The 72,089-nt window shown below is 37.8% G+C and overlaps 1 protein-coding gene and 1 long non-coding RNA gene across 2 annotated transcripts in view; one reads left to right on the forward strand and one right to left on the reverse strand.

Annotated features, from left to right (window-relative positions):
- Nucleotides 1-1,933, forward strand: part of LOC100894024 — a 4,940-nt gene extending 3,007 nt beyond the window's left edge. The window contains exons 5-6 of the long non-coding RNA XR_004064571.1: nucleotides 367-484; nucleotides 1,104-1,933. This is a non-coding gene — a long non-coding RNA (tRNA methyltransferase 10 homolog B). The remainder of the gene's footprint in view (nucleotides 1-366; nucleotides 485-1,103) is intronic.
- A 4,361-nt stretch (nucleotides 1,934-6,294) lies between these two features.
- On the reverse strand, nucleotides 6,295-40,516 carry LOC115925156. The gene is made up of 4 exons (XM_030988479.1): nucleotides 40,328-40,516; nucleotides 8,963-10,996; nucleotides 8,300-8,391; nucleotides 6,295-6,408 (listed from the first exon to the last, which is right to left on the reverse strand). The coding sequence occupies exons 2-4, from the start codon at nucleotides 10,445-10,447 to the stop codon at nucleotides 6,372-6,374; spliced, it is 1,614 nt and encodes a 537-aa protein (XP_030844339.1). The 5' UTR covers nucleotides 10,448-10,996; nucleotides 40,328-40,516; the 3' UTR covers nucleotides 6,295-6,371.
- Nucleotides 40,517-72,089: the final 31,573 nt, after the last annotated feature.

Genomic DNA, 72,089 nt, shown 5'->3' on the forward strand with positions numbered 1-72,089 from the left:
TGATGGTTTCATGAAACGAGGCCCAGGTGCATTCAATTGTGACGCCTTTTTCCACTTGTCCTACGGTTTTAAGTTATTTTCTTTATATTTTGAATGTTATTATGTCAATTTATATGTAATTTTGATATTGTTATCTGTTATGATAGTCCATCTTTTATCTTTTTATATATTGTGATGATGACGGCAATAAATGTCAATTCAACTTTCATTTCATTTCATTAAAAGGTGCATTAAATAACCTATGCTTATAAATGTGAAGCCCATATTTCATGTCTCCCTCGAGTGGTCTTTATATGTTTCATTGTATCAGAATTTAGGGAGTGCAAACGGTGGAATAAACTGTTGTCTTTTTTCTCTTTAATGCAGAATATGACCTTTGACCTTGCCAAAAAAAGAAGTTTCCATACTGCCAAACTACCTATATTAAGATGCATGAAGCATGCAGAGAGAGGAACATTCAGCCAAGTCCTTGCCATAAACCAAGGTAAGGAGAAGTTTGTATATATGGAAAGAGACAGGGAGGGATAAAGGGAGAAGGGGGTGGGAGAGTGAAAGCAAGAGAGAGAGAGAGAATGAGAAAAAAAAACTAAAAGAGAGAGAGAGAGACAGAGAGAGAGAATATGAGAGAGAAGTAAAGAGAGAGAGAGAGAAAGAAAGGAATGAGAAAGAAAGAGAGAGAGAGAGAGAGAGAGAGTGGGGGGGGGGGGTGGGAAAGGAGAGAGTGTGTTTGTGTATGAGAGACAGGGGAAGAGGAACAGAATAGGGAGAGAGAGAGAGATAGTTAGAAAAAAAATAGAAGGGTTAGAGAGGAAAAAGGAGATAGGAGGGATCAAGATAGAGAAATGTTTAGCCTCTATTTCTCAAAATTGTCCATGATTACAAGCAGTTGTATGTCAGCTTTAGTTCAATGCGTTTTTTTTCTTCAAGAACCTAACTCCACGTTGGTTTTTTTAATATTCGCTCGTATGGTAAAGACAGTTCTGTGAAACACTACAAGTAGAGCGACAGCATCGAGATGTCATTGATCTTGTACTAATGATGGTATCGTAAAACAATGCCCTGTATATTGACTTGTACATGTATTGTTTCTTTCTAAATTGCAGTGTTTGATATCCTGCTGAAGTATTACAATACAGGGAACTGGGAGTCGTCTGTCGTAGCCGTCATGCCAAAGAGAAAAGGCTTCATTCCTAAATGATAGGTCAGGGATACTTCAGGAGCAGTCCCAAGTGCATCCACCAAGGAAACATAAAAACCTGATGGCTCCCTTGAAGTAACATGAAGTGTTTTGTTGCTATTTATGATAGAAGTCTATTGGATACATCACCAATCTGTTGATGACATAGTTTGTCCCAGCCTTGTATGTGTTTCCTTTGCCAAGACCTTGGTGTACATTTGCCACATTTCTTCTTATTCTTTTAATTTGAAAAGTGCAGTGTAGGTTCTCTTCCTCCACATTAATATTCTTATAATTATAACTTCCAATGTTTATCATTATACATATACTTCCCTGTAATCATGCATTTTCACTGTTTCTAAACATTTAAGTTTCTATGACAGTCATCACAGTGTTGTTTAGGTCATTTTTGTGGATGAATTATGTACAATACTATTGTTGGTAAACAAACAAGTTCTAATGTTTAAGACAATTTTAGAAGGTAAGGTTTAACTTTAACCAACCTTGCTTCTGAGAAAGTAACTATTTAGTCTGGATGTAAGTATTGTCTGGTACAATTCTACTTTAATAGTACACTTTCCTTAATCTCAGATTTTCAAACTTTTCTCATCTTGTAGTCCCCAAAACAACAACATCATGGGGGAATGGTCTTTTGCACAAGCTAGATCAGGGCCCTGTTTCACAAAAATCGTTATCAATAACAAGATTCAATAACTGTTATAAGCTACTGAAATCGTGGCATCTGATTGGCTGAGAGCTAAATTGTCATAGGGTTTTTGTATTTTTTATTGATCATGATGTTGATGAAAAAGGGCCCTGTTCTATGTAACCAGTTACCACAGGCTCTTAAAGTAATAGCAAGTGTGAACTCATTTGAATTTCTCTCAAACCTCGCTTGTACAAAACTGCTTTTGATTAATTCAATATTTCAACATTGCATCTATAACACTCACAAGTGTATTTTTATGTCAACTTCTTTTTTCGATGTACTTTCTTTTACACTTATTTCTATTGTTTATGTACTATTTATTGTAATTTACATTTAAGTATAGTTTATATTTTACACTCTCAACGCCTTGAGCATGTTTTGCAAAATGGATATGGCGCTTTACAAATAATCATCATTATTATTATTTTACTCTTGCCAAGATGAAATATTTTTTTCAATGTTTTTATGTCACCTTGTTATTATTTCAATGCAATTAAAGAGTTTTAATGAAGCTACTTATAATGTTGAGAACTGTTATCAACAACTGGTTTTGTTGTATTGGATAGGTAGTTTTGTTATAGAACTTTGGTAAATGTTTTTCAAAGACATGTTTTATTAATCAGTGGCATAGTTGTGCAAAGTAGTGGACAGCCTCGTTCAAAGGTTGAAATTATGCCTTTATCTTGTTAATGTTCATATTTGCATGTTTATAGTGTACCTGATTTTGTATATTGAGTTGTACTTGTTAGTATTGAATTCCCCTCGATCCTTCAAGGAAGCTACCCGAATACGTAACACATGGCGTAAATACTCATAACTGAATGATACACGCCTACAAAACTAAAACAACAACAACAGAATAAAGATACAAGAAGAAACAGAGCGTGTTCTTATTTAATATTTATTGAGAACCTAAATAGTACATATGTGTAGAAAATATAAAACATATATTGGAACTAATTGATCTCCATAGACATTAAGTACCTCAATATGCCAATTTTCTAGCCTTATCGTTCTAAATGTCCATGAATAATATAAAGTGCAATAATACAAAAATACTTTGTGCATTTGGTCAACATTAAACAGATTTTGTACTTTTTTTTCTGCGGCAAAGATTAGCGGTCGGCATTCGAATGAAAAGAGAAAGAGAAAGGTGTACGAAAGTAAAAAAGAAGGAGAGAGAAAGAGAGAAGAGAAAGAATAAAAGAGAAATAAAGATAAGAGAAAAAGAAAGAAAGAGAAAGGGAAAAGATCAACTGAAGAGAAAGCATAAGGGAAAGATAGAGAGAGAGAGAGAGAGAGAGAGAAATTAAGACAGAAACAAAAGGGCAATGAAATAAAAGAGAAATAAAGAGAGGAGAAAGAAATAAATAGATAAAGAGAAAGAAAGGGAAAGAAAGAGAAGGAGAAGGGAAAAAGAGAAGAAATATGGAGTTAGAGAGAGAGAATCAAGGGAAAAAAAAGGGAAATTACAAAAGGACAATGATTTGAAGTCAATACGCCTTCCTCTCACAGCCTCCAACCACTCGATCACAATTTGTCCACCTCGGGATATTTCAATATTAATGCACATATTTTCTGTTAACAAGCAGAAAATGTAATATGATATTGATACGAGCTTGAATTCATGAAATGAAATGTATCTCTAATCTATTGCATTAAGTTATGGTTAAATAGAATTTTCTTTGGTTATCTACTTATTGCAGCGATCTTAGCTTTATCAATCACTTAATAAACTGCTTTAAGATGCGTGACGAAAAACCGGTTCCTATTGGGGTAGTATCGACTAAGGGGGAGAAGGGAGGGTCTCACCTTGGAGTTGAATACCATACAGTAAAGTCACAGGGTAGATAAGGGTCGTGGTGGTGGTAGGGGAGCTCTTATCATCTTCTTTCCACGTTCCAATACATATTGTTCATGTCTCCCTCCTTTACTTCACAGTTTATTGATTTATCTACTGAAAAAAAATTCACTCCGTCTTATTCAGCCGAATTGAATTCTTTAGTTGTTCTTCTTCTTATCGAGTCACTACACAAGTCCCGTCCAGTGGTCCACACAGGCTTTAGCACGGCAATTAACGGCTTCCAGGTCATCTTGGGTGCATGCCTCTGGCAGGAGTGGGCAGACTAGCAGGTGTTCCATTGTCTGTTCCTGGCCGCATTCACATGCCGTTTGTTCGTCTCCTAGACCCCACCTCTGCATTAGGACTCTGCATCGACCGTAGCCAGTTCTTAGGCGGTTGAGGCTAAGCCAGGTAGGCCAAGTCTCACTGGAGCCGGTTGCGAGGGATTCCTTCGGGCTGAGGGAGAGTTTATGTGGAGTGGTCTGAAGGTGGTTAGACCACAAAGTCATCCTTTGGTTGTGAGGGCTAGTATTAAGAGGCTCTGCCGAGTGCAGAAAGCTGTGTCTGGATTTGAGCCGCTTGCCCACTGGCTGTTGTTCGAAGAGTGGGTGGAGTGGATTGTTTTCTTTAGTTGTTAAAACAATGTTAAAATTCAATATTTTCGCAATGCGAAGAGGAAAGGGGGAGAGGGGTGGGGATTCCCCTTTGACCTCGTTGCGAATCCATTTAATATTCAATTACAAAGCCAAGAGGGAGACATCAAACATCAAAGAGTAGATTGGTCTTACTGCGTCGCTTTTGGCAGGAAGGAAGTCCGAAATTTAATTCAGCAGCTTGAGACAAAAATGTAATGTTTGACACTTTTTGGAGTGAACATTCCCCCAAAATAGCACATAATCATACTTCCGCCCAACTGTGAGATAATTTGGGCTTCTCCAATATGATGATATTCGGGCACCTCGTTGCCGGTATTGGAGGTGTTAGTTTCTCGAATATCGGAACTTTAGAAAACCCCGGGCTACTGTCCCTTCATCCGTCGCGCAGGGGCGGATCTAGCTTTTTGCTAAGGGGGGGGGGTTGACCAAAATAATGACGATGCGGAGCATCGTCCACGAGCCGCGAAGCGGCGAACCGATTTTTTGGGGGGTGTTTATTTGAACCCCGTAAGTGATGTTTTCCTGGCATCTATTAACACAATGGAGACCATAAAAAGCAGTGCATGATAACGTCTTTTTAAATCAAGTAACAGTTAAATGCACAGTTATATCCAGAGTTATCATGTGTTTGGTTAAGTTACCAGATGAGTTGAAAATCTTCTCACAATATTTGCACTTGAAAGGGTTTTCTCTCCAGCGTGCGTTCTTTTTTCTTTCTTTTTTTTTTCACTTCGGCGGTGGCCCGTGTCCTCAAAAAAGCTGATGGGGGGGGGGGGGGGGGGGGGGGGGGGGGGGGGGGGGGGGGCAAGGGACTCTGTGACATTTGTTCACCCAACCCCCCCCCCCCCTCCCCCCAAAAAAAAAATAATAATAATAATAATAATAATAATAATAATAATAATAATAATAAATGAAATAAATACATAGAAATAGAATAAAATAAAATTACAAGTTTTAAAAAAAAGATAAGATTTAAAAAATGGTCCCCGGATTTTTTTTTTGGGGGGGTTGCAACCCCCCCCCCCCCCAACCCCCCTCTAGATCCGCTTCTGGTCGCGTCATACGTCTAGAAGATTTAATGCACTCCCTCGTCCCGAAAATCATGTACTGTTAAATTAATACTTTTTAAGAAACTTTAAATGCCAAACATGTTATTTAATAATACTATTAATACTTTAAAACATTACTACTAGGGGAAACTTAATCATCTCATATTTTCTCTTAAGATGGGGAATGCAGAGCTTTTACACAATTTGGGTTTAAATCAATGTAAGCTGAATTTAATCTGAACCTGCCTTAACGAAATTTTCATATTAATTTAACAAATCCATGTATTATTTATACACTTCTGATACCCAAAATAAACAGGCAAGAAAATCTATCAAAGCATGTCTTGCAAAAATATTATTCAGAAAACTCTTTTCGTATGATTACGCAAAAGAGGTCAATGTCATGAGTCACGCGTCTTCTCCTTAAGATGACCTCCACATTTTGGTCACATGATCCGTGTTATTCATACGTCAGCAGGAACGCTAAGACGTCGCTCAACGCAAGGCGAAAAGTCTAATGTCTGCGGGGAATCGGTGACATTGACGGCCACCGACGTGATCACTGTCATGCCATGACTCTCTCGTCGAGAAGTATTCGGTGGTCGTTGATCACCGGTAACGGGGGATTGCTCTCCGTTCTTAACCTCCTCAACGGAGATCACCGACGCTGGTACGTCCTCGCTGACCACGTGAATGGTGACGCCGTCCTGTCGTCCTGATAGGTTCTCGCCATCTCCCGCTGCGTGGTGCGTCTTTATGAAAAGCTGATCACGACGGCCGCCAACGCCACCGTCGACGATCTCGGGTGAAGACGGCTCGTCGAGTTGGATGATCTCGAGGGATTGTTCTTGACCGGAGTGGGGTTGGTCGTTCTCGTCTTGGGTGATGTCGGAGCCTCGCTGGGACCAGCAGGGTCGGCAGATCTCATCGTCGAATGTCACATCCTGGTCGTTCTCCTGATCGAGGTAGTCATCCTAGTAGTGAAACAAAAAGAAATGTAAATGTAAAAGCGACCGCATATCAGGGACGTTAAAGGCAAGCTTTTGTCAAGCTTTTCCCCCAAAATTTGAAATGTTATTTCTCTACCTCTTTGGATAAAATGATTGTGACAATAACATGTATACAAACCCCTATAACTAGTTAGGACTTTATTGATAAATCTGAAGAGTCATACAGATTGATCAAACAAGTTCTGAGCAAATATAAGCTTTATCTATTAAGGATAATTCACCTTACCACAATCATTTCATTAAATAAAAATAATAATATTCGGTCCTTGTATAGCGCATATCACATTATGTAACGTCTCTATGCGCTTTCAAAGAGCTTTGGAAATTATTACCCTAGCTTTAGCTCCGGTAGCCGTAATCGACGCACAGTGCATTTTAAGGAGGTAAGGAAACAACTTTTCATAATTTATAGGCAACAGTGTATTTGACTCACTAAAAGCTAGATAACTGTACCATTTCTTCAAACAGTACACGTTCACGATAATAAACATGAATTTGATTCGAAGGAAACCTTTTCACATTATCGTACAAGCGATTTAAAAGTCAGAGTAGCCGATCCAGGGGTGAGAGACGAGCATTACCCCAGGGAAACCTAAATAAATCTGGCGTTCCTATAGGGTAGCCCTAAACCTGAAGTGGAATGCAAACACACAAATAAAAGAATATACCCTATTGTTGTGCTTGCACTTTCGTGAAGTCAAAACGTTTAGATTCATATCTTTTTTCAATCCGCTTTTAATTGGCTTACTTCGAAGCATCGGGTGATCGCGTCCTGTCGGGGTAGTGACCACTACATTTTGTTTGTTTTTGTGCTCAACGAGGAGGGAGGAGGGAAAGTGCCCACTATTTTGTTTTGATTCAAACCCCACTCACCCCTCCTTGAACAGGGGAGGGGGCCCGTCTCCTTTTTTTTTAGAAGAAGTAAAATTAACGTGTCTTTGCCAGTTTTTTGCCAGGGGAGGGGGCCGGGCCACCAAGCCCCCCCCCCCCCCCCCCCCCACGGATCCGCCACTGGGAAAAGGACAGGTAATGGTTATTGCTATTTAATGCATACTTTTTGTTAAATTCAAAGGCAAAAGGGATTTTATTTTTTTGTTAAGCATCCGAACACCCCCCTCCCCCCCCCCCCGTCATAATCCAAGAAATCTAATTAAATGCAGTGTTTTGCAGAACACACCTAAGGGAAATTATAAAGTGCTGTTCCGATCCATTATATACAATCAAAATAATGAGGCCCAAGCAAAATGCGTTTAATTGAAAAGTACGTGTTATCAAATCAGAATAAGAAGTGGTAGCAGGTGCATAATTATGTTTCGTTTCGTTTTGAAGGCTAGAAAGCAATTTAACCATAGTAACCTAGATATTGCGGGGCACTTTCACAATGGGAGGGGGCACGGATTTTAGTCCCTTAATCTAATTAGTGTGATGAGATGTCTGCGCCTTGGAACGTCCTGCGCCTTTAGATATTCTAAAGATGAAGCAAACTATCTGTATTCTCTTTTTTTAACGATCTCTTTACAAAATATATTCATGTGTATGCAATATGTTTTTTGATGTGGAGTATAAAACCCACACAAACCAAACGAAATCTGGCGCCATGTAAATGCTTCAAATAATCATCATTATGGTATTTATATCTGCTGTGAATTTGTATCATCACCATGATCAAATGAAAAGCGATTCAACAAGGTCTTCGATTGGGAACTGACATTAGAGATTTAATGTTTCATCATTTTCCTTCCATTCCTCCCCCCCCCCCCCCCCCCAACTCATCCCTTTGTACCATCCCTACACTTTCCGCCCCCATCGCTACGCCGCTGATGGTACCCATGCTACGGTCTTTAAGAATACTTACAAATTCATCGATGTCTTCAAACTCTTCCCTCTTTTTGTGTCGATGTTTCCGAAGGACCCGGCGGTGCGCCAAAAGGTGATGAGTGTGTCGATCTAAAACAAAACAAAATTGAAATAAAATATTGTCACGAATGTGTGGTTTGTAAGAGAGTATGACAAGTCCAAAAATATTAACATCTAATATTATGTGAGTGTGATTCAGGAAGAAAACATCGGGTGTATGCAGAGTGATTATCAAGAAATGCCTTCGATGTTTTTGACAAAGTTAGAAGTAGATTGTTTATTACAAATATAAATAGAAAAATAAATATGTTGATTAAAAAAAAAGAGAATAGTGGGCTATTTCGCCCGCCTTGAAGATTCTACCATGCATGCAGACTCAACCAGTAGAGAGGAGACATAGTGCTGCTTTCAGATATTATACATCTCCAAGTTTCTTCTTGCCCCTGTCAGACCAATGGCGTGTCCAGGAATGAATAATATTAAGTGGAGGGGAGTGGGGCGGAACGAAACATACGTCAGTTACGTACTCTATGAAAAGTGGGATGGGGGATCCGTCAGCACTTAAGGAAACGGTAAAAACCCTGTTAAATGAAGTTTTATTGGTCAACTCACATCCGTATGCAATTGAAATTTCAGGTAAATTTGTCGCGAAAGGACCTACCTCAGTTGCAAATTGTTCGGCCATGGTATTGGCCTTCGCATACAAGCATGTGTCGACAACTACACCGACGCGAAGTTCATTGTTATAGATCTGCACCGAAAAACTCATGAAAGAATTTCTCCCTGGTGGAAACCACTGGACAATGCTTAACACTGTGGCTCCGGCCAAGGACATGGTCGTCTGTGATGATTGGAAATGACTGACCAGGCACTGACCACTAGCGAGTGTCTTTGAGAGCCAGAGAGCTGAGAACCTGGATGGAATGAGAAGTGTCAGGATCTGGAGGACGCCGCAGGAGATGGACTGAGCGCAGTATTGCTGTAGAGTTCTGGTGGTGCGTAGGGTGTCCCACAGTCTTGGGATGATTCCTTCTGTGCGCAACGGCAACTGCACAGGGATTGTGGCGAATTGCGCATCCAAAGGCACTTCCGGTGTACAACTGATGACACAAGCGTCACTGCATCTTTGGAAGCTATACAGAAGATTGGTCATGAAGGTCTCTGAGCCTTGCTGCAGGGTAGCATGTGGCAAGATGGAACGTACGGTACCCGCAGCGGCACATAACGCGAAGTCCGATATGTGGCAGTTCGCTACAACTCTACTTTCGAGGACCTGCTGAAAGTTGACGGGACGAGACCAAGCGATTGCATGTTTACCGCTAGGACTCATTCCGGGAAAGACATTGGGTGAGTTGCTTCTGGAGGATAATTTGAAATATGCTATGAGTAAAGGTCCAAAGAGCACAGCACTGATGATGCTCAATAAAGGATGCGACGAGTTCTGTTCTTCTGGCGGTTTGCGCGAATGGACACTCTCTGTTACAGGCTGACACAGAAGATCAAGAAAGGCATTTCCATTGGCGAAACACGGATGCACACGCACAAGAAGATAGGTCCTGTTCTCCCAACCACACTGAAGCAATTGGATATTCCAGAGTGGCCTTTCGGATTCAAATTCCTTATCAGCCATGAGGGCGATATGCGTTTCGACGTCTACCTCAGACTTAAACTTCCCAGCCAATTCAGTCACATGATTCTCCAAGGAGAAATCGTTGTCCCGGTACCAAGCACAAGACACCCACGTCCTCACTAACCGTTTCTGAAGCCGCAGAAAGGAATCCGAACCTGCGGTGTTTGGATTCGAAATTCTGTTGGATATGACGTCGCGCACTGAGTTTACCGTGACATAACTATCAAGTTTGATAAGGCACTGTAGAATCGATGGTGAGTCTTTGCTTGTGAGGAGCCAGAAGAGTTCTGTCGTAGTAAGAAACTCTGGACAGCTTCCGAAGATGTGAGAACAACATGAATTGAGACGGTATACCATCCAGGCGATCACCACTATCACCAAGACGACGACAAGTATGGGTATACTTACGAAGATCCATACTACTGATAAGGCTAGGACAGTACAGCGTGTGAGGAATGAAACGGTGTGCTTTTCGATTGTACTTTGTGAGATTCTGGAGCTCTTGGACGGCTCCATGTGTCCTTCCTCTTTTAGGTCTCGCAGTAAGAAAAATATTTATGTAAGACCTAATGCTAGTCCTCGTGCTAGCGACCATGAGAGCTCTCTAAAACAGAATCTTGTTAAGGTGCTCTCTAGTGGAGTCGCTCTTGGCTCATTCTTTCCACTCATCTTAAGGTTGACAGACAATCCTCCATCGATGTCAAACTAGTATGAAATTTCTCCTCTTTGATCAATCGGTTATGCGCGTACGTGATTGTATGCACATTTAAAAAGTGCATGTAATGAAATCCTTTGAAACCTGACAAGAGTGTTCCATTTTTGTTAAACCTTATTGCGGTTGCAGTTAGTCGGCTTCAAATGAAACCGCAATCCTAGAGATTCATATTGACATCATAGGATGAAACAAATCCATGCAATCACGTGACAGTCACTTTAAATGGCAATCTGGGAAGCACGTCTACGTCGAATACGTCTTCAAGTGTCCAATCTGTTCATAAGGGCTTCTTAATTGTACACGTGGCGGAGACAATGGTACAGGATCCGGTGACGAAGAACTTGTGCAATCTGCGATGAAAAGAAAAGAGAGAAAGACAGAATATGTATTAAAGAAAACATAAAGTAAACTCAGTTTTATAAATTACAATTATGCCTGGCTTCCGATTGTATAATGACTACAAACTAGGACGCTATTGTATGTTTTTTGTTTCTAGTTCTTGAGAATAATTATGATTTGGCGATCTCCGGTGTGAAATTATGGAAATCATAATGACATTTTTTAAATTGCAAATTGTAATTACACAATTAATATAATTGATGTTTCTCATTCAAATTGAATGCAGAAAATGATTGCGGTTTCTGTTTCTAGTACCAGTACTGCTTAAAAAAGTCTGATGAACAAAATCAAGAAGAAATTGAGAAGTTGCAATGTTAGGCAATAGGAATCATAATCATATCTTACTAAAAAGATATGTACATGTAAGTATATTCTTTACTTACAATAAGGATAATTACAATGCACAATTTCGTGTTCATTCCTCCTCCTTTATCTCACACACATACACACACACACACTCTCTCTCTCTCTCTCTCTATCTCTCTCTCTCTCTCTCTCTCTTCCCATTCTCTCTCTATCTCTCCCCTCTCTCTCTCTCTCCCACTTCCAAACCCCTCTCTATCTCTTTCTCTCTCTCCCCCCCCCCTCTCTCTTCACTTTCTCTCTCTCTCTCTCTCTCTCTCTCTCTCTCTATCTCCATCTCTCTCTTCTCATTCCCTATCTCTCTCTCTCCCCTCTTTACCTCCCTCTCCCACCCTCTCTCTCTCTCTCTCTCTCTCTCTCTCTCTTTCCACTCTGTCTACATGACTCCTTCTAACCTTCATATTAATCTTCATTTCTTTCTCTACCCTCTTTCCCTATTTTTCTTCTCTCATATTCCCCATTTCTCTTTTCGCTCACCCATCTTATTTGTTATGAATTAATGATGACCCAGGTGCCAGACGACCTCTAAACAGTGAACTACTTCATTACTAACATTTTCATACCACTTAGCTATAAAAAAAAAAATGATATAAAAAGCCGCAAGTGGCGTATGGGTGTCTGGCCATTGAGGAGCACTGGGAAGGCTTATTAGCTGGATTGAATAGTGAAGAAGATTCGCAAAGACAATTTCCGCACATAACTTGAAGAGGTCATCAATTCCACTACTGTAACAGTATTACAAACATCAATCAATATTTTACAATATTGAAAAGTTCGGCCGTCTTGGAATTTTCCTCAAAACATAGAAACCAATAAACCTCAAGAAACCAAGTAACCGACAACAAAACGGGAAATAAAATTAAGTAACAATAATTCGAGCACATGCGTTTCATTCCCACTATAGCCCAAAGTATCGCCTTTTGAAGGTTTGCGTAATCGAACCATTCGTTCAATCGGGGCCCCGGGTACCCGGAACATTTTGACGACTCGATCCCTCGTGATCTCGACTTAATAGCACTACACTGTACTAACTCGGCCCATGCCTCTTCACTTCAAAAATATCTCTCCATCAGGAGAAACGATTCTGAAGGGCCAATTTTACAGAAATATATTTCTCTCTACAAAGGCTTCGAAGGCATTACGATACACGTCAGTCAATTCATCAATCTCCAATCTTCCCATCCGAGATATTTCCACTTTATAAAACAATCTCGAGTGTTTCTCAATCAGCTTAAAATGACATTGCTTGGGCACCACTCAATTTCACCGCCCCTAGGGAAAGGAGATCGAATGAAAAGCAAAACAAATAGGGCTAACCTTTCTTCAGATTGGCAGATAGATAGTATTATGTGTCATTCTCTTTCGCGTGATCTTTATCGGTTATTGTGGATGGATGGATACTCGTATATCGCCGTGTGATGAGATGTTTAGACGATTATCCGCCTTATTCCGCACGCACACACACAAAGATATTAAAGATGTATACTGTTGCTTTGTCTTGTCTGTTCCTATTATGCAAGCTTTCACTACAATCCACATTGTTACGTCACGTACGTGTAAACTCTCATAACGATACAGGGCGCTATTTCATTTCGTTTTTGGAATTCTGAACCTTCGGAATTATGAACGCTTTTTCATTTTCGGCATTTTGAACCTTTTTTTTAAGTGAAAAAGGGTTCAAAATGCCGAAAATGAAAAAGCGTTCATAATTCATAATTCCGTAAGTGAAAAAAAGGTTCAAAATGCCGAAAATGAAAAAGCGTTCATAATTCCGAAGGTTCAAAACTTTCTGAATTACGAACCTTCGGGAAAATGATCCTTAAGAAAAGAAAAAAAACGACATGTAACAGAATAGGCTAACCTTTAATACCAAGGTATTCAAGTAATATCTTCGAAATATAAATCTATTTTTATATTATTTACAGTCATACAGCACGTAGTGCGCATGCCAGGAAATACCTTGTAAGTCGATTCGATTAACAGGCATTCAAATGCTGTAAAGGAACGGATGTATCTACGAAAAATTAAATTTAAAGACTCTTCTTCTTATGGATAATCTGCCTCCTTCAATGTTAAAGATTCTTACATATCTACTAGGGTAGGCAGGTGGACCACTACACCAAGGTTTTACCTACTCTTTAATATACGAAAAGTGCAGTGGGTTCTTAACGTACAAAGGCGGTGACTCAATCCTTACACTAGAATCAATCAATCTTAAGTATTTCTTCACACCTCCTCAGATCTGCTAATGTTGTTAAAGCTGTCAGTCAAGAAACGTTTGACGAAGACATTCAAATATGAAACTGGAAAAATAATTAAATTATCACTGTCACTATCGGCGTTTCTTCTCTGCGTGAGAATTGTATATTGTTAACCAGCGGCGTAGCAAGGGCCCATCTATTGAGGGGGCACTGATACGGTATAACATGTCTAGACAGGCTTACGCTAAAAAGAAAATGGAGGGATCTGTAAATAATTACCGTTGCCTACGAGTTGTAATTTCCAACTCCATTTTGAAATCGAGAGTGCACTTTATATGGTACATATAAAAGCGGTTTTACTATGGAAAAGTACGTAAGATGATGTTTAAGATGTAAGGGGGGGGGGGGGGGGTGTATTCTCATGATATTACAAACTAAAATATAATCATAACGCTGAATGATTTCCTTCTATCTTATTAAGCATCAATAATTACATTAAAAAACTTTGATGGAAGTTCTTTTTTTCAGTTCTAAGAAATTAACGACATAAACGAACTATTTTCTTCACTATTTTAAATGTTCTTCTTCTCATTGTTACTAAATTTTAGTTGAGAGCTCGAACGATGTCGAGGGCGCGGACATAAGTTTAAACATTACTCCATAGCGTCAAGAAAAACATACATGATTAATCTTTCAAATATCATGAATATGCTCCAACGAGCCTGCTCTAAAGCATACTGCAATTAAAATTGTACCCTTCAGTTGGCAATAAATCAAGCTCGGGTAAACTGACTCTATAACTCGGTATTTCTTTTTATTTTTTTTTCCATATCATGCTCAGTTGAAGAGATGATGAATCGTTCTAGACAGATTCACTCGTGGAAAATCAACATTCTTTAGACGAAAACACTTCAGTTTCAGCCCCCAGCACTCGCGACTGAAGACGTCCCCTTATGGATTATTGTGTTACTGGGATATGGCGTAATATGCAAAAAGACAGATGCATGATCGCCCTTCTTTGGAAAAGGGGGTGGGTGCAATTTACATTTGAAATGGCGTCATTGGTGACAATTGATAGAGTAAATGAACTCTCAAATGTGCAGTTATTACTACTGGTAAGCCTAGTTATAATAAACAAACTTTACTCAGGCGGGCATTATGATTCTTCGGAATAAATGATCATTCTATATTTTCATTGCAATATTGCAGCATCTACAGACCAATTCCTCCTTCAAAAATATGTAACATTGATGAAAGCAAAAACACTCCCAACCTTTTGTGTAAAAGATTAATTTTCAAAGCAATCCATGAGTATGTATGAGTGAGCTAACTTATTTAGACATACTTCATCCTAAATCAAAAAGCCTCTTTAAACGGCTTATATTGTTGGTGTTTTCAACACAAAATCGACGATGACATCAACAACGACAACAACTACGGCAACAAACCAAAAACGGAACAGGAAAAAAAAGAAGAAAAAAATAGACAAACAATCCAAAAGCGAAAAAAAAAATCAAAGCGACAAACAAACAATAATATCAGCAACAACAAAAAAAAAATTCCAACCCACATCCCACACTCCAAATCACTCATTATGGTTAAAGTGATGATAACCCTCCACGGTACAAAGTCTTTTTCATCTACAATTCCCCATGGTAACAATAAACCATCTTGATTTATGTTAATATTTATTTATTTTGCCCCCAATTAACCTCTAAGAAAATGAGAAACCATATGTGTCTGGCAGTGTCGCAGCTATAGGGGGCACAGGGGCAAGTGCCCTCCCCCATAATCCAGTGGTGACAAACATATTAAAAGAAAGACAATGCGAGAGAAGGGAGAATCGGAAAATGCCATAAAAGAAGCCGCATGGATGGACCATCTCTCGAACTCCACCCCTCATCAGGAGACTTGTTTTCCAATCTCTTCTGAGAGTAGGTTGTACCCCCCCCCCCCCATCCGTCATCGTTCCAGTACACGCTCAATAGGTGAGCCCACGCTATGCCACCGGTGACAGGGCTTACGGATGGAGAGTAACAAAATAATGCAATTTGAACCATTCATTTTCTTTCCTTACGCGTTTACGTGTATTATAGGCAACAACAAATCCACCCTCCTTTTTTTAAAAGGTACTACATGTATGTCCCTTTTGCAGGCCCAAACAATGAAAAGGTTAAACTACTAATTTAGAACTTGCCTCAAAACAAAAGGGTTTGAAAATGAGTTTTTTTGTTGTGGGAAAATAGCGACCGTTAGTTGTCAAATCGAATTCAGTGATCGCGGTCGTTTAATTAAATAGTCATTTAGACCCTTGTACCGAATGGTTGTACATTGTGTGCTGCGCAAAGATTCAATCAGTTTAATTTCGGCCGTTACAAGTAGTGGGTTATTGATGTAGACAAATGCTCATGTACCCTCTACAGCTCATGTTATGTTATAACCAAAGACAAGAAAAAAGTCAGTCACTCAGTAGTGTCTGACAGTGAAGTCGGGTTTCCTTGCATAATTTAAATAACAGGACACTGCTCACGTATATATTCACAGATAGGACGTACTTGATATATTCATAATTTCTGCAAAGTTCAACAGAATTTGAAGTTGGCTACAAAAGGGATACACTACCTTTAATGTATATATGCAAACATTATACATCATGTCTGCATGGGTCTCAGGAGAGTTGACTAGAAGGCTCATTCATGGTTTACAAAACTGCCATAATGGTTGTCTAGTTTCATTTGTGGTAATATTATAATTACAAGGAAGTTCACGGAAAGGCTTAGGAGAAATGTTAGCCCCCCCCCCCCCCCACTCCTAGAGAATCCTAGATCCGCCCTCGAATTTCTTTCTGGTTTATACATTTCGGTTGGTCAGGGAGTGATTATAAATAGAGTGAATATGCATGCTATTCAAACCTCACATATTCTACATAATGCCCTTATCCTTATCATCATCATCATCATGAACATCATCATCATCATAATATTAATGATAATAATAATAAGAAGAATTTTTTTCCATAGCGCTGTATCTAATTCAAAGATGATAATAGCGCTTTACAAAACAGATTAACACATTCATGAAAACTTACAAAATACATTATACGCGTAATACAGTTAGCACAGGTAAATGCAAACAAATACATTCGTTTTAAGGTTCTTGAATGATTTTAAAAATTCATGAAAACTTACAAAATTCATTATAAACGTAATGCAGTGAGCACATGTAACTATCGAACAAATAGATTCGTTTTAAGATTTTTGAATGATTCAACAGACGTACTTGAAGTTGAACACAAAGACACGGTATTTCTAATTGCATTGGTATTGGCTAATTGCACTGTACTTCCACCGTGCGCACGCTTGAAATTGATAATATAAGTTGATACAAAAATGCCTGCGGAGAAGGGAAATTGCTCAATTTAGTTTGCAGGAACATTATTTAATTGGAAACCAACTATAGGTATTAAATGAGTCGTACTTGTAATGACTAGAGACAACGCCCGAAAATACCCAATGCATGTGTGAAACTCTTTAATAGATCAGGAAAGTACAGAGTCATTTTATAATCATGAATTTGTAAATTTGAATAATAAAACTGAAAATTTAGCATTTCAGTCACAAATTATTCAACATTTACATTTATATTACCGTCATCACGTTTTCGTAGCTACACTGCACTTTTCAATTAAAAGAAGAAGACGAAGACGAAGAAAAAGAAGAAGAAGAAGACGAAGAAAAAGAAGAAGAAGAAGAAGAAGAAGAAGAAGAAGAAGAAGAAGAAGAAGAAGAGGAGGAGGAAGAAGAAGAAGCAGAGCAGAGGTACGAGAAGAAGATAACGAAGGAAGACAAAGAGGGAAGAAGAAGAAGGAAGAAGAAGAAGAAGAAGAAGAAGAAGAAGAAAGAAGAAGAAGAAGAAGAAGAAGAAGAAGAAGAAGAAGAGGATGAAGATGGTGAAGAAGAAAAGGCAGAGCAGATGTACGAGAAGAAGAAGAAGTAGAAGAAGAAGAAGAAAGAAGAAGAAGAAGAAGAAGAAGAAGGAGAGAGGAGAAGAAGAAGAAGAAGAAGAAGAGGATGATGAAGAAGAAGAAGAAGAGGATGAAGAAGAAGGAGAAAATGAAGAAGAAGTAGAAGGGAAAAAAGAAGAAGGATAGCAAGAATAACAACAACAAAACCAACAACGACAAGAATGAAAATGAAAATAAAAGACGATAAAGAAGATGGCGAAGATAAGGGTGACAGCCAAAAATAAAATAAAACCGATGGTATTGACAAAATCAGCGAGGTTCGGTCGGAAATGTAGTATAAGAGTAGCGTTCAGGTCAAATCAATTACTTACAGAGGCGGCTCCGGATTTTAAAATGAAGGGAAGGGGATTCTATTGTAAGAACAGTTCCTACGTTATTGCTCTCGAAGCTAATGGTAAATTCACGCAATAAAGGAAAATTCTTCATATGAAACATGAGGTCGTGAGCGTCAGACTTGCCTGACATTGCAACATACCAAGCAACTTCCTTTCGCGAAACCGTCATCAGTACAAATTCGCCGATATCCCATTGGAATGGGTGTAAATTTTTATACGCGCATTCCAATGGGATGTGAGGGAATTATTTTGTACTTACGATGGTTTGTATTATCTGTAATAATAATAATACTAATAGTGGGTTCTTGTATAGCGCTCATGTCAGTCAGATTTGACCCTCCTGGCGCTCCCGATTATTACCCTGGCTTTAGCACGGCTGCCATACGGCGCTCTAGCATTTCAAGGAATAAATTCCTACCAGGTACCTCACCTGGGTGGAGTGTGGCAAATGTAGATCAATGTCTTGCCAAAGGACATTAGTGCGGCGGCGGGACTCGAACCGCGAACCTTGTGATCGACAGTCCGGCGACGTATCCACTCGACCACAACACCTCTACACATTTGTAATACCAACACCGACAAGACCTAAACCAGAGCGACACCAGACCGATGCCAGGCGGACGACGGACCGACAACAAACCGACAACAAACCGACAACAAACATGAAAAACGTTATTTAGTGACTGAGGTATTATAAACAAATGCCAGGAATGAAAGTAATGTAATAACAGGAGCGTAGAGACTTTCAAGAAATCGAGTCAAGTGCTATTGAAATTGCCTTATCGATGGCAAGTTTCCCAGTCTATTGCAAAAACAATTTACAATTGCCTATCTCAAGTGTAATAGAGCAGCGATACAATATCAACTCGAGATGAGCTGAAGTCGATTCGATTCGGATAAGTCACTGGTCATTATACAACGCTTCCCTGTTTTGTAAAGAACAGAACTAAAAAAAAAGGAGAAAGAAAACAGGTATATTATGTGTACTCGCATTCTCTAATACCCCCTCCACCATCCCCTCCCCCTCCCCAGCCCCCCCCCCCCCAACAGAAAAGGAAGGTCAATCCCTTTGATGAAGATGGTGTGCGCTGATCTTGAAATAAAACGATGTGAAGGGGGAGAATGGTAATATGAAAGCAAGATGTGACATCTTCTTAATTGCTCATCCAACAGTTAAATCGAAATGGAATCGTGCCCGGCTATTAATTGGACGTGACTTTCGTAATACAATTTCCAACCAGAGACAGTGTCTGCGAATATATACAGATTCATACACAACTTGGGATGCGATTGTGTCTTAATTAGCTATGTAGCCACGACTCGCCATTATCTGGTCAGCTCGCGAATAAGATCAAGAAGATTTTTTTTTTGCCAAAAAAAAATCAAAATAGATAATTACGAAGACCTTGTATGAATAGAGGCCATAAACCGTACCAAATATTCTCAAAGGGACAAATTTCCTAATTACAAAACGTATTCGCATTTCCTCTTTATTTGCGTAGTGAAAATCACGGAGAGAATAAGGGAACGGATGAATTCATGATCACATTTCACAGTGTCTACTGGTTTATCAAATGATTCATAATTATTCATAAATGCAGTGGTGTATAGGGTATTGGGTAGAAAAAGTAGCGACCCCCCCCCCGGTTGGAGCCCATCCCCAATAATAACATAATAATGAAAACTTCAAAGGGTCTTTAATAATAATAGGCATTTGTATAGCGCCGTCTATTCTAGACAATTCTATTCCGAGGCGCACAAATTAATAATTACCCCGGCTTTAGCCTAGCTGCCATTACAGCGCTCTAGCATTTCAAGAAATTAATTCCTGCCAGGCAGGCGCGTACGCAGGATTTTTTCAAGGGGGGGGTTTTAACATTTATAAATCGGTCCGAAAATTTCGCAACGACTCAGCCAGCCGCTGAATAAGGGGGGGGGGGGGGGGGGGGGGGGGTGGGTAAGAGGACACACATTTTTTTTTTTTTGGTCCCAAAAAAATCGCAACGACTCAGCCGACCGCTGAATAAGCGGGGGGGGGGGGGGGGGGGGGGGGGGGGGGGGGGGGGGGGGGGGGGGGGGGGGGGGGTAAGAGGACACTTTTTTTTTTTTTTTTTGGTCTCGAAATTTGGAAATTTGACATTTTGCTCCGTTGGGGGGGGGGTAAGGTCACCTTTTTTAGGTCGGCCATGGGAATAATTTTTTTTTTTTTTTTTTTTTTTAATAATTAAAAAAAATAAATAAAATAAAAATAAAAAATCCAAAAGGGGGGGGGGGGGGTTTTAGGTTTTTTTTAGGGGGGTTTACACACAAAAATTTCCAAAGGGGGGGGTTTAACCCCCCCACCCCCCCCCCCCCCCCCCCCCCCCCCCCCCCCCTGCGTACGCGCCTGCTGCCAGGTACCCATTTACCTCACCTGGGTCGAGTGTGGCAAATGTAGATTAATGCCTTAGAGACATTCAGAAGCTCAGATAAACCCACACCCCTTGATAAATTCTCTGGATACGCCGAAGGAAAATAGATGAACTGATGAAACTGATAGCTAGTCCCACCGAGTGGGCGCAAATTTATGATAGCCATACGATAGCCTTCTGTATACATAATGCGTTCAGGGACAGCGATTTCATCATTTCATATGACCGTGAATTGAAATAAATTATTGGATTCTATGGAAGCAATTCAGCATCCAAACACAAAAACAAGAGGCTTTATTTATATTTATTAAATCCAATCAGCCTTTTCTATAACCATCTGTTCTTGTGAAAGGTTGATAGAACAGCGATAACAACAACAAGCAAAAGCAAAAAGAGGACTAAAGAAAGCAAATACAATAAATAAAACAAAAAGAAAACTATCAAAAAACACAAATTAGAGGGAAAAACACGAAAGAACAAAAAACTACCTCTTTTTAACTTCTTTTTAATGTATGCACGTACTTTGCTCCAAGTGCTAGAGCTATTCGGGGTTATTAACATTCATTACAATATAAAACTTTCTACAAAAGGAAAGAAAGTAAGATGTAATGTCACTTATATTAGAGTAATGTAAGAAAATGAACTGACAAAAATGGGCCATTATAAGGACGACTCCAACCATTGTCAAGTCAATTCCAAAGACATATCAGTGTCTCCTTCACGTTTCCGCTCACGAATTCAGATACTATTTTCCTTTTGTATTATATAAAATCGCAACCTCTCCTTTATTACAATTCAGAGTTTAATACTTGGTTTAATAAAAAGCTAGTGAAAGCAAGATGTAATGAAGATATTCATCTAATGAGCATGAAACAAAAGCTTGTCCATGATTGAACAATTTGTTTATTTTTTTAACATGATTGAACATTTTTTGTCAAAAATGGAAAAAAAAGCATGGAAATATTTTTGTAATTTAGCTCCGGAAGGAAATGCAATTAACAATGAGTCAGTGGGATGAGACGAGAAACAGGCATTCTAAAGTCGTTTGACAATGCATTTTTTTGTGGCTCCATTGCGTTTGAGCATCCAAAAACAAATACCATTAAAAGCGCTTTATAATGAGTATTTCCTGTCAAAGGAAAATGAGAAACAAACAGGTAGATGATTGAACAATCGTTACTTTGATAGCAAGAATATGACAATACTACAGTCAAACCTGCTTTAGTGACCACCTATAGAAAGACCACTTGTCTACAAAGACAACATTTTTTGTTTCCCTTGAAAATGGTTTCTCATTGAAACATGTACTAAAGGAACCTGTAAATAAAGACCACCTGCCTATAAAGATCACTTTTCTTGTCTCCCTTGGGAGGTCTTTATAGACAGGTTTCACTGTATAAACATGTAGACATGACTGATGTCGCTACATGCACACCCATCGAGCTTGTAAGTAGATAGTACAGAAGGAATCTTGTTCAAAGAAAGGTTTTATTTGATAAGCACTTCATAGCTCCAATGTAATTTCGACGGCAATATTGACGGATTTAGGAAAAGGGGAATGACATACAAAACAAAGTACTCTGGATTGACGAGTTTAAAGAGAGTGGATGATAGTATAATTCTATTTAAAAAATTCAATTAAAGCCCGTCTGCACTAGTTTGGCCATGAGGGATTAGACCACCGGCGTGGTCACTGATAGGTGGTTATCTCATTTACTCAGCTCTCAATGAACACAAGAAAAAGAGGATCATGGGGGACCAACGAGCACCGCTTAGGCATTGTTTTCTATATAGAGGGAGCAAGTAGCTACAAGTAGTGCAGTGGGGCTTTAAATTGTGTGAGTGCGTGTGTGCGTTTAAGAAGAATGGATGATTGTTTGGTGCAAAGCTATAATGAGGCATAATATTAAAGGATGAGTGTTTTTGTATGTTAGAGAGACTCTCCATTGATCACGACTGGAGAAAGAAAAAAATATACAAGAACACTTTACAAACCATATTAAAACATTTGATATAATTCAATGAAGCGGTTTAACTTTGCAATATAATCTGCGAATCGAAGGTGTTTGAATCTGACGGCAACAGAGGAATTTTGCGAATTAGAACTCTGTCAATGGAAATAGATACATTCCAACTATTTTACATTTATTTAAACTCTTCAGACGCTTTTCTTGTATGAACGTCTGCAAGCCACAAAGGCCTTTCCGACCCTCGTCGGTTTATTAAAGATGAATTTACAATGTAATTTTAAATAAATCCAAATGGATTGTCACCAAAAATATAACCTTGATTTCTTTATTCTTTGGAACAAACTTGGCAACATCGTTGGAAAGAAGACGATTTGTACATTTGATATCAAATCGATTGCATATTGGAGAGTGGCGTCTTCCTGATAGTACATCTCTGCATGGAGCAAGGACCTTAAAAAACCAATCACCGGCGGGATAAGATGGATTGATAATATAATTCCAAGAAAATTATAGCTGATCGTCATCAAGTATATTTTGGGTTCGAATTTTCTACAGACATCTTTTTTAAATGTGAATACTCCTTTGATAAAATCGATTGCACACAGAGAAATGGCGTCTTTCTCGAAAATCTCCGTATGTAGCAGAAACTTCACCAACCCGGTATGGCCTCTCGAACCCACTTTTGAATAAAATGGTTTCCTCTGTAATTCTCCTCTGCGAACCATCGATATCCGTCCCGGGGAATATTGGATAATGTATCATTCAAACCCTGAAAGGAAAGGGTGTCCCATGTCAGGTGTTTCCTGCTCTCTACGATGAATGTCGCATATGTAATCACAACCTGCATAAATGGTGAAAGAAATCCACAGGTTTCTACCCCTCCACCAGTGGGATAGAGACATAGGGGCGGCGGTAGACCATTTTAAAGGGGCAAGGGGCTATTTCGCAATAAATTTGCCGATAAGGTAGTCGGTGAAAAAGAATAAATCGTTAAATCTTCAAGTTGGCTACTAAGGATAAGATCTGATCTACAGATGCTTTAATATTCTGATATACTCCCCCGAAAATGAATAAATAATTACAAATAAACAACAAAATTCCGCCCTCTTTTGACTAAGCGACGTGGCTGTACTAATATTCCGCTGTTTGACGACAGGAAATCTCATATCCTAAGGATATAGAACAACGGATCTAGAAGATAAAAACCTTCCAGGAAAAATCCTTCCTGACTAGCATAGCTCCGAAGAACGTGCCTCATGTAAGAAAAACAAAAGTATCCACATCCCTTACTTTAGTTATTTATAATAATAATGATAATAATAGTTGTGAATTATATTGCGCCTATTTCACCTGATACAAAGCGCCTTTAAATGCCATCCATGAGACAGTGTTAGCAATCACAATTATTAGTTACCAAGCATTGACAGTGTGAGTTCTATGAATGCATATGGTTTTAGTAAAGATACGTCTTCAAATATGTTTGAATTGCTCTACTGTTGGTGCTGATTTCAGATTTCGGAACAGGTTCCAGAGTTTTGAAGCAGTAGAGTCGAAAGCTGCATCGCCACTCGTCAGCTAGTTTGTTTTCGAGTGGTTGAATGAAGGTCACTGACGAAAAGTATAGGGATTTTTAGATTAGCACGTCGACATAGTGGACTGCTACGTACGCGTGACGTCCTTTTAAGGCAATGCCAGTACCTTAAAAGGACATCACACGTTACGCAGCAGTCCACTATGTCGACGTGCAAATCTAAAAGTCCCTAATATATAAAAATAAAAAAAAAGACTTACGACTTCAATATTGTCTCTGTCAATAGCAGTGAATGGAATACGCGATTTGATCAAAATGATAAGTAATTCCCTGAAAATACAATTTTCTAGGAGGAGAACTTGTCCTAAATGTACATATATTACCAGGGGGGTGTTTCACAAGATAAGATCGAATTAAAGTTTGATTTAACTATGGCAGGCTGTTCATGCCACTAGTTCCTCTAACCATTCTTGGCGTTTGTTTCTCAAGGGACGTAAAAATCATGCTCACAAATCTACAAAATTAACCTTTGTTGATATACAGTTCATTATTGAAGAAACTTGGGTGTTGCTAAAGATCATAATTGAGAGACCAATGGTGACAGCAACCAGTGGCATGAACAGCCTGCCATAGTTAAGTCCAACTTAAAGTCAATCTTAATCTTTGTGAAACACCCCTAGATGTAATTTGATTGTATAAATTGACCTTGCCCCTACTTTATGTTCACGATTAATTTCTCTGCCAGCATCAAACTTTATCTTTCGAGCATCGGGAATATTTTTCTTTCGCTTGCTGCACAACCTAGCAGACGTCTAAATCAGATTAAAATGGATTTCGGGTGGGATAAAGCAAACAAAAAGATGACCATAGAGATAAAATCAAGACAAAATAGGTTCGAAGATGGTAAAAAGAGAATGCGAAGAAACACAAATGGAAAATATCTAAGATGAAATTAAGACATGAAAGGAGAAAAGTAAAAGTTATTGAAGAAGTGGACAACAAAAATATCAGTAGAGGGACTATTTTCCCTCTTGAATAGTCATCAATGTTGTGATGTATCCATATATATATTGTTTTAAAACTTCAATCATCTCAATGATTTCTAACATAAATAATGCGCCTTAAAAATGCTTTGAATTGCCATCATCATCATCGTCGTCGTCGTCGTAGTCATCGTCATCATCACCATCATCATCACCACCATCATCATCATCATCATCATCATCATCATTATGATCATCGTCATCATTTCTTCCTGGCACTGGGTCTCTTTTACGCTCTCTTTCTTAAAACATTAAAGATTAAAGCAGAGCATTTTAAACCATTCCTAATTGCTAAGTTACTGCTTCCTACAAGTGTACATTTCCTGTATCCTGACTAATTTTTCAATTGCATTTTTATCTTCTTTTAAATTCTTCATTAACCACTCATAAAACGCAATCAATGTCATTTATCTCTCCCTTGAAATCAAATAAAGAAGTAAAGAGGCAGCTCAGTTCCGGCTTAATGAATGTCGTAAAAAAATAATATGAAGATTTTCATTCCACCCTCATAAATGTGTCTGCTTTCTTCTGTTCTCTCTGACTATACAGTGCAGTGAACGGAAACAAAAAATGTATCATTCTTATTTCGTTTCTTATCTGGAGATCTGATTACGCTCTGGGCGTTGCTAAGCAACTTTCCCAGCACTTTGTCAGCTTTGTCTATTCATGTACATCACTTGGAGACGAGATAACAACAAAAAAATCAGGCGTCATGTCTAGATGAAGATCTTATAGTATTTTTTTTGTTGTGACAATCCAATGATCAGAAATTCATCTTATCATGGAAAAGCGGACGCGATCATATTCGACTGGAAGGCGCCATAGGGTGAAATGTACTATAATGTATGTTGCCCTCCATGCGTCAATTACATTGCGTCGTTACTTGCGCTAATCGAACCTGTAAAGGCAGTTAGTGCATGCGCCAGCGAAACAAAATAATTGCATGCGCCGCTGCTTTATCATTTACTCTTTTTTTACATAGCGCCTTACCCCCCCCCCCCGGCCTCCAAGACACTGCTACGACACACATACGACATTATTATGGCGTGCAAATGGTGAATTATATTGAATATTACGATAACGTCAAGCCTGTGAATGTAACAATAGAGACCACATCCTCGTTTTTTTGCTTTTACCCCCCCCCCCCCCCTTTTTTTTTACCCTTTCGCATCAATCATTCCACCTTTTGTGGTTTGGCTCAATAACTTTTGATTCAAAGCCCTAAAAAAATATACCAAATGTATGGCCTAATTATTCCGTTAGATGCTAGGATTTGTAATTAGCAATACGATGAAAGGCTCCAAATAATAATATTGTATTCCGATAACAAAATATGGCTATTTTCTACACTTTTCAACTTAATTCCTACACATCGATTTATTTCAAGGGCCATTAAATTTGTTACAACGATGTAGCATTCAAGAAAATTATTGATATTGTTAATTCAAATTTAATAATACGTGATCATTTTTTTAAGCCATTTGGAAAACTCCAGTCCCACTTGTTGCGACCCAATGACCGCACCAGTCGCTGACACAGCTCAACGTCACCCATTGACGCTGCGTGTGCAACAGGCGTGATCCATGCAAGCATGCATGTATTTCCAATGAATACTGTCCTTTGGCGTTAGACAGCTCATATGACAAGGTTTCGCGTCAGTCTCTGAGTAGCCGATCCATCGCCTGTCTACTGCAGGCCACTTCAAATCATCTCCGTAGACATCAAGTGGATTTTTTTCGAGGGTGGGGCGGGGGGGGGGGTAGGCAGGGATAGAGCCCTGATATACGAAACAAAAAGCTAAGAACAAGATGACCAGGGAACAAGGGTGTCGATCGATTTGGGGAATGGGTAATAGTGACAAAAGCTGCGCTCACTGATATTGTTATGACATATATAATCTTCGTCAAGAGTAGTGGACCCCCCCCCCTCAGGAATGTACTTTATCCACTCGTTTGAAGTTCTTTTCACTATTACTTGGAGTTGACTAATCTTCCAGAGGAAGGGATCCCTAATATTCCACTCCTGATAATTTCGATAATAATAACAATAACGTTTGATTTGTATAGCGCATAATAATTATAATTAAATTCTCTATGCGTATTACATACTTGAATCGGTTAACATCAATATGATATCAAAAATTACAACACTACTGCAAGAAGAGATAGGTTTTCTTTCTTAAGTATAGACATATCATAATTGTTAAGGGTAAATAATTCCACAGAGCAGGAGCTGATGCCATGAAAGATCGGTTTTCATATGTTTCAATTTTTACAGAATGTACAACCAGAAGATGTGATGATAATCGGAGTGTACTTAATGGAAGGATTGTGATGAATAAAGTTATAAAACGATTATGGAGGTGAACAGCCCCTCATACACTCTAGAAGTGACGCCCCTTTCATATTGGTCGGGTGCAAACCTTAAACCGACGTAGGGACGGAGTGGGTTCCACGAAAATTGGAATGCCAGAAGTGATGGCAAAGAGTGAAGAATATTAGATGTCTACTTTTGAGTTTAAAAAAGGAATCGTGATATGGCTGCCCTTTTGAAGTCTGGGAAAGGCGAACAATTATTTGTGAACCTTTTCATTCGTTTTTATCTTATTGCGAAAGAGTATCATTTAAAAAAATGCCCCCCGAAAAGGATGGCTCTTAAAATGCCTTTATATAATGAATATTCTAAATGAAAAATATGACAAGTAAGAGCTGCAGCTGGACCACACTTTCATGTCACAAGTTCGTGTAGTGTCCCATATTCACATTTATGTGTGCATTGCATGTGACTGTCAGCAAGACTGGGCCAATTTCTTGCCATTTTGTTGATAATAATAATACTAATATTCCGCTTTTATATAGCGCTTAATACATCAACGATGTGTCTAAGCGCTTTACAAATATGTTATTACCCCGGTCATCGGATTCATGCTCAACTGTACACAATGTATGCTCATTATCCACTCCCTGTGGAGCATTCCGGCCAGGCGCCATGATGATTCCAAAAGCTTACAGTACACAGTTTTATGTGCTTCATGAACAACCTTTTCCAGTCGCTTTCCTCAACACGTTGTCAACTACTTTAACAAAATTATCATCAGGCAACCCAACAGCCTCGTGCGTCACCAATTGAAATGTACGAACTTTACAATAACACATTACGTAATCTGAACATTATTTTTATGGGACATACAGGGTATTGGAATTGCCCTCAAGTTCGTTTTTCGACAAAAGTAGTGACTGTACTTCTTCAAAGTCACTTTCTTTCACAATGCAATCGCAAGACTAGGGCCCCATTTCACAAAACTTGTCATCAGTGATAAATGGCAGTTTTTGTTATAAGCTAGTGAAATCCTTGCTTTTGATTGGTTATCAGCAGATTTGTCTCTGATTTTTGTCATTTGTCATTGAAAAAAGGCTTTGTGAAACAGGTTCCAGAGCTTAGTAACTGCTTTGGGAATCAGGTAGCTCAACATTGCATTGCAAGACGCATCAAATCGCGTCCATGCAAGCAAAGGAAAATTTGTTCAATCAAAAGTTATACCAACATATTGATCAAAGGAAGATGACTTACATGTATGTAACTTTCTAATTGTAGGAGTTTTGTAAACGCTTTCTAGATGATCGTGCAGTTGGAGTTCGGGAAATTCAAGAGAAACTCCGATTCAACAAGTTTATCAATGCTGAAAGGAAATTTCAAGATCTTCTCATGATTGTTTGCACATGTTTTACTTCTTTTCTCTTTTAGATCAACTAAAATACATACGCAAATACATTCGAGGTAGAGCAACGACTCTTTTGTTGAATGTCAAACCGATTTGACTCTGAATCATCGATTTGTCTCTTGAGGCGACAGAAGTAAGCAAACCGCATTCCTTTTTGTCATATGGGTCACGGCAAGTAGTTATCATCAATCAGTGTAAGGTTCTATGTGCCTTCTCTGCTATGTTATTGCAAGTTTACATAAGGCCCACACACTTCAATGTTCTGAAAATCCTCGTTTTCAAACATAATGATGTTTTTGGATTAAACATACATCGTGTACCAGATATTCTCTTTCTTTCCGCAATGCCTCCCGGCATAATTCCTTTTCCTGTCTTGTCATTCAATTTATGTTTTCCATGTTTTGTTTTATGATTGGGATTTCTTGAGTATTAATTATCTCACGTTATTTAATTTTAATGTATGATGCAAATTGTGTAATTTTCTATCAGTAATACATGTCGAATTGAATTGAATTGAATTAAAAGTTGAGTTTTGGTGAGGGGGGACCGTAAATACTACTCATCAAATCGAATGAAGATTTAGGGAACACGATCGGAAAGACTTTCAAGAAATTGACTTAAGGGCAATTGCAATACCTTAAAGTATTGCCTATACAAATCATGTTCAGATTAAAATGTTTCATTGTCATGTTCGTTCAATTTGATGTGTGATAGTAGGCTATTGAAATTGCCTTAGGTTGAGCTTTGGTGTATGTTGAATAAATATAATTGGACAAGCGACCTTGGAAGAAAATGTATAGATAGCTACAAGTTCAGTGGGAGTGTGAGAGAGAGACAGAGAAAAGACAACAGATGAAAAACTAGTTTAATCCAATAGCCAATAATCTTATAGTCTATAATCTTTTTTTTTAATATCCGGGCCTTATCTTAAAGATTTGTGATTGATCCGAATCAATCGCAAGTCCTCTAATATATTGCAAGTTTGCTGTCCCTATCTCTTATGTACATAGTTGCAATTAGTATCATTAATATCAACTCTCTATATTAAAGCGTATCTGCCATAGTTTACAGGAGGGATTAGACTGCCCTGCAAGGTCACTGGACAGGTGGTTATCTCATCAACTCAGCTCTCAGTTAACATAAGAAAAAGAGGATCATGGGGGACCAATGGTCACCGATTAGGCATGGTTTGTTATAAAGAGGGCGCAAGTAGCTGTAAGTAGTGCAGTGGGCCTTTAAAGACGGGGCCCTGATCTCATATGTGATTTACTTTGAAGAAAACGTGATTTTCAGAAGAAAAAAATATGGGAAGGGGGGGGGCATCCAGGTTATCCCCTATGTTGTGGATACGCCATTTTACAAAAGAAATGACGATATACAATGCACGTGTTACATATATAGATATATTTAGATTACGGGGAGAGAAGGAGCTAGATTCGTCGACAAGGGGCGGTTGGGGGGGGGGGGGTGGAATCATCAAGAACACATAATTATGTTTAAAGATGGCAAGCGAGATCATTTTATATGTCAAGCCCGGATTAAGTGCATCTAAAGACAGGCTTAAACACAGGCTGAGAAGGATAAGAGGATCTTATTAACCAATTATTTATTAATGGGGCAGGAAATAACTTAGGAAGGTCCATCGATTGTTAACCTGAAGGGAATTTGATTAATATTTAAAATTAATATATGGTTTTCTTTTGCATCGTCACTATGTCAAGCCCGGATTAAGTGCATCTAAAGACAAAGTAAGGAGGCTTAAACACAGACTCAGAAGGACAAGAGGATATATTATTAACCATCGGAATCTAATATTAAAGTGACTCGGTAACATTGCCTCAGATTCTAAAACAAATATCCTGGATTTAGCTCATGCTGCAATCATAATGACTTATACAAACCGATCGCTTTTCTGATTATCAAGATATTTTTTGTATCACAAATCGAAATCAAATTTTGCGTTTTCCTTATGGTTTTTATAACACTACAGTCTATTGGGGGAAATGAGTATGGTAAAACCGGTCACTCAAAGATTTTTACTTTATTGAGGCACTTAATGATCATTTTGAAGCGCAATTTTTTTAGGGTTTTAATATTACACCATATCACAGACACTGATAACACATAGGGCAATGAATATCAGATTTAACAAATTGTTAAACCATGCCTTTAAAGGTAATACAAAGTTTTGGGAATTTTGAAAATTGGGTGGAAAGTGATTCTTTACTATTTTGATATATTTGGATGTCCCTGTGAATGTATTATAAGCATTAGAAAATTTAGCCCCTAAAACACTTCTGCTTTCGAAAAAAATTGAATATAAAAAATTTACCGGTGCTCCCGGTAAATTTTGATGAATTTCATATAGCGCCTACGGCCGTACAATGGTAGCTGCGACCATGAAAATATCAGAATTTGTAGTTGTGATTTACAATATCCAAACGGGAATAGCTAATTTTATTCAAGAAACATTGTTTTAAAGCTTAATTAATATCTTGACCTTGAGAGGGAGCTATACAACATAAAGAGTTTATCATAAATAGTTTAATAACTTTATATAGACTCGATTTCAACCGCGACAACGATCACTGAATATTGTAGGATCGCATATGCTTCCAATTTGTTAATTTGAACCAAATTAATGACCCCATACCAAATCTTTGTTATACCTTTAAAGGTAAAGACCAGTATTGGAAACGCCCCAATTTCAAAAAATGAAATGGAAGCTCTCATTACCAATCATGTGAAAGAATATGTTTTGACTAATACATGATGATAACAAATTTGCCGGGAAACCGCCTACTAATTCATATATTTGGTAAATTTGTTTCTCTCATGGTCTGTGAGAGATATAGGGTAGTCCCATATACATCTTTCTGTGTATAGTGCTTGTAACTTTACGAAGAATGGGCCAAATTTCTTATCATTTTGATGATTCCAGAACCTTGCAGATGCTAGATGCTAGATGATCAACCTTTTCTGATCGATTCCACAACGTTTCTATCACAATGCAATCGCATGACCATAACTGGTCTTTACCTTTAATGGGGCAGGGAATGTCATGGTTTATCACACTTTAACTTGCATAGCGGAATAATAATGATAATAATAATAATAATTGTTGTGGCTATCTGATTGATGTCTCTGATTTTATTGTAACTGAATAGTGTATGACCATTGTTGTCATTTTCGTCATTTTGTTAGTACCTTTTGTATTATCTTGTCATTTCTTGATTTGTTTTCGCCTTGGGTGCCATTATAGGCTGATATGTGCGCTATAAAAATCTGAAATTATAATTCTTCTCATTCTTACGATTTGGATCAAGTTACGGTGGTAAAAGCTTCCTTCTCATCATACCCTGGTCGCATTGGTGATAAAATCATCCAGCAGAATTCGCTTCAGTAGCATCGGACACATTTCATTCAGCCCATTCGAACGCCATAATGATCATTCATTTTGTGATCAATATTACTTTCGTTGATAGGTTCAAGTTTATAAGCATTCGACCAGCATTTCATGTTCCGATGTTGACATTAAGGCCTTTTCATCCATTAAAGGTAAAGACCAGTATTGGAAACGCCCCAATTTCAAAAAAATGAAATGGAAGCTCTCATTACCAATCATGTGAAAGAATATGTTTTGACTAATACATGATGATAAAAAAATTGCCGGGAAACCGCCTACTAATTCATATATTTGGTAAATTTGTTTCTCTCATGGTCTGTGAGAGATATAAGGTAGTCCCATATACATCTTTCTGTGTATAGTGCTTGTAACTTTACGAAAAATGGGCCAAATTTCTTATCATTTTGATGATTCCAGAACCTTGCAGATGCTAGATACTAGATGATCAACCTTTTCTGATCGATTCCACAATGTTTCTTTCACAATGCAATCGCATGACCATAACTGGTCTTTACCTTTAAACATCCACAATAATTACATGAAGAAGAAAAAACACAATCAAGATTTCATGCATGCATGATTTAAACGTTTGTGCAATAGCCACGAATTTACAATGCACAGAAGTATCTAGACGTAAGGCCAGAATGTCTACGCCATGGGGTTCACATTACTTGCCCAAAATACAACATTTTGATGTTGTAATTTTGCGTGGGAGCGAAGCGAGCGAGCCCATTGATATTTTGTGTTTGTCATCGTCATGATAAAGGTATGATATGAATGATATCATGAATTTAAATATAGATAATCCCACTGCAGTTATTGTGAATTTGCAGTTGAACGAGTAAAGCATATTTCTCATTTTAAAAACGATCGGGAGATGGAGCTGCGATAGCCACCCAGCCACTCCGGCCCACCCGCCTACTCAGATAGTCCCATATATATCGCAATGAAAGCCCAATCTACATAGGTTAATTCAATTATAAGCCACCTAGCACAATACCGTGACAAGGTTATAACACACACAGCCATGCTCATCCTTGCCAATCGATTCCATGCATGCCAGTACACAGATTTATCACTCCATTTTGGAGTGGTTTACGGGGGTTGGCTAGCACGCACTGAGATTTCTATTGGTCTCCTTTATCAGGTCGAAAGCGAACATCCATTATCTATAGTCGTTCAATTTCGAGGTAGTATGCCACTTGAATATTGTTAGGCTGAAGATGAAATAAGAGCACTATTGTTGGGATATCAGACATAAAACGCTGTTTTTTGTTCATACAAAAGCCACGCAAGCCCTTTGAATGCACTGGTTCAGGCATCATAATAGACGACCCATTTTGTGGACAATATAACGAGCAAGTCCAGCGCTGTGTTTGTGTCTGTTTCATTTTTGTGGTACGTTTTCAGGATTGTCAAGGTTTCTTATAGTTGCCTTTATGCTCTTCGTTCTTGATAATCTTCCTTTCTTTGCCAATTGTGGTTTGAGACGAAACCCCTTTAACCTACATTATCCATCCCTTTTATTTCGAAAACATTTATTTCTTTAAATCGAGTATTGACTTGATGATCGAGAGCCAGACCGAGGCTACTCCAGTGTCATTCTATAGATCATGGCTTATTTTTAAACTCGTATTAAATGCATCTTTTAACAATGTTAAATCTGAGATGCACGGCCCTACGTGCTATCAGTGTCTGTGACATGGTGTAATATTGAAGCCCTAACAAAATGCGCCTCAAAATGATCATGAAATGCCTAAAAAAAAAAATCTTTGAGTGACCGGTTTTACCATAATCATTTTCCCTGTACACTTTAGTGTTATAAGAAATTTCGATTTCCAATCATAAATATCTTGCTAATCAGACAGGCGATCGGCTTGTAAAAGTCATTGGATTCCTGACTGACCCAAATGTTTATAAGTATGATTGCAGCATGAGCTAAATCCAGGATTTTGATTAGAATCTGAGGCAAAGACGGATACCCAACCCTTAAAAGCACACTGTCCTACTTGTAGCTACTTGCTCCCTCTATATAGAAAACTTCCCCAATCGGTGCCTGTTGGTCCCCATGATCCTCTTTTTCTTATGTTAAATGAGAGCTGAGTTAATGAGATCACCTGTCACAGTGACCACGCTGGCTCGTTAGGTGGTCTAATTCCTTCTGGCTGAAGTAGTAAAGCCTGCCTTTAAAGACAGAAAAAAGAAGTACTTCATATATTATTATCCAAAAGAAACGTATGCCGAGAGAGTCATGACGTCTTTTTTTGTTTACATCTTCCACTTTAAGAAACAGCACATTCATATCTCCCGTAGATATTCATTTATAGGGACTTTTATATTTGCACGTCGACATAGTGGACTGCTACGTGTGACGTCCTTTTAAGGCAATGGCAGTGCCTTAAAAGAACGTCACATTGCCTTAAAAGGACACCACACGTAGCAGTCCACTATGTCGACGTGCAAATCTAAAAGTCCCTATTATCATTCCGCACCAAGTTCATATCGTTTACGGCATGATCAAAGTAAAAACAGAAAAAGAAAAAAATGTAATAATAGCGTGAATAATAAAATAATGACGCTTTTCCTCTTTTTTTATTGAGTTGGCAATTCGAGAGCATTATCTTCCTGGGCGTTTCCATGGCAACGTTAGTTCGGCAAACATCTTTTCTTTGCATCTCAGCCGGCAATCTTGAATTGACTTAATGTATGGAAGAGTGCAGGTGTCGAGTTTAAGTGGCTTTTAACTCGGTCGTGAATAGTTGCAACTGTGGCAATGGGTGTTCAGGGTGTTCGGTTACACGTAGCATGCATTTCGATGTGTGGGTGTATTTATTGTGAGCGCCGTGCACAATCAACAGATGAAAAGGTCTGCATTCCTTTATTTTCTCGCCAAAAAGAAAGCAAAAAGCAGTAGAATTTGCATGCATTTCGATGTGTTGGTGTGGGTGTGAGTGTGGGTTGTGGGTGTATTTATTGTGAGCGCTGTGCACAATCAACCGAGCAAAGCTCTGCATTCCTGTCTTCAGTCGCCAAAAAGAAGGAAAAGGCAGTTGAATTTGCGAATAAAGCGAGAAAAATCTCTCCTCACCATTCCACAATATGTACTAAATTATACGGGTCTCGCTCTTTTCAAGTAGCATCGGCCAAACTTTGGAATAAACTACCGGAAATTCTATCTAAAAAACGGTGTACTGTTGACAACTTTAAGACGCGTCTGAAAAAAAATTATTTTCAAAAATACTTTCCAATCTTAAGAGAGAGGAAATGTGTTGAGCATATCTCACTCTTTTTATGTTACTCAATCCCCCTTTCCTTCTTACTCTTTCTTACAGCGCATAGAGACATACATTATATTGTGGTATGCGCCATTACAAGTACGGTTTATTATTATCATTATAACATATTTTTATATTGCTATAATTCTTTGTCGCATTACTCTATTCGTTACTTCCTCCTTTCCGCTCGTAGATTAAACAATAAAAATATAAATGACTTAATCGCAGCACGTTTTCACACTTTCCATAGCAACGCGAGCAAACGAAGTTCCGTTATTATGAAGCGAAAATACGTTTGAAGGCTGACGGAGCCGTGCTGTATTAAGACAACCAAGAACAGTGATATTAATAATTACTATCCGATGATCTATTATTAAATGAACTCTCTCCGCACTTTTCTCTCCTGCAGAGTCTGATGTAAGTCGGTTCACACTGTGACGTAGCGTAGCGTGTGTAGAACGCTGGGGGAGGGGGAGGGGGAGGGGGGGGGGGGGGGCTCATTATTATTGTATTGTTTCGTGGTCGTTTTATATTCAAAGTAAAAATCAAAATCTGTCAAAGCAGACTGCTTTACAACGAGTCCCTGCACTTTGTCCTTAAAAAAACAAGTAAAAAGAATGCAATATCATTGAAAAACACATATTTACAAATTTAAATCTCTACTGACAAATGTTTGAAGCAAAAAAGAAGTTTAAAAAAGTCATATTATACTCATCAAATTGTCGAGAATACTATACAACTTATAATTTGTACTCAACCCCCTTTGCTTCCAGTATGAATTGAACAAAAATCGATAGAGCCGATTCATTTGACACATTGAGTATTTATATAATTGTCAATCCGTCGATTAACACAAGGCAATATATTGAAAAGTTTATACTTGTGTAAAGACCACCATCAACCAACCAGTTGAGCTCCCTTCACCTACATCAGCGATGAGAGTTGGACATAATATTCCCCTCCCTTTTTTTCCCCTCCCTCTCTCTCTCTCTCTCTCTCTCTCTCTCTCTCTCCCTCTCTCTCTCTCTCTCCCCCCTCTCTCCCCCTCTCTCTCTCTCTCTCTCTCTCTCTCTCTCTCTCTCTCTCTCTCTCTCTCTCTTCATCCACCCTTCGCTGTACGTCTGAGTGACGCTTTTCTGATCATGCTGATTACCGTATTTCCTTGACATTTCAAAAAATAATTCGGTAATCATGCGGTGCGACTGTTTTTAATCAAAGTTCTAGTTTGGAAATAATTCTCCTTTAATTCTCTCCCAGAGTGGATTGAGAGGAGATTTAAGGCATTTGTTGTGAGGGGGTGGTTCAATTATGCATCTGTTCCAGAAGCTCAGTATTAAGACTTATCTTACACACTAAGTGGACAAAATGAAGAATAATGAAGGGATGTTTGTTGTATTCGACCAATATTTGAGCGCTCATACGCCAAACTATCGACATAAATACCAATGTTGAATATGCTACTGGCGATGCGATTGCATTTGAAAACAAAATGAATACAAGTCATTGATGAATGTTATTTATACATCCGACATGGGGAGCTTTGCATTTTGAAAATTTCGAATCATAGAAATGATCAAAAAGTTTAAAACCGTGTGTTTTTTGGGGTGAAAAATATAGAATATAGAATAGAGGGAACAAAATTGGTATTGACCATGAACACTGAACGGTATGCAATACGGAGAGAAAGGTAGGTGTATTATTCTTCACGATGAATTATTATGTCAAAGATAAAGTTGAGTTCATGTCATGTGATTGCATTGTAAAATAAACGTTGTGGAATCGATAAGAAAAGGTTGATCATCTAGCATATAAGTATTGGTGTGTACTGCAAGGTTCTGGAATCATCAAAATGGTCCAGTCTCGGTAAAGTTACAAGCACTATTCACAGAAAAATGTATATGGGACTATACGAACATGCGGCATAAAAATCCGTCCCGATTTGTATGATGTTATATATGCCATATTTAGAATATTATGGCATTTGAAGAGCCATGATTTTCAGGGAACATTTTTTTATCAGATGTTCTTCCACACTTGTATAATAAGAATGATAACGCTCACAAATTATTTTTCACCTCTACCCAGAACTCAACCTTCTCTTTAAGTTTGATGCATTAGGGATGGAAGCATGGAATCGATGTGATCGATCGCATGTGCGAATAACGAAGATAAAGGGCGGGAAAAATGTAAACAGAAATGTGTGGGAATCCGTATCCAAGGAGCAGATGGCTAATGTTTATTTTATGATCCCCTAACCTGAATATTGGAAAGACTGTCGATCATAATCCCAATTAATCGCATTCGTAATCAAACCTGACGTACATGAATTTTTCTTTATCATTAATTTGGACTCCTTTATGTCAATCAAACCAATTCTTAAAGCCTCAATCCACAGTTATTTTGGTATTTCCTTTAAGTATCTTAAAATGTTGATGATTAATCGACTAATATCTGTTTTGAATCGTTGCTTTTTATCTTGCTCTTTCTATAAAATGCTTAACATATTCAGCCTTGTCTACCGGCTGCTTACGATCGGATGGTCTCAATGTCACTTTCAACTCATTTCCCCGTTCTCACGTTCTTGGCTTTCTTTTCTTCTATCCTGGCTCTCTCTCTCTTCTTCTTCTTCTTCTTCTTCTTCTTCTTCTTCTTCTTCTCTCTCTCTCTCTCTCTCTCTCTCTCTCTCTCTCTCCCCTCTCTCTCTCACTCTGTCTACCTGTCTGTGAATTTCATTTCTCTGGCTCAATCTCGTTCTTTCTCTCTCCTCCCCTCCCTCCCCTCTGAATCTCTTCCTATTTATCGCTATCTACCTATTGTTCTCTTGTTATTGCTTTACTCTCCTGTCCTTCTCGTCATCAGCCCTCCTCCCTCCATCCCTCCTCCCCATCTCTCCTTGTCTCTGAGTGTAAGGCACTCTCTAACCATTTTCTCTCTTTCTCTTTTACCCCTCCCTCTCCCATCTCACTCCCCTATCTCTCGCGGTCTCTCTGTGTAACGCACTCTCTACCTATTTTCTCTTGTCCTCTCTTTCTCCTGCCCTACTTAATTTTCCTCCCTGCCTTTCGTTTTCTGCCTCTCCAACTGTCTCTGTTTATCGCCTGTCCCTCCTCCCCCCCCCCTCTCTCTCTCTCTCTCTCTCTCTCTCTTTCTCTCTGCCTCTCCATCCCTTTCTCCCCTCCATCCCTCCTCTCTATCTTCCTCTTCACCCCTTCCCCCTCTCGTCACCCCCGCAGCTCTCTGCTTACTCACATGTATTTTACCTTCTCTCTGCCACCGTCATATACTCGTCTTTTGGCAACATTATCCATTTTGTCCTTGAACTTAATTGCATCACAAAAAACAGCGCATGGAGATTTAAAAAAAAACCCACATCCAACCCGCAAAAAGCTCTAATGGAACAACATCGTCATATTAGCGTGTACTGGGGTGCGGCAGAAATTTTACATTTCATTATTTAAAAAACACCGAACAATTAGTAAACACTTTTCGCTGGACCTACGTTTCAACGATCTTGTATTTGTTATTCTTCATGGGAACCGTTGCTACTCTCGTAAAATCAGTTTGCGTTGTGATTCGCAAAATCGCTAACTTTACACATGTAAAAGCTCTTTCTGTTTGATCCTCATTTTAGAAAGAAATACTGGATTGACAAAAAAAGAAAGCGGACTCTCTAGAAGTCCTGGAATCGCTGCTACTCTCGTGCGAAGAAGCACTTTGCGTTTTGATACGAAAATCGTTAACTTTCACACATGTAAAAGCTCTTTTTGTTTGATCCTCATTTTATACAAAAATACTGTATTGATAAAAAACGAAAGCTGACTCTCTGGAATAACATTGGCGCCACCATTATAATTTCAACACATCCAGATGTGTTGATTTGACCATAATAGAGATTGATTTTTTACCCTTTTCTCACTTGAGTTTTTCTCATGATATGCACGCGTCGAGATCGATACGGCGCGTGGTTGGAGGAGGCTCTTATGGTGGAGCGGCTCCTGTGAACCTAGGAGGAGGAGGTGGAAGTGTGGCGGAACATCTTGAGGTGGGGAAGATGGTGAAGATAGAAGGAGGATGGGGAAAGGGTGGATGTCTATCTATCGCTGAGGGTAGCGAGTTTATGCTGTTTACCATTAACTTGGTTAACAGCTAGCAGTTTGAGACTGAAGATAAGCACCATCTATTTTATGAAATATTGTTTGTTTAACACCCGGGGGATACTCAGATTTGGTTTGGGCGGGGGTGTGCCGCTCAAGCCTCGAAACCCCTATCCATTAATAGGGGTCATTTTGGGGCATGTTTCTCGAAAAAAAGACCCATGTTCCACAATTTTCGGGTGTTTTCCAGGTGAACACGACTGCTAAGAAAGCATGTGAATGCTTGTAAGCATCCAGTGGACTGGCGGCTTACAGTCTACTCCGAGGGACTTGGTAAGGAGGATTAATGCCGTACCAAAGGGTTCTGGCACATCGACTTGGTTTCGAACTCGGAGCCACTGCAGTGCTCTATCCCTGAGCTATGACACCATAAGCCGCTATACATTTAACTGATGTAACAAGCCGGTAATCAATACAAATGAACAATAATTTGGATTAGGAACATAATAATATAAATATTTGTCCCCTTTCCCACAATGGTGACATTAATGATGGAGCCAACAAGAGGAAATAGATGAATGAATACATGGGTGAATAGATAATAAATGAATGAAAAAATAAATAAATAAACAAATTAGATTAATAAATAAACAAATAACTCAGACATTACCTCAGTCAGAAAGTAACTAATTAACTAGTTGACTAAATAACTAACTAACTAAATAAATTAAGGATCAACTACGTAACCAACTAACTAACCACCTAACTTACTATTGGAATGGATACATGAATAAATAAACAAATAAATATTTCAATACCTAATACAATAAAATAATAAATAAATACATATAATGATAAAATAACCTTGTTGACATGAAACAACGACTGGTAAATGTGAAATTCGTTACCTCAGCTGAAGCACGTAGATATAGATGTCCTGGGTGTTGCCTCTGCTTTCTGAAAGTTGCCCTTTTTGTTGGGTGACACTTGGAGTAGTCTATCCAATTTCCTCTAGTCCGGCACTCGAGAGTATCAGTAGGTGAGAGGGACGCGTGGTGAATACGTAATCGTAGTATAGCCCTTCTGAATCAGGTCGATCGTCTACAGATTGGGAAGAGAGAGAGAGAGAGAGAGAGAGAGGGGGGGAAAGAGAGAGAGAGTTAGAGAGAGTTAGTGAAGATAACAGAGGTATAGGGGAGTTGGAGGAGGAAGAAGGTGCGTGAGGGAGAGAGTGATAGATGGAGAGAGAGAGATAGAGAGATTATAAATAATCATAATTATGGGAAATCATAGTGGGAAATCATAATTAAAGTGGGAATATATATTATATATTATATAAACATATAGAGAGAGAGGGGATAGAGAGAGAGAGAGAGAGAGAGAGAGAGAGAGAGAGAGAGCAAGAGAGAGAGAGATATCAAGAGAGAGATATATATCAAGAGAGAGATAGAGAGAGATTATAAAGAATGATTAAAGTGGGAAATCATAATCAAAGTGGGAATATATATTATATATACATATAGAGAGAGGGGATATATATATATATATAGAGAGAGAGAGAGAGAGAGAGAGAGAGAGAGAGAGAGCAAGAGAGAGAGAGAGAGAGATATCAAGAGAGAGATATATATCAAGAGAGAGATACAGAGAGATTATAAAGAATGATTAAAGTGGGAAATCATAATTAAAGTGGGAATATATATTATATATACATAGAGAGAGAGGAATAGAGAGAAAGAGAGAGAGAGATATAGCAAGAGAGAGAGAGGGATAGAGAGAGAGAGAGAGAGAGAGACAGATAGAGACAGAGAGAGGTGAGAGAGGATAGACAGACATATATATATAGAAAGAGACAGAGAAAAAAAAAAGAATGAGGGAGAGATTTTAAATTTGTGATATCGTATCCATTTGCATCCATACGTATCCAATGTATTGAAGCCTCTCATCAACAGTCGAGAGATCTGAGCATTTTATAGACATATTTTACACGATTCAACCACTTTCATGATCAATTGAAGATTGCAAGTGAAAGTGGTGCTTTTAGTGGAGAAAACACCGTTTCTGAAGAGCTGATCTGGGGCTCTAATCTCCAGCAAGATGCCGCCGCATCGTCGCCATGGAGTTTGAATAAAAGATGACTACACGTTTACGCGGGAAAAAAGGCGCCAAAGTCCCTAGGTAATAGCACGTTTAGATTCACATCAGTGGAGATGGAAAATCAAACGTCCAATGTGTAAAAAATGAATGAGATAAAAACGGGTGAGAGTCATCAGAATTATCAATTAGAAAAAGCCCACCTGCCCACTGGGTACAGATGTAAATTGAATAGATAAAGCGTGAAAAGGGGCAATGAAAAATTAGTGTCATACTGAATAACGTTCACGATATTGTGGGACTCGCTGGGATTAACAAATTTACGAAATAAGAGAGAAATACGTTGAAGCTTATGTTAATAATTTCTTGACTTTAAAAGTTTCAATCTCTCTCCTATATTAAAGGGGCACGTTCCCGCCAGTGTAGTTATCGGAATATGCCATCTGTGGAAGAGTCGTATTATGTTGGTTTTTAAATAGGCAGCTTTAGCATCGTCCGCCAGCGCGTACGTATTTTGAACGCCCTCTGGAATATGGGGAACATACCTCTTTAATAAATCGGGTAAACGTCACACTAATGTTTACTCTGGCTAAAACCCATGTATAATTCATTAAGAATTTCCGCAGTTGAGCAAGACTGTGTATAAATAGTGTTGATTCCAAACCCCACAATATACACCGATTCGTATTGCAGAAAAATTAACCTTTCCAAGTTTTCCAGGCAGTTTCTCTCACAATGTACATTTAATTGCAGGAACAGAGCTAAAAATTTGTCTTTATACTGCCAGCTGCTCCCATCACGTAGAAGACTCTTTCCGTCTAGGAAGGTGAAACCGCTCATCTTCCCTTCGTGTAACCTCCGTCCTGAAATGCATCATTTTTTATTAATACCCCCTTCACATACACGGATTTTCTTACAAGTTCTTACAGATCGCGCAAATTTACGAATGTTTCACGGATCCTTACGATTTTCCCACTTTTACGACCGATTTAAGAGTTATTACGAGCTATTTACGGTTTATTACGGATTCTTACGAGTTATTACGATGTATTTGCGGCAAAATTCTACGAGTTGTTACGAGTTGCCACGGATAACTACGAGCATATTACGGGCATTTTACGACTTGTTTACGCGTTGTTACGAATTAGTTACGAGTTTTTACGAGTGCTTACGAGTGTCTGCGAGTTGTTGCGACCTGTGACGAGTTTTTTACGGATACCAGCGAGTTATTTACGGATGCTTGCGATTGACTACGAGTTTGGCGATCCGGAAGGACTCGTAAGGAAAATATGTGTATGTGAAGGGGGTATAAAAGAATCCTGAGGCTTCGGAATAATAATTTCAAGTCCGTCTATCCACTTTTCAATTTCATTAACGGAGGACGCGTGAAGGTTACAAAGTGCTATGGTATTAATCATTCAAAATCTATTTAATGCAATTTATTTCCGAATTCCCTTGGTTTTTGGATACCAATTAGCAGTATCTTCACATTAGTAATAATTATTTTAGTACACATAATCATAAACTATTGAGAGATTGTTTTCTCAAAAAAGTGTGATCTAGCCGATAAAAGACCAGCAGTAGAATATTGTTATTGATATATTCAATACAAATCTTCATATATTCAGTTATGCCGGAAACATATAATCAATTTAGTGTCGACTATTATTCTTACCAAAGGTCGTTGAAAATGTAGTGACATCAAATTCAATTGTATATTCTATTATTTTCTTGCCAGAAGACAAAGTACAGCTAATATATCTACCCGAAATTATGCCCCTATACCCATATGCCTGAAATATTTATACTAATTTACGACTTTACTTGATGCAAGGAGCCGTGTATTTCTATACGATGATTGTATGTAACAATGCGAAGTTCAGTCCGAGGCAGTGATGCATTGTGTGCTCAATAAATACCATTATTCAATTGATTTCAATTACATGAAAAGGTTCTTGTTATACACGCTCTTTATATGATTACATGATTTACATATGAATGGAAATACGGTATTTTCAGTCAATTAATCCGTTGCTGGCAGGAATCAACTCCTTGAAATGCTAGAGCACCGTAACGGTAGCCATGCTTAAAGCCGGGGTAATAATTGCAAAGCGCCAGGAGTGTCAAGTCTGACAGTCATGAGTGCTATACAAGAACCCATTGTTATCATTACTATCATTAATCATACTTCCGCTACATTGGGTAATTGAGAACACATTTGTCAACTCATGTTTGAAGAACTATTGTCAAAATTCCTTATGTAAAATTCTTGGCAATGTCAACACGTAATTTGAATGTCATTGCATTGTTGATCTCTGGTCATTGGGGAAGACACACACACCTGGTCCCCGTTGCATAAAACTTAACATTGATGGTAACTTTGCCAACAATGGCAAGTACCATGGTAACAAGGCTCTACAGCCAATCAAAATCAAGGTTTCCATGGTAGTTATACCATTGGTGGCAAGTTTACCACCAATGGTAAGTTTTGTGCAACGGGGCCCTTTTTATTTGTTTAAATTTATGTGAACAAAGATATGTTTTGGACGAAGGTTGAGGGAGGGGGCTGCACCTGACTTGCTTAGCCGTACATTAGTATTTTGTAGTGTGTAATTTCACTTGGCAACACAAGAGAAGAAGAACAAAAGGGGGAATAAAACAAAATAAGAGAAAAGAAAAGAAAAGAAAAGAAATTAAAAGAAAAGAAAAGAAAAGACTACAAAATGAAAAGGAAGAAAAGAAATGAAATGAAAAGAATAGAAAACAAAACAAAAACAAAAGAAATACAAGAAAGGAAAGAATATAAAAGGCACGAAAGGAAAGAAAAAGAAATAAAGAAAACAATCAAAAGAAAGGAAAAGTGACAGTACAATACAGAAAAGAAACACAATTTAAAAAAAAGTAAATGCATATTGCCTTTAAAGGATGTCAAGGCCCCATCAGGAAACACCTTTAACCGTACCTCAAGTTGTGTAATTAAATCTGTGCGTTACCAACGATATCTACGTCATTCGCATTGTGATAAATGACTTCACATTCTACCGAGTTACAAATAGAATTCCTAATTATGTAGGTTTTCCCAAAGCTAACGATTCATATTCATATTTTAGGCCTCTAAATGGGTTCTGCATAATGTAGCCTTGGGAGATATCTACTACAAAATCTGGCTTTCCATTCAACACGAACTCCTGTATTTACGAGATTATGACCACAACAACGCCATTATCGAATTAAAATGATTCCTTTATAATGACAACACCGCCAAATGAAAACAAAACTAAATGGACACAGATCATGATATAATTGAATGTTCTTAATTAGATTCTCGTATTGTTGTAATACACAAATACTGAGATGGAATTGTATTTAATGTTATGGTTTATGCATCGTTTTGCAGGTCATTAGAATATAGGTTTCGTTATCATGGTTAACTGAATTAAAGCAAAGTGACCACACGTCCCTCGTGTTTGCAAACCGTAAAATACAAAGCGATTCCGATGAACATTGATTCCTTTGTTTTATTATGTTTCATTATCCTTTCGTGTGCCAAATTGTTCTGTCTTTCTGCAATCGTGACCGTCTGTATCTTCTGCAGCTGGATGCCATCACAGTGGATTTATAGAAACAAACAAGTTTGCTTTGTTTTTAAAGTTAAAAAATCAAAATGAAAGTTGATGATGATACAGATTACACTATCGACCATCAAGCTGAAATAACTGTTTTTTTACCTGTTTTTATAAAATGATTATCACAATCATTTATGATTTTTTCTTGATAAATGAGGTTATATCTTCTCCGAAATATATTAATCAATCTTTTTCACTCAATGGATTATTCAATACCGGGGATCAATAAAGTTCTGAAGAGATACAAACTTTATCTATCAAGAATAATTCATATTCTCACAACCGCTTTATGAAATGATGTAAGAGATTTTTATTCAATGTTATGGGCAAAAGTGAATATTTCACTATTACGCGAGTCATTTCTGTAAATGGCCATCGCTTGTTGAATCTTGCACAAGACACGTAACACACAATGCACGCTAATCAGGTGCACACTTGAAAGGTCGCACCATACTGGAACGCTTCGAGCGACGAAATTAACAGATCAAGATCACAGCTTCTAATTTGCGTAATATAAAATGCGTTTTAGTAACAGTTAGGTAACAATGGTACGTGGGGAGGGGGTGGTATCTGTAATTAAAACGTGAAAAATATGGATAACTATTAAGAGAGAAAAGAAAGTTAACGAAAGAGAAAAATATTAAAGACAAACTGAATGTGTGACGAAAGTGATACCACAAAATTCTCTATCGCATTTTATCCACCTTGTATTGTAACCTAGATAATTGGTCCCTCGTGACACCAGTTCCTCTACGTCATTGTTCACTAAGTGATTTTTTATTTCCTCAGTTATCAATGTTATCAGTCACACGTAAAAACACAGTAAAACAGGATTTACAAGAAATTGGTCAAACAATAGACCAAAAAAAAAAGCAAGACACAAAATAAAGCACCTACAAAATACTAAAATGCATATGTATTATACTTTTTCCAAACACATTTTTTGGCGAAACAATATAAGGAAGGGTTTTTCATAATCTCCAGAAAAAAACTCCCGTAGAATTGAAAAAGAACGGTTACCAATGTAACGCACTTTAACGTGCGTCACATACAAATTCAGGTCTATCGACGCTAGACAGTGCATCCAATAAAGGCACTGCGAAATGAAGTCATTTTTGGCATCGAAACATACGGTCGATTCTAAAACCCGAAGTCATTTACGAAGCCCAAGGTTATTGCCGTGTACAATTGCATGGATCCAGTCAATTGGCCCTGCCAGAAATAGAGATCGCAGCCAGACTGACATTATAATGTAATTTCACTGGGTAAAATTGCATTGGTCGATTTGAACCGTCCAAGGTATAACACTCATGGACACCCCAAATCATATTAGGAGTAGTTTTTCTTACCAAGGAGTTAGCACAACTCTTTATTCGTGTTATTCTTATCATCTTTGAGTGGAAAAAGAATAGGTATTAGTTTTAAATCTATCCCTCAACCTTGAAAAACATACGTGATGGGTGAAATCCTTTTTTTGTGGGGGCGAGAGATCTAAATTTATAAGTCGATATTCTCTTTTTCCATATTTGTTTTGTATGTTGTCTGTGTAAGATTAATTCATTATGTAAAGCGCGTTAAGAAACGTTGTATTGGATATTACGCTATATGAAAAACAATTGTTTTTATTATGTAAGTATGTGCAAATGAATGATTCATATTGAATTAAACTTTTTGAAATTTATATTACGTCATACACCACTATCACGTTTAAAGCCCACCAGCACTCCCTGCATGATCACTGGCAGGTGGTTATCTCATCAAATCAGCTCTCAATCAACATAAGAAAAAGTGGGTCATGGGGGACCAATGGTCACCGATGAGGCATTGTTTGGGCGCAAGTAGCTATACGTAGTGCAGTAGGGCTTTAATACTTGCAGTATGCTACCCTATACAAACTGTTATAGACGCGTCTGTAAAACAAAACAATAAAACCAACTTGTGTTTGATTACTTGTTCTCCCTTTCTGTCTCGAAGGGACACGGTGCTAGGTATCACGAAAATGCGGGAATTGCTGCCAGAATTTTTTTCACACGATGTGAGACACATTAATCAGCATTCAAGAAGAATGATATTATCAATATCAATAGTGTCGTGTACAGAATGATCGTAAAAACCGAGAGTATTAAAATGGCAAATAAAATTACACTAGAAAGTTGTTTGTAGTGATATCGAATAATTGAATTATATAATATGGACATTCTCTCAACCTTTCTTCCAAGCTTTATCATATATTTCTTACTTGTATTCCACTTAATTAAGCTGATATCAGAAGGGAATTCCCCTTTAAAACCCACGTCGATGATAATGACTTTCACTGTACATACACCACGACAGCGTTAACATATATGTATAAACACGTCCCTGGTAGCCTTACAACATGTTTCGTTTTATTGCGATATGAAACTACCCTACTTTTATAAACATTTCACCCAGTTAATTATTTTATTTTATTTCTACTATTCCACTTAAGTTTATCGGACAGAACTTCCTTGTTGAAAAAGCATTACGATTTTACAAACTTTTCAATGTCCAAAGGGCACGGCAACGTTTAAGATAAATAGAATAAATCTCCGTACAAACACGCCCGACAGAGCCATAGAGCCTTGCGACATGGTGGCTTTTACTGAGATATGAAACTTCAAGCTCACCTCATTTAATCAACCATTCACTGATTTTTTTCTTCTTTCTCATACTCTTATTCCACTAAACCCCCTCTCAGCAAGGTTTTTCCCTTTAAAAAGTACAGGGATGATATGTTGTTTACCGTCCATACTGCACGACGACGTTTAAGAGAAACGGACTAAGTCTCTGTATAAACACGCCCTTACAGAGATCCTTACGACATGTCCCGTTTTACTGCGATATCAAACTGACTTCATTTGATCAACGTTTCATCTGATATTTTTAATATTTCTTACTTGATTCCACTAAACTTTATCAGAGAGGATGACCCGTTGCAAAGCTGACGATGACACATGCTTTTTACTGTTCATGCGGCGCAAAACAGTTTAACAGCAACTTACTAAATCTCCGTCTAAACTCTGCCTGCGAGAGTCTACTGCGACATGAACTCGTCCTAATTTACCAACCTTTAACGGGTTCATTAAGATTTATTTCATTACGATTCTAACCTAAGGACGAATTTGCTGCCTCTGGATGCACAGGAAACGTCGCAATAAGACCTAGATAAACTACTTGAAAATGTTGCCATAACCTACATCAGACCTTGCTACTAGGCAATCAAAGAATGATGCGGAAATGCCGACTACTCAAAAGGTCTGTTCTCTCCGCCAATGAAAGTGAAATTGGATGGCGATATAATATTACTCATATCATATCTCTTGGATCAATGTGGAGAGACCCTGGTTAAAAAGCCGCCAGCACATCGGCATAACTATTCATTATGCATTTTGTATTAAAGTAGGATATGTACCGTGTGCACATGAACTGCAAGAGCTAATATAAATTGAGACAATTAGTTTTATTTTATTTTATAATTCCCTCGTATTCCCATGGGAAATATATAGCTCAATGAAACATGAAAGTGACTCTGTCCTGTTTAATATGTTTAAGACCTGCTTCATATGTTTTTTATGTAAATGTAATGCTTCCTGGGAGAAATTTCAATCATTTAAACGTATGTGTGGCTTACACCCAATAAATAAGATCGATTGACTTTTTTCTGACTTGTTTTTCAATTACAGATCGATCAATCGATTTTATTTACTGGGTGTAAGCCACAAATATATTTAAATAATTCATATGTTTTATTTTTGTTTTGTGTCTATACATAATTTATATGTGCTTGTCATTTTCTTGGCAATGCTCCAAATCTGTTAACCAAGTTCCTCCTTAGAACGTTCACTCCTACACGTAATTAATCGTTTCCTTGTCAGACAGTCTCATATCTCATTTCATAATCATTTTCTAAAGCACGTTGCCTTTACCCTTGTCTTGTGCAAGTGTGCAACCTCAGCACTTTTTTCTTGTCCTTTCTTTATTTCAATAACAAAACTCTCGAGGAGTGGAAGTTAGCGTGTGGCTTTATAGAAATTACGTTTGTAGTTGAGATGTATTGATACTGCTAAAGAGCTCTCAGCCGAAGGACGAGCTGTCTAGAGTACTTTCCATTGCATTTGAGGAACTCAAAGATTTCATCAACTGAAATCATGATGTGTGATAGCTAAACAGGCGTTAAGTTCATTTTAGATGATTATGATTTAACGCGTGTGTGGCTCATAAGCATATATAACTCGAATTCGGTTTCAGAAGCTTTCAAAAGCAGGCTTTCTATCTTGGTAGAATAGCTACGAAGGCCATTTCAATACGTATGACAGATTCAAGGAGTTTGAAGAAAGGTAACCATATCGAAGTCCTTTTGTTTACCCAGGGGGGGGGGGGGGGGGTACTAAGGATTTATGAAAACTAGAAGGGGGTTCCAGAAATGTTCGCCAAACGAAATTAAGCTTGTTCTATATCTCATGTGATTATCTCTTCAAGACAAACCTAAAAACGAAACAAGAAACAAACAAACAAACAAACAAACAATCATACCTACAAACAAACAATCAAACAAACTAACGCACGAAGATTTTATGACTTGTTATATAAATTATTGACACTGCATTTGAATTAAGGAGTTGCATTTACCCGATTTACATGTATCCTTCAAATGTAAATTGGGCGAGCTATTTTTAATATTTTATTCCACAAACAAGTGTACTAGCACACGCCATGGCTGCATTGCCTAATGGAAAATGCACCAACGGCGCGTCTCAAATTTCAGAAAATGATTGTTCTTTATTCATCGTCCGATTTTATCGACATGTGCTAAACGAAATTGTCTTCTTTTTCTGCTTCTATTCAAGACATCCGTTTACGAATACTTTTTTAAAGAGGGAGGGAAAAAGAAGATTACTGGACGTGTAAATATCTGCCGACCTTTCGTGAAAGGTTTCTTCACACGTATATTCATCTATCTTTATAAGACCAATTCATTTGAAAGAGATTAGGTTCTTAGAAAACACTACATTTACAGAAAACGCCCTACAATGATTTAGTATCAGTCCTTCCCAAAGGCATGTATGGGACTACCAGAGATACTTTTTGCTTTAGGTATGAAATGAAACGGTTAAAAATCTGCTCAGATGTCTGAAGAATAGTCTCAGAGATGTCACAAATTGTGTTTTCGATTCGTCCTCTTGGAAATTATATTTCGATTAGGACTCAGTCTTTACGATGTTTTTTGTTAGAATTTTGTCGCCTACATGTTTCTAAATGCAGATGTTTTCGTCAAGGACACAATTACAAATGTCACCTAGAGCCAATCTTGTGGCTGGCTTGATTTCAGGGATTCTATATTTTTAGTTGATAATTGGCAAATACATATCATCATGCTGATGGGGGCTTTTCCTTCTTTTGCGATAGTAGAGCAAAAGGCAAATAATACAAATGTTTCCTCCTTTATTTTTACCTCCAGTTTAAACTACATGCTTGTCTTGTACAGTTATTAACTTTTAGAAGTTGACAATATCTAACTGTCTACATACCATCCAATAATTGCTACATATATTTCCTAGTCTTTTTGTAAAGAATAAAAATGAAATTATGCGAAATAGAATAAGATAAGCCATTTTGAATATATTTATTAATTTGAGGCGAAACTAAATTTTTCGAGTAGAAATTACAGAGATTCGCACTACCGCATTGGGGCCTATTTTTCATTTCATAAACATCCTCAGTTTGTTTGAATTTGCTTTTAACAAATGTTGTCCAATGTTACCTCGCACGTCACAAAATCATACCCAAAGGTTTGACAAATTGTGAAAGTTTTACGATAATTAGATCGCCACTGCTGGTTCATGGGGTAGAACGAAAATAACAAAGTCCTTCCACCAGAAGAGTTGCAGAAATGAGAACGTTCACAATGATTTGATCTTTATTAATGATAATAATAATAATAATACTAATAACAATATTTATGAAGCGCAATATATCCATCTCTAGGGATGCTCAAGGCGCTTACAAATAATTTAAATTTATATCAGGAATTCAATATACTTAAGATTAAAGAAATATTTCATGTTAACATTATGCGTTCATGGGAAGACAAAAAACGAAAGAACAAACTCCCTCCATCAGAACATGGGTCAATATCTTGAGGGCACACTGCCATTTTGGGGAAGGGGGGAGGGGCTTTCGGTCTATCCTGATGGTCGAAATTCGAATCGACCACGCCATTGATCTGTTGATTAGTCGGGGAGGGGGTGTTGAAGGGGACCTTTCATCTTTTTTGAAGTGCGTTACCTTTCCCCACTTTCTTTTTTTTTTATCTTGCGCGTCTTCTTAATTATTTTAAACAATTTTATTAAGGGGCACATATCCCCCTGCCCCCTCATACAGCTACGCAACCACCCTCCACCACTGTGCAATGATTGACTTTAATATACCATGCTGCGGGCTCTACGTGTGCTTTGGAAATGTCAACGATATGTTTTACCTCTCTCGATTCGATAATTTGACGTAATTGGCACACGTTATTTTTCTCTTTAAACGTGTATAACATCTCTCTTTTACAGCCACACCTGAAGCAGTTGGCTGGAAGTTCGTGATGTTGTGATATTTACCTAGCATTTCATGGGGAAATAGAAGCAGTACACGACAGCGACAGTTCGAAGTTGTTTGTGTGCGTGTGTGTGTGTGTGTGTGGGTGTGTGGGTGAGTGTGTGAAGAAGGGGGGGTGGCGCGCGCGTCTCTGTTTCGGCTTGGAGCCCTCCTACAATAATTATACACGCCCCCACCATCTATATATCTATATATATTCATAATCCGCCCCTGCATTGGCTTGGGACACGTAGCGCCCCTCTATGTTACTTGGAAATATTGACCACCTCCCCCCCCCCCCCCCCCCCCCACTTGCATTGGCTCGGGCGTTTTTAAGATTTTACACGGGGCTCTTTTATGTTACTTTAAAAACTTAAATCCGCCCCAGGACGTGACTTTAGACTCGGGGCAGGCAATTAGTGCGTAATTAAATTACATCTGAAAAGATAAGTAATTCAAAAAGTCTGTAAATTATTGATACCATTCTTTATTATTATTATCAATAATAATCATTCTTGAAACTTGCTGCAAGACCGCAGACGTTTCTGTTTCGACTATTAAACATAACTAATTTAATTAAGACACCGTCAGCAAAGCAAGGAGTAGAGAGCTTTCAGGTTCGGGGTTTTCCCTGAATAACAATTAAATTATATACATCTCAAATTTCTCAATGTACTAATATCCTGTTTCATCAAAATACCAGGCAATCAGATAAATAGGTCATGGCAACCCATTTGCTTGTCGACAATGCCCTTCGATTCGTTAAGAGAAAGGAAAAGAAGTTATTCCAACTTACAATAGTTAAAGCAACTAACAATCCTCGAAATGACAATAATTTCGAATCGCCTTTCTTTAGTGCGTTCTTTAAACCAACATCATGTTTTGGCTTTTCCTACCTTAACAATATGTTATGTATGCAATTTGAATTCTGACTATTGAAATACAATAGCTTGTAGGTAAATGAAATTGTTATGACAAGGTACTTAACAAGGATTTATACAACAAATTGTATACGTTACGGAAATGGTCTGTGTTGTGCTATTAGCGTAACCGTTAGGTAACCCGACATTTGCATTGGTGATTATCTCCTTTGGGAGGGATTTCAAACCATCCTGATAGGGAAACAACGCGTGTTACTAATAATGTATGATAAGCAAGCACCATTTTCAATTAAATAAATAAGAGTCGTGCATTTGATCCCACCCTAATTCTCCCTACTGGATTATATGATTCTTGATAAAATAAGTTGAGCGCCCTTTCGGCTTGGTCAGGTTATTTAAATTTAAAAAATATATAAAGACATCGTTCTTTTCTGGGGGTGACACGCAACCTTTTCATTCGGGACTTGTACGAGGTGGATGGAAACAGGTCATGTCATTAAACAACCTGTGAAATGAGAATCATACAAAAAGAAAAATGATATTTGTAATAGCATTTACAGTTATATCATCTTCATTTCAAATGAACAGTAATGTACAACTATGCCATCGGAGTAGAGGACATATTAAAGTAGCATGCTTTTATCAAAATGATGGACCTATTTTAAAGACATCCGTCCTATAGATTAATTAATTAAGATAAAAAAATGAGAAATTTGGTAAAATATTACCACCATCCTCTGGTAGCATATGGGTTGAAAACAGCACAACATGTGTATCAATAAAAATTTGTGGGTTAATGATTGATGATGAGGAAATGCATTCATCTATCCATGTCCTACATAATACAAAGATCGCATAGACTTACTTATGTATTCTGTGTATGCAATACACACAATATCAAATAAATGCTTGTAACATAGATACATGTACAACGTATAAATGCTACAACCTAAATTATTCATGTTTATTGGAATTTGCTTGGTTTTGTATTCAGTGCAGTGAAGATCTTTATACCATTTCGTTGATTTATCTATTTATGTATTTGGAATGAGGAAATAATGAAAAACGGTTTGTTATTGCAATCAATCACATGGAATATGGTAGAATGATGCAGAAATATGCCACTCACTTCCCGGGATGGCGGAAGTGACTGCATATTACCAAGAAATTGTTTATTGCAATAAATCTCAGTACCCCGTATGGCTCATACATGTAATAAAGAGTGTCCTGCTTTTTAATATCATATGTTAATTTGGCAATCTCTCAAAACAGGACAAGAAGAAATTGGAAAGGCCACGTAAAATAGCACAACGCATAGTTTGGGTAGAATTAGCTTCTGTCGAGTCTCATTGTATATTGAGCAAAATGTTGATTAGGTATGTGTAATCATGAAAGACAATACACATCCACTTCATTCATTTCATTCATTTAATCGTTCCGGTATCCGACTCCGAACCCCACCCAACCCGCCTTTCACGATTCAGATATTCATTTGTTCCCGACTCTGTTCATTAATTCAACTCACAGGTTCAACGTTGAATTTCTGCGTCGGAAATTAATACTGAAACTATGTATGTTTTGAAATACCAATGAATAATGCTTAATTCTGAAACTCATGATTTGAAGTACCAATGACCACTTTCGTCGCTTTATTATCTTTTGCATTTATTTTTTCCTTATTTCATCTATTTCTTGTTATCATGTATTTTCTTGAATATTGTTGTAACGCCAGTGGAAACCAATTTTGTAATATGTAACTTTTTTTCAAAGACCAAATAAAATATCCTGTGTCTTGTATTGTATCTTGTATGAGCAGTATAACCAGTAGCGCAAGAAGGAAGTGAAAAATGTATATTACTTTCTTTTTCTTTTTCATACAAATAAAGCAATTATACATCTTATTGGTTTTCTTCAGAGTGCTCTATCACATATGGGAATAATAACTGATATTCAAGGGGCTACTTATAGCAGAGGAAAATCAACACAATAAACAAACAAAAATCCGTTTTTCTTTTCCCCATCCATTTCTTCATTGTTTACTGACTTTGGAAAATATCAAATCCATGAATCTCTATTGTTTGAATAACCAGAGTAGATTTCCAAAGTGCAAATATTCTAAATATAGTAATTATTTTCCTCATTGTCAGAATACAACTGTAGGGTCCTTCAATCGGGATGAGGACATCTTAACAAAGTCCGTCCTTTAACAATTGTCAGTTATTACATTTTAATGAACGAGCAGGAAACTCAATTATATCTCTATTATGTAGGGGATATGCGGCCTTCCTAACCATTATAAGTATTAGTAAGTGCTCGTGCGCTTTTATTCAATTACGAGGGTTCTAGGGTGGATAAACAGTACATTGTCATAACTAAATGTCCCTGGGAAACTGGCAGCAATATGGCTAAATCGGGAAATTTGCCAATTACCTCTCTATCTCATTCAAACGAAATTATTATAAAGAATTAAAGACAATTCAGTTATGAAAACACTCGATTTACGAATGGCTTGGTCGATCTGAGAACAAACTGTCAGAAAAAGTGTAATAATGCTGTTGATTTGTATTAAGCGCTATATAAAAATTGAATATTATTATTATTATTATTAATGTCCTTTTTTGGATATTTATTGCATAACAATTTTCATAATCTTCCATCACTACGATCGGAGTGCTGTTGCTATGATCGAATGGTAGATTTAGAGATAATTGTTCTGAAAGAGACGGTTGCCTCTTGCTAAGCTTATAATGATAATAATAATGATGATGATGATAATGATAGTAATAACAATTATAACATGATAATACAACTACTACTACTACTACTGCTACTACTACTACTACTACTACTACTACTACTACTACTACTACTACTACTTCTACTACTACTACTACTAATGATAATAATAATATCTGTGATATTAAAGGTAAAGACCAGTATTGGAAACGCCCCAATTTCAAAAAATGAAATGGAAGCTCTCATTACCAATCATGTGAAAGAATATGTTTTGACTAATACATGATGATAAAAAATTTGCCAGGAAACCGCCTACTAATTCATATATTTGGTAAATTTGTTTCTCTCATGGTCTGTGAGAGATATAGGGTAGTCCCATATACATCTTTCTGTGTATAGTGCTTGTAACTTTACGAAGAATGGGCCAAATTTCTTATCATTTTGATGATTCCAGAACCTTGCAGATGCTAGATGCTAGATGATCAACCTTTTCTGATCGATTCCACAACGTTTCTTTCACAATGCAATCGCATGACCATAACTGGTCTTTACCTTTAATGATAATAATCATAACTTTGATTATCCAGAGAAGTCTCATCTCTTCCTGAGGGCCCTGCAATTATTAATACCAAGTGGTTGCCAGGTACCAATTTCCACCTGGGTGGAGAGAGGCAAATATGTTTGAATGCCATGTCATGAAAGTATTTTTTAACGCTAGGCTAATAGCATGAATAGTTTATTCAATATACACAAAACAAAGGGGAAGGGCCACGATTTCCACCTCGAAGCGTGGATTCTGCAAACATGACAAATAACCTTGCATTTCTTGGACAAGAGTCATACAACTTAAACATTAAAATTCATTTCACATTTTGATGCTCTACAGCGTACAACATCGATGAAATGGAATGCAGCGTTCGAGTTTCGATATATCAAAATTGCCATTGGTATAAATGGTTAATATGTACTTCCCGCCGATTGGGTAAATAGACTTCATCTGTATTTGTGTACACATGATCTAAGAGAGTGCATGTTATTAAAGGACTCACCAGTGTCTTGTTGCAGATTCTGCGAACATCCAGTGTTTGTTCATTATGCATATCATGCCATCATCACGTATACTTGGAGTAAAAGCTCCGTGGTTTCACTGATAAAATTCGTCCTCTCTCTCTCTTTTTTAAAATTAACTCTCTCACACTTTATTTCCGTCTGCCTGTCTGTCTGTCCTCCCCTTCTCTCTTCCTCTCTCTTTCTTTCTCTCTCTCTCTTTCTCTGTCTCTCTTTCTTTCTCTCTCTCTCGTTCTATCTCTCTCTCTCTCTCACCCCTCCAGCTCTCTCCCCTCCCCTCTCTGTCTGTCTGTCTGTCTCTGCCTCTCGCTCTCCCTCTCTCCCAAGAAAAAGTAAATAGGGGTAGTGGTAGTCAAACTAGTCAAGGACTTAACAATTTTTATAATATTCAAAGGACTATTCTAATCACAATTCCTACAAAGAATTTGATATATGATTGGAAATTAATACCTTCGTATCTACTTATTAACCCCTTGATTACTACAGGTACCAGTTGACAGAGGGGTTGATTCAATTAACCCCATCCTACAAAAAAATAATACCTTTCGATATCTGATTTAAAACACGAGCTCTAACCGTTGCCATTGCCTTTAATGACGCTTAACGAGATCTTCCTAGTCGGACAGTATCTACTAATTAATCCAATTAGACGAGGTATATCGCTTCAGGGATGTTAGCGACAACGCGTTTGCCTTTACCTGACGGAGGGCATGGACCTTATACACAGGGTCACGAGACCTATTTGTCATGGGTGTAAAAAAAACTGTTTATAGAATGAGCAAGTCCTACGAGAAATACACGTTTGACACAAGACGTAATCGCGATATAGTTATCACCTGCACTAAAGGCCCAACGAACACGCCACGAACCTCTTGCGATTTTCGAAGAAATCGAAACTATATTAGGCCAAATAATAAAAAAAAACATGTTTAGCGTCCTGTTTTATCGAAAAATAGGAAGGAGTAGGCCCTTTTTTTTCAAAATGGCCGCTCGGTACATTTTCCCTGACAGTCGGGCTATTTTTCAAGATGGCCGCCGAATTTTTTTTTTTTTTTTTTTAATCAGAAATAGATCCATTTTAGCAGTGTTTTTCATGTGTTTTTTTTCTTTCATAAAAAAGAAAATTTCAAAAAAAAATTTCAAAAAAAAAATAGGAGGCGGCCCCCAAAAGGAAGCGGGCGGGGACGCTAAACATATTTTTTAAATGGCCCTAGAAATGGAACTTTAAACAAACATCTTCCCCACGAATTCGGAATAATGTTAAGAATACTAATTACCGGAATTATTCTTCTAGTCAGAATTAAAGCCAAATCGTAGATAATCCGGATACTGGTCTGATGTCACTACGATTCGTAGCCGATTTAGATTTTCTTTCTTCAAAGAAACTTGAAATACCTTCGAATTCAGATGAAATTTTATATTAAAAACTATAATAGCAAATTCTTTCAAAGTCGGATCGCAGTCAGATCGGTGTGCGGTAGGCTTACGACTGTGATGGCAATTGATGCGTGCCCAAAAATATAAGTCAATGATTGAACTAAAATTATAAATTCACTCGTTATTTAGTGTCTTTCTTTAAATGGGAATTCATCGAAAAGGAGGCCACATTGAAATAAATGAATGATACATCATATTTGCATTTTTTAAAATAATTCTCTTTTTTTGTTTTTTTTTTCCCTTTTTTTTCTTTAAAGGTAAAAACATTGTCAAAAATATCCGGTTAACATCTTACCATTCTTCGTTTTTCCAATCTGTCCTATTTTGTTTACTTATCGTGGATATATATAACTTTGTTCAAACCTCAGATACGTTCGTTAAAATTGATATAAAATGCTATATTCATAGAGTCGTCTGTGCCCATTGTGTGTGTGAAAATATCTCAATGGATACATTGTTTACATTGTATCCTGCTCAGGGAACCATCCCATAATAACACAAATATACAGACCGCTTCCAACGTCATTCGACTGTCATCCTTGGCCTTGGCACGATATCTAACGCTTGCACGCCATCGAACAATTATGACGATAATTGTAAAGAATCATGTGCGATGGTAATCCAACTGGGCTGGCAGTCGGTGTCGTCGCCTGGTGAAAATGCATTCCCAAAGTTTATTGATTGAATATTGATGGTCGGATTGGAGCGAGTATCCAAAGTCAATATGAGATAGATGGCAGGGTAAGCTGCCAAGCTCTGCCTCGGGACAGCGGTGTTGATATACGAGGGATGCGTAGTCATGGCAACTGTATAGGGTGTGGTTATTTCGCTGCATCCACGGTTCTGCTCCCGAATACAATATTTTTTTAATCCAAAATTACACCCCGTGAAATCTGTATACGCTCATTCACTTCCGGTTCCCTGGTGATTCCTAAAGTTGCGAAAAACTTTCTTTTTTTTGGGGGGGGGGATCATTTGCTAACGCGTGTCTTACTTTCTGTAATAGCCTTTCTGAAGACATCAAACAGCGAATAACCTCTGATCCTTTAAAAATCATGTAAAAACGCTTGTGATTGAGTCTTAATTATTTCTACACGCGCCTTGAGCACTCCACATAGTGGATTTTGCGCTATATACATTACATTTATTATTATCATTCTCATCATTATTTCACAAATTTTAATGTACTCAAATCCTTTTACTGAAATATATCAAACTATCTGTTGTATCTTTATCTTTACCATTTAATTTGAGAATTATAACTTTCTCGTCCAAACTTTCTCATTCTTTCTATTTTTCTTGTGCGCCTCGGAATAGCATTGTCTAGATAGACGGCGCTATATGCAAATGCCTATTATTATTATTATTAAAAGATATTTCGTTAGGGCTATGTTTATGGTTGCGCTATTGTAACGCTTAGCGTTTACCAATATTATATGGTAGGTCTTACAGCTATCTATAATCTAATCCAGTCAACCAAAACGACGCCAAACGTTCATGAAGGACATATTGGGTTATGATTAATTACAATCCTTTTGTGTATGCCATTGGAATTGTCAAACACTGTATACAGAACATAAAAATGGTATTGTGTTTGTAATCAAACTCTCATGTTTATCGATGGTGCTCGTATTATTTGCATAACATGATATGCTGTAGTTTGCGCTAGGGTGACTGGTGTGTGTGTGTGTGTATGTGTGGGTGGATTGGGTTTAGACGTGCGAGAAGGCTGAGCGTACAACTGCAACCTTTCATCTTCATGAACAGGAAATGAATACAATCAGCAGTAAAGTTATCTTACATACTGACAAATGTCAGATTCCATGCCATTAATATTTGAAATGTTTTAGATAAATATTTAAGATAATTTTAATTTCACGACTAATTTATTTACCAAGAAGGTTAACAAAACACGTCAGGAATGATAACGAATATAAAATTGAACCTTCTTTGTTAACCAGTGACTCGAATCTTGATTGTTTAGCAATTGACAGCACGGCTACTAAATTCACTTTGCCAAATAATATCAAACTCATTAAATGAATCGTCACAAAGTAGAAGGTGATGCAGCTTCCGTTAAACATTAACTAGAAGTGCGGTAGTGTCAGACAGTTGACAGTGATGCATTCATTATTCTGACGTAGAGAGAATCGTGAAGTCCTCGAAATCAGCTGATCCATATATCCTCTTTTTTCAGTCAAGAATGTCTCAAGACCTACTGAAGAAGATCTCGACAGTAATTATTCACTGCAATATGTATATCGGTCGTTGTAACAACCGGTGACGCGGTCGCAGAATATGGAATGAAATTAAGAGGTGGATACAAGAGTTTGTATCGGGAGGAGGTGCACAAAGTATGATGGACTTTTAATAAGGGGGAAGTAACTTGTTCAGTTGTCTTTAATGGGGTTTTAAATATGTAGAGGGAAGCTACTCTAGAAAATTTTATGTACTTTAGGTAGGCCAGATTTGGGTCTTTCAGGGGCAACCGAAGCATTCGCCTTCAAATATGACACTGTGACATTGACATAATTCTTGTTGTTTAATATCCTCATGCTGCAGACATGTGACGTCACTTCAATACCGAAGAGTATGACTTGAGATAGCAGGGATGTTCTAACCCATAAGCCCCTGATTTCTCTCATTTCTATAGGCTTTAATACAGGTCAGAACCTGGTTCTAGCAGGAAATGGGTTAAGATCTAGATATTCTTTAACCCATTTACGACTTTAAGAAGAAATGATTTCTGAAGAAAGCTCTCTTCAAGTATCATCGGGGGAAATGGACGATGGGAGAAGATGTAATTACCTGGATTTGTTCGGACTGAGAAAAAGATTAGATAATAAATCAATGGGATATCACCAGCTTTGTCACCAGTCATCACTCACTTAAGTGTTTGAATTGAATTGAATTGCATTTTTACAATTGTGTTTATTTTTATCTCCACAAAACATGAAATAAAAGTGTACAGAATAATACATTTACTATCAAATGAAATGGAGGGATAACAAAATATAAATACTTATCTAGGTTATCCCCTTATAACGTATCAAAGCAAATAGTACAGAGAGTAAATAAACTACAAATTGAAAATTGAAATTAAGTTAAAAACTGCTAGACTCTTACTCAATTCTAAAACACAAACATAATATATATACCCATAGATAAAAAAAAAAAGCGCGAGCACACACATACACACACGCACGCTTTTGACAAAGATATTAAACGATATCAAAGTAAATATTCGTGTAAGATTGGGGGTGTTAATATATTGATTGATTTATTGCGAACAATGGCCACTTCAGGCATCAACACATAATTGTTGTCAGCTGGTCATACCAGCAGTCCCAAATATGCCATTTAAATTCGCTGAAGCTCAAAATATCAAAACACCATTTTACATGTATAACATGAGAGATTCTTGGCTAATATTTATCTTGTTTTCATAAAAAAACAAAGCAATTAGAGAATTTCCTTTTTCTTAAAACGTAGGCCTATATGAATTTTTGTTTATTCTTCCTAATCACTAAACCATTTTTTTCATATCAAGGAAACCTCCGTGATAACCCCTATCGAATCGTTGCTTTACGCATTCATGCCGTTCAATTGGCGTGCTAATGACCACCTTGGTAAATAGTATTTTGTAATCCAGTTGCCAATTACTTGTCGAAGTTGATTCCCTTGGGTCGAGGATGTGCAATGCATTTTATAGATTCAATTGTCTTGAAAGAACTGAGGTTTGAACTAGTCATCGGAGACTAATCATAGCAGTAATTACGTAATGGCGGGCAGGCAACACGTGAGTGTGAAGCCATACCCTTCCTTAATAACTCCAAGTGAAAACTGACGATGAAGTACTACTCTACTTGGGAAATTCTACATGGACTTTCAGCTGAACTCTTGTAATGCTTTGGTCGAATAAAGGCGCATACATGGGACTGTCACAGTCGACCTTTCTCACACGTATAATGTCTTTGTATTAGACATATCCTTATACCTCGGCCACACCGTCAAACCGACTCCACTCCGACTCCAAATCGACCGAATTTTGGGCCAATTCCTTTTCTCAAATAACACTCACCTTATAGTTTTCTGTTAAAAAAATAATTAAAAACCGTCATAATAGTCCAAAGGGATTATTTAACTCGGCTCAGGTAGAAATATCTATTACAGAATCACGTATGACCTCCCATCAAGACATCCATTGATATTCCAGAGAGTAACCCTCTTTACATTGTTCATGATGGGAAACAAGTCAAAGTACTCCCATCGAGACGAATAACGAAAGAAAATCTGCTTCTCAAATCGACAGAGTCAGTTCGTTTTTTTTAATCAACAGCTGTACACACTGAGTGTCGTCTAAGCCATGCAGGGGGGTTAACAGACAGAGTTGAGTACTGGTCATAACACTCCATTGTGATTTGAAAAAAACTGCTAGGAAGCGATTGCCAAAAGTTGAATATGAAGCACATGAAAACTGGTGTATACTTTGAGAATATTACAATTATACAAAATGGTTTAGGAATTTTCCCAGGCTCACTAAAAGCCACAAACACTGTACACGGAACTATGTTATAATGGAATACACAAACATGGGGCTTGAAAGTGGGGTCCATACACTTCTTCTGTTTTTTATTGTTACACTTCGACTTTGAAAAGCGATCGTTGTTGTTCTTTTCTCCCTCTGATCTTAATCTTCTCTCGAAACTGGAAAAATACACTTGCCTGGTTTAAGCATGAGCCTATTTCTAAGCGTGGTGCTGTCACCGCTCTCCATCTCATCTTGCGCATCGTCCTATACCGTGATTGTGCATATACGACTGGATTACATAAAAGGGGTTGTGCACCACAAACACAGGGCAGCGTCACGAGGCAGTGTGAAAGGGGGTCTTTAGCCCCGCTCATTCAATTCCAATTCATCAAAAAACAGACGTCTGGCAGCTGCGTCCGTGCACTTTCGGCTTTGCAATCACACACAAGAACACGAAATCTCTCCGGAGATTCATAAGGTAAACATTTTCACCCAGAACAACGGCATACCGTCATGGGAATAGAAGAAAAATGTGCATTAGAGTCTATTGGATATGAGCGAAGGAATGGGTAGCTTAGTTGTCATGGAAACTCTCATCTTCAGTTTCATTGTATTTGTCCCATACAAATACATGCACGGTCTGTCAATCCGTTGAACATTCATTAACTTTACATGACTGTCTGGTTTCCCCCTTTAAATACATTTTTCTGCTCAGACATGCGGTGGGGATTCGGATAATCTGTTATTCGTAACTATAATATTGATCAGAAAATCCCTAAATTGTAAAGTCGGACACATTTAACTCCATGATACCTGAATAAAGTATCAAACGAGATTGTTATATGTGACGTTATCTTTATTATTCTTATCTCGATCAAACGTATAGGTATTCTCTTCTTACAGCTTCATCTAAAATAAGACGATTAATTTAACGTTCTAGTTAACAGTGATGGTAAAAGTGGAAGGTATACAAAAGAGATTTTCCATACTTATCGATGAAATAGCGCAGTACAAACTTCGCCTGCAGTTTCGATCAATAGTGTTTGGTGTTTTAATCTACCTTTCGCCGATTGTCTAGTTATAATATTGAACAATTCCCCTAATCTGAATGATGAAATAATTGCCAAGAGTTCAATTTACATTAATCTTGATCAGTATAACTGCAACGTGGGAGACCACAGACAGAACAAAACTAGTTTAGTTATGATACTTAAATAGCTTGATGACCTTACAAAACTACTTGAATTTTTTTTGCAATTCTTATATAACATATGCCCCTCCCCCTTTTACGGAAGAGAGTGAGAATGAGAAAAGAGAAAGAGAGACAGACAGACAGACAGACAGAGACAGACAGACACGCAAAAAAAAACGCTTTCACAATTTCGATGACGAAGTTAGGCATCACGGTGAATCACCTTTCAGAAAACGTGGAAATCTTAAAACCAACTTGCTAATCTTATGCAACGTATGTCGTCAAGAGAATCCGTAAGTTATTGCGCCACTAGTAAGCTAATTAGGGAGAGAAAAGACAAAAGGAAGGGTGGGCAATGGCACGGCCGGTCGATGAAAAAATTAATTTATCATAAATTCGAACCCAAGGCACGGGAAAAGGGCTTCCCACACATCAAAAATTCACGGGCTATCAGACAATTGTACAGCTGACCTTTCCTTTTACGCCCACCGTCAGAATGGGTCACAACAAACATTTAAAATGCAAAACGACGAAGACAAAATAAGCACTTTCCGTTTTCCAAGAATATTCTGTGACACTTTCACAAGACGAATTAAAGATAACTGTACAGTTTTCGGACATCAGAAGAAAAGTAGAAATAAATGAAATACAAACCCTCAGGTAATCAACGGTCATCTTCACCATTAAACCTCGTGTCTACTTCGGTGTCAACTCTTTCTTATGGTCATCGCTATTTTTACAAAGCTTCTGCTGAACTTTGGAACAAACTACCTTTACATGTCAAAAACTGTCAGACTGTCAACCAATTCAAAACTTGTCCTAAGACACATTTATTCAAAATTTGTTTTTGTTTGTTTTTAGGTTTATTTGTAATTTTGTGTTTAATATATCATTGTTTGTCATTGTATTGTGTTCGTATAGCGCTTAGAAACTTCGGTGGAAAGCGCTTTATGAAGCACCGTTTTATTATTATTATTATTATTATTATTATTATTATTATTATTATTATTATTATTATTATTATTATTATTATTTTTATTATTATTGTTATTGTTATTGTTATTATTATTATTACTACTACTATTATCGTTAGTAATATAGTACACAATCTCACATTTCCATGAGAGACGTGGAGTAATATTCATGACAAAACTACACAAAACTCTTTAGCTAAATTCCATCCCCTCTTAAATACCTTGGAAAGCCGTAGTGATGTAAACAAAGAGATTTAACCATTGTGTAGGCGGTCTATAAATTACTAAATTATAGCCTGAGCTTCATATGATAGCCTACTTCCTTTTTCAGGCTTCTTCTCGAGAAATGCAGGGATAATCGGGCTTATGTCCTGGTTACATAGAAGTACAAAAATAAACGTCTCACCATCGAGCAATAAATATATCACAGACCAGACAGCTAAAGGTTTCAAAAATCAATCCCGGGCTATTCCAGTGGCAGTGTGTTTATGCGTCACATACTGAGATGAGTGAACATGACAATGCCGTGTCACTTAAAGGCCCACTGCACTACTTGTAGCTACTTGCGCCCTCTATATAACAAACAATGCCTAATCGGTGACCATAGGTCCCCCATGATCCTCAAGTGACCTTGCATGGCGGTCTAATCCCCCTGTAAACTACGGCAGATAAGCTTTAAAGGGATCCGGTAACTTTGTCTCAGATTCTGAAACAAAATCCTGGAATTAGCTCATGCTGCAATGATAATTATAAACCTTTAGGTCATTCAAGAACCCCATGACTTTTACAAGCCGATCGCTTGTCTGATTATCAAGATATTTATGATTGGAATTACATATTTTGAAAACCGTTTGCTAAACGGTTTTCATAACACTACAGTCTATTGGGGAAAACGATTATGGTAAAAACCGGTCACTCAATTTTTTAAAAAAATTTTGAGGCACTTCTTGATCAGTTTGAAGCGCAATTTTTTTTAGGGCTTCAATATTACACCATATCGCAGACACTGATAACACGTAGGGCCGTGTATCCCAGATTTAACATTGTTAAACGATCCCTTTAACCCAAACCAGATTTCTATAGACAATAACACAGGATATTGAAATTGTTCCTAGGTTTATTTCCTGAAAGTCTTAGCGATCGTATTCACAAATTCTTTTTTTAACAATGTATATAAAGCCACATAACAAATCATTTGAATATAGTACTGATAAAGTAATTAAATCTAACCTTTAGAATGACCAGCTGTCTTCTCTTCCTCAAAAGCGATCTCCGGTAGTATTATATAATTAACTTGTTAATGATCAATCCAAATAGAAAATAACTTTTCTATTTTATGAATGCGAATGAGCCGGCTCCTCGGGCTCGGAAGTGCGAAGGCTTCACGGGTTTACCAAACCTCAAAGGACCTGGCAAACAGCATGCTGTATGTCGATTAACAAGAGTACTGTTAAAGAAGATCGGTCACTGTAGACAACTGTTGCGTGGCAGCCATGCATCACGCGATTAAAGCAAAAGGGTCTTCTTAAAAATAAGCCTCCAACGATGGCCGCAAGACGGAGAGATGGGAAGAGATAGATTAAAATCGACCAAGGGCAAGTACGGCGCTCAGATCGAATCCTGTACGGTAAGTGAAAGTATGCTTTAAGTGCACGCTCCTCGGTGCGTTTCCTTAGATGTGTGCGTGAATGAACGTGAGCGTGTGGTTGAAACGGTCATGATTTGTGTGTGCGTGCGTGTGTGTGTGCGGATGTGTTTGTGCGCTCGCCGTGGTGCAGGGGGTCGTGTAGCCAATTATTAAAGGGATTGCTTTGGTCTTTGATTAATATGAGTAATAAATGAGCTTGAGGTCAAGTTGTGTTTTCTTAAGTGATTTCAGTGATTTCAGTGATTTCTTAAGTATATATTTTTATCGAAAAGTGTTGCAGTGGCATACGAAACGTCTTGATCTTTTAAAGCCCTTGTCGACCACACATTGAGAGACAAACGAATATTACTAGCTATATTTTTATCGATATTACATCCGCAATGAGTAACATAGTTAGCATTATATATTTGTATTTTATACTATATGTGTGTATTATACAAGGTATACGGCCCTTTGAAAATATTTTCATTTCATAGATTATTTGGCAGTTTTATTTGTTGCTAAGTTGCGATTGCATTTTGCAACAAACGCTGATGTGTTGTTTAGTGGACCAACAATGATAAGGAATATATTCTTAATTTTGAACCTATATCAATCATAGTTCCTAGACGATATTCAGAATCTCTCTTTGAATTAACAATTATAAGGAATATATTCTTGATTTTAACCCTAGCTCAACCGCAGTTCCTAGACGTCATCAAAACCTAAAGATAATCTAAAGTACAATTATGAAACAGCTTATATCTTTGAAGAAATAAAGCCAATTAATGGCAAATATCGGACGAGGATGAGTATTATTTTGAAAACATCGTATCTCGTCGATTATAAAACAGCTTATTATTTAGTATCAGAAATGCCGCATTTAGACAGCTTTTCTACTGGGACCTCATTACGAAAGTATCAGGAATATTGTGTTTGTCTGAAGCCCGATGTTATCTTTTATTGTTCATGGGTCAAATGAAGGGCAGTCCAATCTACATTGTATGTAATAAGTTCATTTGTGTGAAAGCAGCACAATCAGACAAACAGAATAGGCGACAGTTTGAATTAAATCGGACCAATAAAAAGAAACTGAAGAATGTTGCACAGTATAAGATCAAAAGTTCATATGATTCTCGAATTGGAAGTTCGGTCAGTGAATTGTGACGTATAGTCGCGGATAACTCTCTTGTTTGTCATTAATTGATCATTAATTTTGCCTTCTCCCCTGGAGCCCCACTCAAAATATATTATGGATAGTAGGCTATATTTATTTGAGTCCTCAAAACAGAATAGACACTCTTGAGTCATACGTTTGTGATAAATAAAGATTTAAATAATCTTGTGTGTTGGAATAAATGGTAAGGTTTTCCGCCACTACATCAGAGAGACATTACTGATGCAGCCAATTTTACAAAAATAAAAATAAAAATAAAAAATTCATAACTTTCTCAATTTGTATCGATTTTATTTTAACCTCACCAGGCTACTAAAATGTCTACACCATTTACATTTTTTTTACTGGGTGTAAGCCACAAATCTGTTTAAATAATTACCATTTACATTATCGAGAAGGATAACTCTGTTTTTTTTTCTTGCTCTTTCTTTTCGGAGTAGTCTATGTCATTGTCGCTGTCTGAAAGTTAGAAGAGAATTGGGCAAATGTTCTAAATATTGCAGATTTCCCAAATTGTGTCCATTTTACATCTACTCCCTTTTGACATACACTGTCGCTCATAAAGGTGGAATATTTTAGTCTTACCCCGATTTATGGAATTATTTTAGAAATTATTTAAAAATAATAGATCTAGATAATAGTATACATTCTCAGATTTTATTGAATAATAATGTGCTAATGTGTGTTTTGCGGGACTGCTAAAGCATGTGTATGCTACTATGCCTATTAACTAGGGGACTTACGCCCTCAAGTCATAAATTACAGTAATGAGGATTAATGCCCCACAAAAGGGCACTAATATAGCACATCTACACGGTTTTGATCCTGGGGCCTCACAGTTACGAGGCCATTGTTGTGTCACTGAACCATGACTGTAGGCAGCGGGGGCTAGGGTAGGGGGCAGTTTCCATAAATAAAAAAAAATACAGAAAATGCAATAAATTTTCAATAATTTATTACATTTTACCCCGGACCCCAACATAAAAAAATCTTTGGACGGCCATGCATTATGGCTCAAGGCATGGGCACACAGAAGATTTGTTTATGTTGGGAATCGGGGTAAAATGCAATAAATTATTGAAAATTTATTGCATTTTCTGTTTTTTATTTTATTTTTGGAAACTGCCCCCTACCCTAGCCCCCGCTGCGTAGAGTCATGGTTCAGTGACAAAGCAATGGCCTCGTAACTGTGAGGCCCCAGGACCAAAATCGTGTCGATGTGCTATATTAGTGCCCTTTTGTGGGGCAGTAATCCTCATTACTGTCATTTATGACTTAAGGGCATAGGTCCCCTAGTTGATAAGCATAGTAGCATTATTTTTAAAATAATTCCATAAATTGGGATAAAACTAAAATATTCCACCTTTATGAGCGACAGTGTATATTCATTAGATCATGTTTGGCTCACTTATTTTATCATCTTTTGCGTATATGCATAGCACGTTTGTTTTTCTATTCATTTTTTTTCAGCTCTTCAAAATTAGGTTCCGTCATTTCTTAGTCATGGTAGTGCTCTTTGCTTCGAAGCAATATTCAGGGAGGGCATTTGTGTGTTATTAACAGATTAAAAACTCCTGCACTTAACCCGATAGACTTCAAATTCTTCATCTTTCCGGGGGTTAAGGGGAAGATTGGGTTTGGTAAAAATGAGAAAATGATTTGTACGTTTCATTCACTCTTTGTACATTATTTTGGAAGAATAACGTGGCAGGAAATGTCTCCTGGCTTGCAAAACAACCTGTTAATCCGAAATATGAAAAGAAATATCTAAACAGTAGACCCATATACCCATCTGTGTGCAGTTCATTTGATCTTCGGCAAGACTGAGTCCATTGCTTTTCAATTCTAACATTTCAAAACTTTACAGTACAAATAGATTTTTATCTAAAACTTAATCAACCTTCCCGATGGCTTCTACGCAATTTGTGTAGCAGCCATTTCTGCCTTACTTACTTCTCTGACCTCTTTTTCTGTTTCTTACAACGTATACAATTCCATGACCAATACTCCAATTTATCTTTAAAAATTAGAGCTTATTATCAAGACCCCATCCCCTATCTGCCCATCAAGATCGTTAGCATAATACGATAAGGCACTCAGGGGGTGGGTCTAATTCGATTTCAAGAAATCAAAGAGAAAGTGATATGGACCTCTGAGATGGAGATATTACGAGGACAAGGTCTTTCCAGGGAGGGGCACCGCTAGACCATTCTGAATGGGGAGGGGTGAAGGGGAGGAGGTGGAGGGGAGGAGGGAGGGTGGAGGGGAGGGAATGGTGTACCATATTAGCTGACATGGTAGTTCCCCCCTGCTGAAATAAAAGGGGGATCCCCGGATTCTCCAAATATGCGACAAGGGGAAAAGGGTGGCTATCACCTTGGCCATAGCGATTACAAAAAAAAAAAAAGCCAAAACATACCAAAATCAAAAGAAAACTGGAAAACAATTATAAAAGAAAGAAATTTAAAAAAAAGGACCATTGCTATTTTACTGAAAAGGCTTTAACAAGTTAAACGACATATTTCTCTATGGGGTGTCATTTTCTAACCCCAGACGACTCCCTCTCCGCATCTATCGAATATACCTTACATACATACCAGCGTTATTTCACACTTGTATCTTAAAGGTACTATTTCCCATTTGTCAGTCAACATCAAATTCTGTAGAACTTTGCAGGAATTATGAATATGTCACGTATGTCCTATCTGTGAGATTTAAACGTTAGCAGTGTCCTAATATTCAAATTAAACCCAAGGAAACCCGTTTACTTTCTAGACTTCACTTTCAGACACTATTGAGTGACTGAAAGAGTACTTGAGCATTTGTTTACATCAATAACCCACTTCTTGCAATGGCCAAAATTAAACTGATTGAATCTTTGCGCAGCAAAACATGTACGCCCATTCGGTACAACGGTCTGAAAATCAAAATATTACTAAATCACTAAAGTCGATTAGACAACCAATGCTCGTTATTTTCCTATTAAATGATATTTTCAAACCCTTTCGTTTTGAGGGAAGTTCTAAATTAGTATTATCTTTCAAATGCCATTGGAATTAAACCTTATCATTGTTTGGGTCTGCAAAGGGAACGTAGTACCTACTACCTTTAACATAGTCGTCTGTTATTTCTTTCTCATTTCAGAAAGTGAAAGCATGGTGTTGCCATGGCCCACTTCTTCTTGTATAATTTTCATAAGGTTATCGCCTGCCAGGGGCATTTCATCATCGTGGGAGGGGGATGCATTATGGAAGTTATCAGTTAGAAATTGAAGCGCTTCCAAGACGCGGCATGACGTTCTGCACGTATTTTTAATTTCAGTCGTAAATTCACACGTAAATGATGGCAATGATTCTTCCACCGCTCAAGGCATGGATACGGTTCAATGGCAAACGTTCAAATCACTGTTCTCGATGGCAAACCTATACAATATTCCATCTTTTAAAATAAAAACAAACCAAAAACATTCTTTACAAATACAATTAAACTCATTTTTGTTCGGCTGAGCATGTACATTTTTTACAGTATATAAAATGACTCTCTTTCTACCTCTATCTCTCTCTCTCTCTCTTTCTCTCTCTATTCCTGCATCCTCCTTTCTCTATCTCTCTCGCTCTCTATGTCTCTCTTTTTCTTCCTGTCTGTCTCTCTCTCTCTCCGTGTGTGTGTGTGTGTGTGTGTGTGTGTGTGTCTCTCTCTCTCTCTCTCGCTTTCTCCCCTCTTTCTCCCTCTCTTTTCCATCTTTCTTTCTCTCTTTCTCGTTACATATCAACGTCTCTTTCTCTATCTTTCCCTATTTTTCTCCTATACTTTCTGTGTAAGTATTCATGGTTATTCTATTTCCCTTCTCTTTTTACGCGTTTCCCTGCAATTAGTGGCGGATTGTTTTAAGCGCCACTGGCCGTTTACATTCGTGCCGACCGCGTAGCCGCCCTGTTGACACAACAGGTTAGAGCGGCTTCCAAACCCAGCAAAGGGCATTTGGGAAAGGCGCCTCAGTAATTGGATGTATATAAGAGGATATATGACATGGCATTGGCCAATATCGGGGATGAATATTCGAGCAGTGTGTTTTAATGAAAATTCCAACCTTGATAGCAAACTACTCTAGAAGAGAGCAGACAAATTTGTAAAGCATATAGTCTGTTGAAAGCTTGAATGGAATCGAGAAAAAACTGAGAAAGCTACGAATCTTTGGAAACTGCAATCACTCTCCAAATTGGCTGTATCGGTATTCTCTTTGTGATATAGGGGCGGACAACTTTTCCATTTTTTCCAATACACAAAATGACTAAACTCTATGCGCTTTACAGATATTACTACCCTGGTCATCGGCTTTCATTCACGCACAATGAGCCACATCTCGACTCCCTGGGGAGTATTCTTACCATAATGGTCGCCGTGAAGGCATAATAAAACAATTACTTACACAAAGGCATTCGTCATTCTACCAGGTCCTCATTTCTCACTCACGTATAGTGTGGCAAATGTCGATTAGTGCCTTGCCAAAGGAAATTTATTTAGTGCCGTGTCGGGATCGAACCCACGACCTTTGCACTTCAAGTCAAGTGCCTATAAGTAAACCACTCGACTTCGACACCTTGACTAGACTAGTCACTTGATCGTGCCTTTAAACAAGAATTATAATGCAATAACTGTTCATAACATTTATTGCATCGGAATATGAATATCAGAAGTGTAAGTGTCGAATTTATTCATGCGCGCCA

This window comes from Strongylocentrotus purpuratus, unplaced genomic scaffold (assembly GCF_000002235.5).
Source record: "Strongylocentrotus purpuratus isolate Spur 01 unplaced genomic scaffold, Spur_5.0 spur5_scaffold_17, whole genome shotgun sequence".
Classification (NCBI taxonomy): Eukaryota; Metazoa; Echinodermata; class Echinoidea; order Camarodonta; family Strongylocentrotidae; genus Strongylocentrotus; species Strongylocentrotus purpuratus.

Coding starts and splice junctions, on each gene's coding strand:
- LOC115925156 (XM_030988479.1), bottom strand. CDS start 10,447: ATGGAGCCGTCCAAGAGCTCCAGAATCTCACAAAGTACAATCGAAAAG. Junction 8,392..8,962: donor CCGAACAATTTGCAACTGAG/GTAGGTCCTTTC, acceptor GTTTTGTTTTAG/ATCGACACACTCATCACCTT. Junction 6,409..8,299: donor TTGAAGACATCGATGAATTT/GTAAGTATTCTT, acceptor TTTCACTACTAG/GATGACTACCTCGATCAGGA.